Source organism: Zophobas morio, unplaced genomic scaffold, assembly GCF_036711695.1.
Source record: "Zophobas morio isolate AGI-343-1 ecotype UQ-CSIRO unplaced genomic scaffold, CSIRO_AGI_Zmor_V1 ptg000029l, whole genome shotgun sequence".
NCBI lineage: Eukaryota > Metazoa > Arthropoda > Insecta > Coleoptera > Tenebrionidae > Zophobas > Zophobas morio.
Window position 1 is genome coordinate 8,436,678 of NW_026972134.1, and position 67,257 is coordinate 8,503,934.

At 32.9% G+C, this 67,257-nt stretch overlaps 6 protein-coding genes across 8 annotated transcripts; 3 read left to right on the top strand and 3 right to left on the bottom strand.

The window, feature by feature from the left end:
• The first annotated feature begins 6,089 nt into the window (after window positions 1-6,089).
• On the top strand, window positions 6,090-8,985 carry LOC135137235 (heat shock 70 kDa protein-like). The gene is made up of 3 exons (XM_064066841.1): window positions 6,090-6,145; window positions 6,550-6,766; window positions 6,818-8,985. Exons 2-3 carry the CDS (start codon window positions 6,562-6,564, stop codon window positions 8,545-8,547), a joined length of 1,935 nt encoding a protein of 644 aa, XP_063922911.1. The 5' UTR covers window positions 6,090-6,145; window positions 6,550-6,561; the 3' UTR covers window positions 8,548-8,985.
• Window positions 8,986-16,118: 7,133 nt separating this feature from the next.
• Window positions 16,119-19,374, bottom strand: LOC135137390 (heat shock 70 kDa protein-like). Of its 2 annotated transcripts, XM_064067017.1 has the most exons (3): window positions 19,330-19,374; window positions 18,026-18,242; window positions 16,119-17,971 (listed from the first exon to the last, which is right to left on the bottom strand). In XM_064067017.1, the coding sequence occupies exons 2-3, from the start codon at window positions 18,228-18,230 to the stop codon at window positions 16,242-16,244; spliced, it is 1,935 nt and encodes a 644-aa protein (XP_063923087.1). In that variant the 5' UTR covers window positions 18,231-18,242; window positions 19,330-19,374; the 3' UTR covers window positions 16,119-16,241. The 2 variants fall into 2 exon arrangements, with proteins under 2 accessions (XP_063923087.1, XP_063923088.1); XM_064067018.1 differs by lacking the exon at window positions 19,330-19,374 and having other exon boundaries at window positions 16,119-17,995; window positions 18,054-18,141.
• A 537-nt stretch (window positions 19,375-19,911) lies between these two features.
• LOC135137189 (uncharacterized) lies at window positions 19,912-34,390 on the top strand. Of its 2 annotated transcripts, none has more exons than XM_064066776.1 (9): window positions 19,912-19,974; window positions 26,955-27,257; window positions 29,021-29,293; window positions 29,346-30,146; window positions 30,201-30,650; window positions 30,712-31,506; window positions 31,560-31,751; window positions 31,813-32,271; window positions 32,332-34,390. In XM_064066776.1, the coding sequence occupies exons 2-9, from the start codon at window positions 26,957-26,959 to the stop codon at window positions 34,275-34,277; spliced, it is 5,217 nt and encodes a 1,738-aa protein (XP_063922846.1). In that variant the 5' UTR covers window positions 19,912-19,974; window positions 26,955-26,956; the 3' UTR covers window positions 34,278-34,390. The 2 variants fall into 2 exon arrangements, with proteins under 2 accessions (XP_063922846.1, XP_063922845.1); XM_064066775.1 differs by having other exon boundaries at window positions 19,916-19,985.
• Window positions 34,391-46,993: 12,603 nt separating this feature from the next.
• On the top strand, window positions 46,994-49,620 carry LOC135137590 (ubiquinone biosynthesis O-methyltransferase, mitochondrial-like). Its single transcript, XM_064067281.1, has 4 exons — window positions 46,994-47,087; window positions 47,862-48,088; window positions 48,156-48,569; window positions 48,624-49,620. Exons 1-4 carry the CDS (start codon window positions 47,062-47,064, stop codon window positions 48,743-48,745), a joined length of 789 nt encoding a protein of 262 aa, XP_063923351.1. The 5' UTR covers window positions 46,994-47,061; the 3' UTR covers window positions 48,746-49,620.
• Window positions 49,621-50,380: 760 nt separating this feature from the next.
• LOC135137591 (uncharacterized) lies at window positions 50,381-51,585 on the bottom strand. The gene is made up of 2 exons (XM_064067282.1): window positions 51,508-51,585; window positions 50,381-51,449 (listed from the first exon to the last, which is right to left on the bottom strand). Exon 2 carries the CDS (start codon window positions 51,393-51,395, stop codon window positions 50,742-50,744), a length of 654 nt encoding a protein of 217 aa, XP_063923352.1. The 5' UTR covers window positions 51,396-51,449; window positions 51,508-51,585; the 3' UTR covers window positions 50,381-50,741.
• Window positions 51,586-62,728: 11,143 nt separating this feature from the next.
• On the bottom strand, window positions 62,729-65,733 carry LOC135137364 (uncharacterized). Its single transcript, XM_064066988.1, has 3 exons — window positions 64,940-65,733; window positions 63,771-64,844; window positions 62,729-62,840 (listed from the first exon to the last, which is right to left on the bottom strand). Exons 1-3 carry the CDS (start codon window positions 65,731-65,733, stop codon window positions 62,729-62,731), a joined length of 1,980 nt encoding a protein of 659 aa, XP_063923058.1.
• Between the last annotated feature and the right edge of the window lie 1,524 nt (window positions 65,734-67,257).

Genomic DNA, 67,257 nt, shown 5'->3' on the forward strand with positions numbered 1-67,257 from the left:
TTCAGTAAATATATCATATTTATGACTCCTGATCACTTTCTGTCTATGGAAGTATTCTTTTTGATTAAACAAGCAATTTTTGTAATCTTCAAAACTTATTTCTTTCTTCAATACTGCTTTCTTGATACCTTTTAATTTTTTCGAAACAGACGTTGCAGTTCTGTAACTGTACATTTTTGACCTTAAACCTATGCATTCTAATATCTTAATACCATTCAATTCATCTTTGAATTTCCCTATTACTTTCTTATTTTTATCAGAATATGATCCTTTGGATATCAAAATAGTCGGGATTGTTTTTCATAAATTCATAGAAATCGGCATTTTTAATCTCATGTATAAAGCTATCAGTATCTCCACAAAGAAGTTTTACGTTTCCATTAAATTCTTTTTTAATTACATTGTAATGGAAGTTATACATTAACACTTTTGATAAATCTAATACAGCTTGCCCAATGTAAATTGGTTTATTAAACAATACTTTGGTTTTATAATTATGAACTGCTGCCAGGTGTTTGCTAAATATAGTTCTGTGTTTAAAATTTGGTTTGTTTATTGCTTTTTGTAATTTTTCTTCATCACAATATAATTTAATATTTTGTTGGTTTCTAACCGATTGCATAGAGTTACCATATGGGGCATTAACCATTAATTTCCAGAAATCTTTTTCAAAATCATTTTTAGTCTTTTGTCTTTGTCCAGCATTAAATTTTACATTGACTGAGTAAATTTTATACCTCTGTGAACCTTTGTTATTCTAATATCTAAACTTATGTAAAGTTTTAATGGTTTGTAATGAATTATATAGTTTTTCTTATCACAGAAATGACAAAGCAGTTTTTCTACTTTTCCGCCCGGAGGAATTCTATTTTCCGGAGCCAAAGGCAAGTCATTGAATTTGTTATGAATAGCCAAATCTACAGGGAATCCTAAATCAACTTCTAAAACATAACCCGTATCACTATCTGATAACAGTATAATGTCAACATTTTTAATTTCATCACAAGTCAACCATTTAAAGTTTTTTTCTGGCAATCTCTGAGATAAAACCCATCCATATAGATTATTACCATCTATATAGATAATCTGAGTATTTTCATCTGCCTGCGAATACCTGTTACTACACTGTGAAATACCTCCTCTAATTCCGTTTTCAAAAAACAAATACATTTCATAATCAGTTAATAATTCCAACTCAACTGAAGTATATTTTAGCATACAGTCCCAAGCTAACCCCGGAGTTGTATAATACCAAACAGGATCCAGTCCATATCTCTTTTCTAAACATAAATCTCTAAAATTTTCAAATACATCAGTTAATAGCAAAACATGTAGTTTTAAGTATAAATCATGCCATTCACCCAAGTTTTCAATTTAAAAATACTTCCATACTTTCACTGCATGTTTGAATTCTTTTTGACAAATTCCTTCTTTTGTGAGCGAAGAATAAAATTTATCTATTGATGGAAGTTTTGTTTCAGAAAATTTCTCAAAAGAATCCATGTATTCATAGGGATATATTCCTTTTCTAATTATCTTGCTTTTTTCTTTCCTAAATAACACATCTAATTCATGATTTGAAAAGTATTTAATTAAGTATTTCTCTTAACTGAGTTGATTCCAGATTAGATGACAAATTGTCTCGGCTACTTGCTAAAAATCTAAATGAATCGATAAATCGCAATTCGATATATCCATTATCATCCATTCTTAAAATGTTACTGAAAAAAATACATTTCTCTTCGTTATTAGGTATTAATTTCAACTGACTTTTATCTTCTCCTAGATTTTTTATAAACCAAACAATAAAACACTTTCAAGTTGTTTTTTATGGAGGATAATCTAAGGACGTAGAGTAATGGAGTAATGGAGTGCATTGGTCAATTTAGTACTCGTTTCTCGATATTTCATAAGGCCGTAGCTAGGGGAGACTAGGCCATGCACCTCTAGATATAGACAAGTTATAATTAATCCATCCAAATTACAGCATCCAAAAACCAAATAAAATGTAGTATTTTATTCAATAAACGGAAGTCAGGGCAATAAAAAAGTCTGGATTGTCGCATTGTCATCCGGCTATTGCAATTCGTAGAAACCATGTTTTAGTTTCGTTTGTATTTCACCGTCACGTCTACAGGTTGATAAGTGTTATGGCTATTTGTCTTAAATTACAAGTACTATACAGGGTGTTAATTTTAGCTGTTCACTTTATCTGCTTACACCTGACAATTTTTGCATAGGCAACATATTATACATCCCAGAAACGACTTCGTGCAATTAATTTTTTTTTTAATAAGCAATCAATCCCAAATAATGACAAAATTGAAAAAATTAACTCAATTTATTTTAAAATGTCGTCACGTTTCCCACAGCGAGGGAAGTACTGTCTAAATTCTTTAGACCAATTTTTTCGCTTTATATCCCTCATTTTGTTTTTTTAAAGAAGTTCTCAACTTTAAATATCAATTCCTTTTTTTATATACTTAACTCGGTGAAATATCCAAGTAGGACGCTTTCTGAGTAATTTTCCGATTTTCTTTGTTCCGCAGTAGGTAACAATAAATGAATTTATTATAAGTGCTGTGGTAAATTTGGTTCGACTTAGAAGGGACCAAGTCATCTATTTATTACCTATGAGGCTTCTTGCGCAATTTCAGTACATGGTAGACTTTCTTGGCTATCTCACATTTTTAATAAAACAACTACAAAAAAATTCAGTAGATATAATTAGATTTAAAAGAGGAATTGATTTTACTTACCTGTAAGATGAAATGAACGAAAACAAATATATTTACTTTTTTTTAATTGATGATTAATTAAAAAGCAATCGAAGCTATTATTACAACAAATTACTGTAACAAAATGTCGTTTCTTCAATTATTTTTAATTTGTGAGTACAAAGGCAACTAGATTAAAATATTTCTGACATCACTATGTAATAAAAAAAAAAAAATTCCTTGAAAAACAAATTTTAAAAATTAAAGTTTAGTTGTTAAAAAATTATGTAGGCTTTCTTAAACCTTTAAAAAAAATAGGAAAACCTTTAAAATTATGTTAGAGATATTATGAATAATGTTGGCAATGGCAACATGTTGAACCGAAACTGCCTAACCCGCTGTCTAATAAAATTTTCGTTCCTTTTATTTTTTGTTAAAATTGTCAGCTAGAAGTATGAGTTTTATGTATTTACGTTGTGCGCACATTTTTATTAACAAAAACAATGTGATAACCCAAATATCCCGCCTTAAATTAACATGTAAGAAAATGAAAAGCCCGCAAAAAATTCAAAAATTCAAAAATTTGGCCTTGACTGTGATCGTCTAACAAAATGGAACCTACGCTGGGTGTGTTTTTCTGTGGCGGAATACGTTCAGATGCAAGTGGTGGATCACAAGGTTTGAAAAGTACCGCTAAATAAAATACAAAATATATGGAGAACAAAATAATTTATTCATCCACTCACAAAAAAAAAGAAAAAAAGCTGCGACTAAGTTGTGCCGGTTGAAGACACCTCTTAGTGCTCAGCTACAAAAGAAAAACTTGCCTAACTTTGAATGAAATCAAAGTAAACGTTCTGAATCAATGCAAATATATGAATATGACAAATTTAATAAAAACTAAGAAAAATCTGAATTAAAGTACCTGACTGTAAATACACAAGTTATTACGGACGTGTGGCGGCAAACTTAAATTATGGCAGTCAATAATTTTTGATTTTTTGTCGTGTAATTAGATTTTCTAATCTGTTGGGCAAATAAATAAATATTATTATTATTATTATTAAAATTTTAATAAAAACTCTTTTCTCATTTCATTATAGAGCACCGCAAAATTAGCCATAGGGGGCGTTGTAGCACGAGCGAATTTTGGGGGCAGCAAGCCCAGCCGCACAGTACCCTTCCATCACGGAGGTGACGTACGAACAGGCCGTTACGGTCGCAAACTCGTGGTTGAATCCCGGCTTTTGGGACAAGCCCACAGCGTCACGTCATTCCGACCGTCCCTGACTACTATTCTAGTCCTGCATCCTTTGTGCAGATGGCGCTACCGCCAGCTCGACAAGGAACTGCACATTCCGCTTCCGCCACGTGTTATTGTGTTATTTACCTCAATTCTATTTAAATGTTCAATTTCTATGAGTCTGATACTAAACTAGAACCGAACAAGTGTTAAAGTTTCAAGAAGAACATTAAACAACATTTAAATTTGCCATACACTCTCGCGAAATTTTTAAACAGCAAAAAATTCTTATCTGCGATTAATATTGGACATCAGACAATTCATCTGATGGAAACATTAATCAACAAAATATTTACGCGGTCAAAAAAATTAGCAAAGATTTATAAAAACAAAAAAGATATGATGTGAAGTAAAACTTGTGCAGACAAAAATGATTACATGAGGTTAGGAACTGCAGAGAATGAAAATTTACGTTCAATTTAAATTATACAGCAAAGAAAATTACTGTGGCTAAAATTGTGAGATAGAGAAAAATTGTATGAAGTAAAAAATTTGCAGAGCTAACAAAATTACATGGGTTTAATATTTGCCACACTTTATCAACGATTCAAGCAAAGAATTTACATGAAGTTAAATTATGCCACACTTTATCAACGATTCAAACAGAGAATTTAGATGACGCTAAATTATGCCATTATCCAAGTGATTGGTTACTTAAAACAATTAGCTTTGAGAGTTTATATCGTGGACTGTCCCCAGCCTATCCCAAACAAAGACATCATAAATAAACACAAGCGTCGCGAGAAAATATGTCTCGATGATATGATGATGATAACTGCCTAAGGGGAAAAATGTAATCCCCTTTCACGGTTAGGCCAATTTTAACTGCCGTAAATGAACTATTAGCAATCTTGTGTGAGGAATTAAGAAGTGTTATAACGTAACACTTAAGTATAAGCATCCAGAAACCTTATTTATAACTTGATAAACAAAGGATGAGTCCTAACTAAGTGAGTTTCAGGAAATCTCTTAGCAAGTGCTTTATCTGAACATTGTCAGTGATGACCCTTAAATTATGTTAGAACTAGTTAACGATTAAAATCCTAACATGAACTGTGAATTTACAAACAATAAAACAAATTTATACCACGTATTAGCGTCGGTCGAAAATTCGCATATTTCCGTTTGGAAAAACCGCAAGAAATAGCTACGCGTGCTGGGGAAACTGTGGCGTCGTCATCGTTGCGATTAATTGTTGTTAAACAAAGGCTTCCTCCCTTTTTCCAACTACCAAAACCAACTAAACTTATTCTAGCTTCCGCGTCCTTTCATTCACCAAAACAGACAACAGTGACGCGCCACCTACCCTCTACCTAATAAGTAAACTTCACTACCAACCCTCTACCTACAAATTCCCTATCAGAACTACGAACTGCCGAAAAGGAACTAAACTTGCACATGGTTGCCTATATTTAACAATTTTCTTGATTTGATTTTTTTTATTCAAATTATTCAAATGTGATTTCACCACAACAAACAAAACAGAAAATTCAGTTGGAGATGTAGGGACCGATTAGTAACTAAAATGCGGAAAAATTACAGCTCAATTAAACTGTTCTTTTTTAGAGAATGTGGTTGGTACGTTGCGGTTAGTGAAAATTTAGTCCTAAAACTGATAGAGCTACTGCTAAATCCCAGAAGTGCATTTGCTGAGCGTCAATATATATTTGGTTATAGTGGAGTTGGTGATTTTATGGAACTGCAGTTTCATATGCGAATACATTTTTTTTCTTTTGCTTACACAAGTTAAAATGTGAGGAGTCTTGCTGTTAAGTCGAAATTCGGTGCAGCAAGGATGTTTGTTCAGTCGAGTTTCTAAAAATTGGTCCAATAGACTGTAATTTAAAATTTACTTCCACCTTTTGCTTGAAATTAAAATACTCTTTACTTTTAATTTGTAAGTATGTAGTAATAATTTGAAACATCGTCAGGCTTCGGCGATGTTTCAATGTTACCATATTAATTGTTCTAATTCTTTGTCCTTGTAAAATACCTGATTTTAGAAAAAATATATACTTATATATATTAATAAAAGATAAGATTATTTTTAAGATATCGCCACTAACTAACTAACTACGTAATCAGTTTATATCTTGTCTATGAGTTAGCAATGAGTGTGTTCTAGGTAAGTAATAGAGTTTTTTCGACATTTCGCAGCTGCTAGAATATGACAAATTAGGTCTCTCATTTTCACTTCTCTGTTGTCTGTCGATTATTTTTACAGACAGAAACTAATAAAATGATCACTGTCCAACTTTAAATATGGATTCTATCCAAAACGTTGTTGATGTTATTGCATAATTTTATTAACAACATGGCTCTTGAAATATATAACGCAGCATGCTCGTTTACTTTTACTTTACTAATTTATTCCTATATTTTTATATGGAAATAATAAGATGCAAACAAATTAGGAACATATTTCTAACATGACTGCCAATCAACTCAAATAGAATAATTCGTTACCCAAATTGAATTGCATAATTCTAAAGTAACTGTAAAATGTTGCTTATATTTTGTTTTTTGTAGACGTCAAAAATAATGGAAGATTTAGTAATCGGTATTGACTTGGGCACAACAAATTGCTGTGCTTCAGTATACCTTAATGACCAAACGAAGGTATTAGAAAATGATAGCGGACAACGTATTACGCCATCTTTCGTCTTTTTTACTGATTTGGATACGGTACTGGTCGGAGAACATGCTAAAGGAATGGCCGAAAGCAAACCTAAAAATGGAATATACGGTATTAGTTTCCCAAAATTTTATTTCAGCTTTAATATAGGCAGTTTTCTAGCTCTGAAACGACTGATCGGCAAAAAATATGGTGAAGCTAAAATCCAACACAAACTTAATTATCTTCCTTTCCAAATAGAATCTAATAGTTCTGATGACCCTGTGATTGTAATACAACAACAAAACAAAATTCTGAAAAAGACTCCACAAGAATTATGTACCGTTATCCTGGAAAAACTAAAAAAGGATGTTGAGAAAAAATTAGAACAGGAAGTGAATAAAGTGGTGATTACTGTTCCTGCATACTTTAATATTATACAAAGAGAAGCAACTTTGGCCGCTGCTAAAGATGCCGGTTTTACTGTGTTAAAGTTGCTAAACGAACCAACGGCTGCTGCTTTGATTTATTATCACGAAAATAACAGTAGCGAGTCGAATTATTCGTTGGTATACGATTTGGGGGGTGGCACATTTGATGTTGCGGTTTTAAAAAGGAACAAACACAATATTGAAATTGTTTGTGTAAATGGAGATACAAATTTAGGTGGCCAAGATTTTGATAATCTGCTCGTGGATTATGTGTCGGAAAAATTAAAAGAACTGTATAATTTTGATCCTAAAGAAAGAGATGAAGATGTAACCATATTACGCGATAAATGTGTAGCTGCGAAGAAAACCTTATCATTTGTGGAGCAGACTACAATTAGTCTCATTAGTTTTGTTGAAAATCAACGAAAAGTTGATATACATTTAAAACGAGAAGAATTCGAAAACATTGCTAATGATTTATTCCGAAGAACAATACAAATAGTTGATAATTGTCTAAAAGATTCTGAAATTCCAAAAGATACTATAGACGAGGTAATTCTGTCTGGTGGTTCTACACGCATACCAAAAATTCAGAATATGCTTTCCGATTATTTTGAAGGGAAAAAACTAAACAAGTTTGTGAATCCTGACGAATGTGTAGCAGAAGGAGCAGCAATTCAGGCGGCCATGTTATCTAAAAACTCAAAGCAAAAGATCACCAAAATTCGACTGACGGATGTGATTCCTTTATCAATTGGTACCGAAGATCTTGTTAATCGAATGGTTTTTTTGATAAAAAGAAATACATCTACACCAGCTTCCGGCACATCCACTTTTACTACAACTGCACATAATCAGTCAGGTGTGTTGATTACAATATACGAAGGTGAACGTTCAAATGTAAAAAATAATCGAATTTTGGGTGAAATGACCTTAACTGATTTAACACCAGCGCCTCCAGGTGAGTGCAAAGTAACGATTTCACTGGACGTTGACGAGAGTGGAATTTTAACGGTCAGTGCACAAGAACAAAGGCAACACGGAGAAAATAGTAAAGAACTTAAAATAAATTACGTCAGAGGAATCAGAAGCGAAGAAGAGGTTAAAAATACTCTAACTGACGCAGAAGAAAGCAAGGAAGAGGACGAGCGCTTCGAAAGATTTGCCGAAAGAAATAGTTATTTAATCAGATACTGTGAAGGTTGTTTGTACAATTTAGATGCTAAAAATATTAGGGAGAAATACAGAAGTATTTACGAAGCATGCAGAGAAACTAGAAACAAGGCTGTGTTACTAAACCCCCAAGAAGAAGACATCGTCGAAGAGCTAACGAAAAATATCAAAACGCAATGCGAACATATAGTTAAAGAGTTAAATTTTGATTGTATGCCCCATTTTATTGATATAGCCGACTTGTTGAAAAATATTTTTGGTAATATGATGCTCTCCGGTTCTGAAGATTTGCATACTGTCAAAGGTTAAGACGTAAACGGGGAACTTGCTGTCGCCGTGTCACAGTCGTTAGGTTTAAATTGTAATCTTCATTACTCTAAAAAAATGTCATAGTAATATTGATAAATATTTAAAAAGCGGTAACTCCATATGTGACGGGTGTGGCAAAATCTAGAAGATTTATATATTTTTACCAAATTAGAGACGTTTTAAAGCAGAGAGGGCAGATAAATTATTTTTTTCAGTCTAAACCACCATCATACTTTAACGGCTTTTACATAACTGTTATATTTGTTGCACTGTAACGTATATATTTTAGCTATTGTTCTGCTTTTAAATGTCTTTAGTTTATAAATGTTCTGTCAATTTGTCACACCGTTGACAAATGGAAACACCCAAAAAGGAGACGTAAGTGTTTTAGTAAATATATTTTATAGGTATGTAAATAATAAAAAATTAATACAGCAATAGTTATTTATTTACAGTTAGCTAGGCATGAACTTTGCATATAGCCTACGCAAAAAACAAAGAAATTAGATACTACCGATTAATTAGTTATTTTGTATTTTTTCACAGATCACAGTACACAAATATGCAAAGTGAGTCAGCTTAAGACATCCTTCTTAATGTCTTATTAATTTTCAGGGAATAGGAAAACAATCAATATTGAATTTGCACCTTTCATTATGCAGCAAAGACTAAAATTACAACTATAGAGAGTATTTTTTTGTTGAGGAACAACATGCAATTATTTGCTTTCTTTAAAACAGCCCTCTGTATGTTTCTAGAACTCTTAACTGATCCCTTCATAAACTTAATTCAGCTTTATTTTTATGATTCTTTTCCAACACTGCCAAGTTTTGCAAGTTTTCTTGTTTCTTTACGTCCCGAGGGTAAGCTGAGGGAATATTGTAATAGGATTTATATTGCGAATGGTTAACTTCATGCTTTCTCTGCATTTCATGAAGAAAAAACTAGATTTTGCTTTTCCGACTATCCGATATTTATTAGATACATCAATTCCGAAACTGCTGTCTGGATGGTTACAAAAATTTGTCTAATCATTCCCAATAATAATTTGTGATGTCAACTCAAAATTTTACAACGTAATAGTAGTACAGATAGAAACTATTGTAATTCTCGCTATTATTACGTACATCAGATGTGAAGACAGGGATAACTTTATTGAATTTCCAAGTATTAGGATATATAGCTTCTGCAATAATTAAATTACACAAGTGGCAACGAGGTTCACATAAACAAGAAAATACTTTTACGAGAAAAGCAGACACATTAATTATTATTAGGACTCATAGTGAAATTAGATTTGACTTTTTTGACACCATTCAAAATATCATAGGTAATTATCATAAACTTGTGTAAAACGTTCACCATATCACTTTTTCTACCACAGATTGGAAAACTGTCACAGATATTATCACCATTAAAGAAGTTACTGAAATGAGTCGTGAAATTATTGACGATTTCTTATGGATCAGTTACTTCAATATCTTTATCGAACACATGATCTGAGATATTCGAGACATTTTTCTTTTGATTAATATACCCACTATTTTTTTGAGTCTTGCTTGATATTCATTTCCGCTGATACTTACTATAAGGTTGATATATGCCGCTCTGATTTCTTTCTTAATGAGTCTTCTAAGCTCATTAACTTGTGATAATACTCTTTCAAATTTGTCGTTTTAGTAGCTCTTTCATAATTAATGCTTACGTTACTAAAACAGTCAATGGTAGATGATGTACACCAACAGGATACTATATCGTTGTTATAATCGGATTCTTGGGAATGAATCTATCTAAAAGCTCATAAAGAATAGAACCGAAATAGTCGCAAGCAACATTGACATCTTGGATAACTAGTAGTTAAGATCAATCTGTTATTCAAGTATCTATAGAGCTCTATATAATTTCTTTTACGAACATGATATTTGATCTTAACTCCCAAAAAGTTGATCTACGATTCTTTCAAATTAGCTACAAGAATTTTTAGAATGATAGATACCGCAGGTTGGTGAGCATCACCATATTCAACTACTGGAATATCAGACTGCATCACAGTACATTTCAAATGCTTAGAACAAAAGATTAAGTCTAAGTGGCAATAGTTACTGTTGAAAAGAATAATAAAAGTTGTAATATTTGGGGATGCTAAAATCACCTACTATTAAGGTTTTTTCAAATAGAAGATACTCATTCTTCAAGTACTCAAAAATTTCTTCATAACTATCATAACAGACAATAAAATTAACGTTTGAACCTTGATTCCAATTAAATCAGCATCTGCACAGTAGTTCCAAAGATATTTGGAAACAGAATTAAGCACATTATGAGTGTCATTAGTCCCTGGTTAACCTTCAACTGCCTGCTATTGAGCTTAATTCTCATAAAAGTACCAGAGTAAAATCCCGATTTAACTAGTTATAAATTATCCTTACGTCTATATACTTATCGCTAGTGAATCAATTGGATCTTGGGCAGACGAGACTATTACTATGTACGTAGTTTATCTTGCTTATATTTATTTAAGCTTACACAAGAACGTATCTTGATGTTATCATTACTACTATTGGTCACTACTACATTTTGATAGCGAGACATATCATCTTCTTTTCGGGTTGCAAATGATTCTTCCTAAGATTCAGGCATATTAAACAGAATTAGATTATAATCTACTGAGGGCAGAAATTATCGGACTAATAATTATTAGTCCGATAATTTCTGCCCTCAGTTACAGCGATTATTTCTTCATCACATAGTTTATTTCCAGAATCTCGCTCAGTACATTACTTCCACTCTTTTTTAGTTCAACCAGCTCATCTTTTAAAACGTCAATTTTTTTCATATTGTTTTTTCATAATGTTTTTTTCCGCTACTGGACCGAAAATATTCAATTTCTAACCTGGAAAGACCTGCACTCTTCGTGTGCATATCCTTTCCACAGATGTTACATACATACAAACACCACTGCGGCTTCAATTATTTCCATTGAAGCCGCGAGAGGCAAACCTACTGTTTCTAATAATTCTAAAATGCTTATTTCCTTCATAGGATTGAAATGTTGACTGTAAAATATAGCCGCCTTAACCTATGATCCCCAGCGCGTTAGTACAGGTTGTCTGGCATTGTTAAATTTTTTAGTTTTCCCTATAAACTTCCACAAGTAAAGGAGCTTTGACAAAAATTTTCTTCACATCTGATATCAAAATAGCTGCATCTTCGAACTGATGCCAAATTTTTTCAAACAATGGTCCAACGCAGGAGCCAAGCAAGTCGCGTGCATCATTTGGGGATGAAATACTTTTAGGTGTATGTGACTATAGAAGCCACTCCATCGGTTACAAAAATTTATTAACTATGTACTTAGAGGTTCATGTACAAATCAGGCAATCGTCGCATGATTGTTTTTTTTTTAGCTGCTTGCGAACTAGAAGATAAGATTATCCAACTTCATCATCCGATAATAATTTACTGACGATACAATTGGCAATATACCTTCCAAGTGCCTCAATCGTTTCATCTACTGACAACCACTGATATGAAAAATCTCGAATACTCACAATGATATCTAATTGTTTAAATAATTGACATTCAAAAAGTGGTGCTAAAAGAGTATGCCACAATTACCTACTCACATTTTTGAAGTACTGTGGAAAGGAATTCTTGCGTAAAGTTGATTGAAAATTTGACTAATCACCCCCACCAATAATTTGATAACGTTTGTTCATTATATTGTATAATCAACATTACCGACTTTGTATATAATAATATACTTCTGTACTTGTAGTTTACGAATCTCATCTTAATTGTATTTATTACTGCTATATTTGTTCATTGTTTAAAGCGTCTTGTTCTTTGCCAACATAATACCCAACCTTCGTATAACAGATAATCAACTTAATGGGAAAATTCTTGCTTCACAGAAGTGACGTCGATGGTATGAAACCAGCGGCCGGCGTACATTTTTTTTAATTACAATACTTTAAAATAAATTTAATAAAATTAATCACTCATTCATTATTTGTTGATGAGATGATTTTCTCGAAAATATAACAGTAGAACAATTATAAAGTAAGAATGATAGTTAATAGCATTCAGAATATTTTGGTTAATTGAGGCTTATTAATAATTTTATTCCCCTGCTTTGAGACGACAACTCATTCAAATCAAACAAATGTCAGCGTGACATTCTTCCGATGTATAAACATAAACATTTCAAGCACTACGCATGTTGCTGAGGGAGACCACTTTTCCCGTTGGTTATCTGCTATAAATATACTTATTTTACAATCTCCGTACTCGTCTTTGCCTGATCGTTTGTTGACACATATGATCTCGAGATTGTGTAAAATGCAAAACCGGACGTTCCAGTAATTTATGACTTGCCGCCAATCAGCCACCTGCATAAAGAGCTGACGGCTGACTGCCATGTTTTTTTTCAGTATCGTTTCTCATTCTTATTTTGCTTTCCTATTCGTTTAGTAATTTTAAAAGCGTGCTATAACTTCTACCCATTTATCAGCGAATCTAATTGTTTGTTACAAATTAAAAAAATCAGTGCTTACGGTGTTCATATAATTACCTCGGTTTTGTCCAAAATTAACAGAACTTATTCATTAGATATTAGATTAGATAATATATCTATGCGCAAATATTATCTCAGTGGAAGCTAAAAAGGAAACTCAAGTTTCAACATAAACAGGAGTTGGTAAAATGTCGTAGAGTAATCACAAGTTTTGTTGCACCTCAGCCTTCTCCTTTCTTGTTTTTTTTTTTACATATATTTATTAAATTATTGACAACATGTAAATTACATTTTCTAACTAACTTCCATTCATAATAGGAAAAAAAGGGTCCTCAATAAATGTAGCATAAGAACCTAGATCCCCTCCTAGGTGTTCCTTTGGAATTTGCGCCCCCACGGAGCCAAGGGTTTATAATTTTTCAAAGAGAGGTGATTTGTAGGACTTATACTTCAGGCGCGAGGGTAGTTCTGTCGAAATAAACTTAAACCTAAAATTATAAAAAAGAGACTTGCATATACATTAAACAATAATTATTCTTTTCTCAATATTACCAGCTTTCCACAAACTTTATAAAAAACTTCACCATTAAATTTTACTTCATAGTCTTTTTTGGTTCCCCACAGTGATATTTTTTTTTCCACACTTGTTATATATTTAGGCACTTTAGGCACTCGCACCATTCACTATTAATTAAAAAAAGCTCTTTTAGTATCCCTACATTGTTTCTTGTATGAACGTCTAGAATTTAAACAGAAGAGCCGTACAAGTTTTGGAAGAATTTTATCGTTTTATTACTCCAACATTCGATCTTCGATCTTTGTTTCCGAGTAGGCACGCATATCAACCATGTTTCAGAATGGGTTCGTAACAAAGAGAAACTTTACAAATTCTAGTATTTATAGTTTTAGGAATGTTTAAGTATGTAAAACACAAAATAGGCACGTAACCATATAAGGTTTGTAAAACATGTCTTAAAAAATAAAAATAATCCATTTTGCCTAAAATCCGGGGCTTACTCATTACATTTATAAACTTGCGAATGCGACAAAAATGATCTGGTCACATCAAAAGCGCGTGACCTTTATTCAAGTGAATTTTCGTTATTCGAAGATTGGAAATCGAAAAATGAAACCAAAAATTGATCAAAGGTTGTTTCGACAGAACTTCCCTCGCACCTGAAGTACAATGAAACATTTTTGAAAAACTATAAAATTTGTTGTTGCGATTTTTTTCATGAGAGCCCCTATAATTTGAAATAAACATACCTTATGCATGTAATGTTAAAGTAAATGTAAAGAAATGTGTTACGTATGTTTCCAAGGAGTCAGATGTACAAGGACACCATTGTTATACCCATGTATAAGTAAAAGAGCACCATGATTTTATTTTATTTATTTTATTTATTTATTCAACGGGAATACCCCTTATAATACATACAATTAATGGTAATTGAAACAAAAAGATCCAGAAGGACATATAAATTAACAATAACACAAAAATAAATAAAAGTTAACTTCCAAAAAAAAAACAAAAAAGATAAAATAATTTGAGTAAATAAATATACATAAATTTAACAAAACATTTTCTAACATACAGAATAGAATATAATATTTTCTCCAACAAGTTTAGAAGCAAGCTAAGAGGTTAGCGCAAATTTCTTACACTATTCCTAAACTTCGCTTTGGTTGTATTAAACAACAAAAATTCATCATGACTTACCAGCCGATTAACCTGTCTCCTCATACGCAACAGTGGGTGATTTCCAGCTCTGGGAGAGTTATACAAAGAGACACGAAACAGAACTACACTACGTGTGTTTCTAGAGTTAATTGGGGCAACCCAAAATAATAGTTGACTAAATAAATGAGGATTATTATCAATGATAATGAGGCTTAAAAGTAAGTCTAAAATCAAAAAATGTCTGAAGGGATGGATAGTTTTTCCAGATTCTCATTTGGGAATATTAAAACACTAATTTCCAGTATTCAAGATTTATTTGTAAACACTGATGCACTTTGGCAAATTATTTGTAAAAAAATATCACCGTTGATTGGAAGAGGGAAAGGGATTTCGTACTGATTTTGAGTGTGTACGGAGCGACGTTATTGTGATTTCGACGATTTAACATATGAGAGAAAGACCGAATGAGCCAATAAGTAGCGATTTTGTTAAGGAATAGATTTATTATCGTCGTTTTGAAAAGTTCCATTAAATTTTGCTCCAGATATCAATATATAAATTTTTTTTAGAATTTTAGATCAGTCACAATAATTATTACAATCTTATATCTCAAATCTTTTTATCTACCGAGTATCTGTCGTTATTCCTAATTTTATTTTAGACAATTTAAGTTGCTAAGTGTACTTAGTTTTTAATTCAGTTTTGTTTAACGTAGATTCAATAATAGACTCCGGTCCTAAGGTAAAACCGAGAAATTTGTAAATTTATATATCGTGTAACAACAAGCTCTAAACCGTTAACGAACCACTACAACAAAACAACAACTGACTTGTAACTTTGGAGTAATTGCCACACCATTCTATTTGATTAATAGTATATATATATATAAGTACTATCTCACTACCCAACTCTTCTTGTTAATTAAACAAATCTAAAGAAACGTTAATAATGATTATAATGAGATTATAGTGTACGGGTATAAAAGAACAAAACATTTATTTTACAATCACGTATTTAGCTAAGAAACTAGAAATGTAGAAAACGTAATAACGAGTCCTGTCCTGAGTATCGTTTCTAGGATTTTCTAGGTAAACCACCCGGCCACCGGCAAACGAGGTGGGGTCGTCTTTGTTGCTTAATTTTTATGACCTCCACGTCCGGTGGTAGTTTGCAAAAACTATACGCAGAATGTGAGGTTATGACACCATGTGTTCTTTGGTGTACATCGACGAATAAAAGTTTACATATTGTCCATTCTGAACACATTTACGGAGTAAATTAGTCAGTAAAGGAACATATAGGTACAATGTTCTGTGAAGAAACAGATTTTCTATATAGTGGCACTGATAGTAACTAACTGTAAGTAAATAACTATTGCTCTAGACATTACTTTATTATTTACATATAAAACACATTAACTATTATACTATGGGATAGTGAAGACTCAACTTTAAACGTTAAGAGTGTCAGGCAGTTAAATGAGTTCCCATTTATGATTTAATCATTGACATTTTCAAATTTTTCCGCAGTATAGAGCATAAAATTACGAAGAAGAGCGTCCAAAAAGTTCGCCAAATCCATAAAGTAAGGCATAAATTCAAAATTATGCTCTTTAACTATTTGTTCGCACTGCAATCTGATATTTGTTATTAGCTCTTCGACGATGTCTTCTTCTTGAAGGTTAAGTAATTCCGCCTTTTTCTTAGTTTCTTTGCATGCTTCGTAGATACTTCTGTATTTCTCGGTAATATTTTTAGCATCGAAATTGTACAAACACTTTTGACAGTAATTGATCAAATAACTTTTTTTTTTGGCAAATCTTATAAAGCGTTCGTCTTCTTTCTTGCATTCTTCTGCATCAGTCAATGTGTTTCTAATCTCATCCTCGGTTCTGATATCCCTGTCATAATTTATTTTAATTTCTATACTATTTTCGCCGTGTTGCCTTTCTTCTTGTGCACTGATTGTTAAAATTCCATTCTCGTCAACCTTCATGGATATATTTACTCTGCATTGACCTGGAGGAGCTGGTGTTAAGTCGCTTAAAGTTAATTTACCCAAAAGTCGATTATTGTTTACATTTGCACGTTCACCTTCATATACGCTAATCAACGCACTTGCCTGATTATTTTCACCAGTAATGAAAGTGGATGTGCCGAAAGCTGGTCTCGATGTATTTCTTTTTATCAAAAAAACCATTTGGTCAACCGCGTTGTCAATCCCAATTGATAATGGAATCACATCAATCAGTCGAATTTTGGTGATCTTTTGCTTTGAGTTTTTAGATAACATGGCCGCCTGAATAGCTGCTCCTTCCGCTACACATTCGTCAGGATTCACAAATTTGTTTAGTTTTTTTCCTTCAAAATAATCGGAAAGCATATTCTGAATTTTTGGTATGCGAGTAGATCCACCTGACAGAATTACTTCATCTATTGCATCTTTTGAAATTTCAGAAGCTTTTACACAATTATCAACTATTCGTATTGTTCTTTTGAACAGATCATTAGCAATGGTTTCGAATTCTTCTCGCTTCAAAGGTATATCAACTTTTCGATGATTTTCGACGAAACCATTGAGAGTGATTGTGGTCTGCTCCACAAATGATAAAGTTTTTTTCGCAGCTACACATTTCTCACGTAATATAAATAAATCTTCTTCTCTTTTTTTTGGATTAAAATTATACAGGATTTTCAATTTTTCTGATACGTAATCCACAAGCAAATTATCAAAATCTTGTCCACCCAAGTTTGTGTCTCCATTTACAGAAATAGTTTCAATATTGTGCCCACTTTTCTTTAAAATTGCAACATCAAATGTTCCTCCTCCCAAATCGTACACCAATGAATAATTCGTTTCGGTACATTTGTTTTCGTGGTAGTAAATCAAAGCAGCAGCTGTTGGTTCGTTGAGCAACTTTAACACAGAAAAGCCAGCAATTTTAGCAGCTGCCAATGTGGCTTCCCTTTGTGTAACATTAAAGTATGCAGGAACTGTAATCACCACTTTATTCACTTCCTCTCCAAATTTGTCCTCAACATTTTTTTTTAGTTTTCCAAGGATAATGGAACATAGTTCTTCTGGAGTCTTCTTCAAAATTCTGTTTTGTGATTTTAGTACAATTACAGGGTCATTGGAACTACTGGATTCCATTTGGAAAGGAAGACAACTTAGTTTGTGTTGGATGCGCGCTTCGCCATATTTTTTAGCGATCAGTCGTTTTAGAGCTGGAAAACTTTCTTATATTAAAGCTGAAATATAGAAATTTCATGAATCAATACCAAATATTCCATTTTTAGGTGTGTTTACCGCCAGTCCCTTAGCATGTTCTCCTACTACTACCGTATCCGAATCACAAAAAAACACAAAAGATGGCGTAAGACGGTCTCCAGAATCATTTTCTAATACCTTGGCTTGATTATTAAGGTATACCGAAACACAACTATTTGTCGTACCCAGGTCAATACCAATTACTAAATCTTCCATTCTTCCCAGTGTCTACAAAAAACAATTAGTAAACAATAATGATTTTTATATCAATGGAATGACGAAAAGGGAAGAAAACAAGACAAACGCTATATTGAAAATGCACGTTTCAGAACGCAAAATATAGAATGCGAACGATTTTAAGACGATTCTATAATCTTTAAAAAGTGTGGGTATTTGTAAAGGGTCATAAAAAAAACCTTATATTTACTAGTTGATCGTCTTTTTTCGGAAACATAGGGTCTAGAAAACCACCAGGTATGTGCAGTGTCGTTCAGTTATTTCTGAGTTAATGGACGGATCCCAGGTTAGAAAATGTTTAAGTAGTAGCCGATGGTGGGCATTTTCATAGCTTTTAGTATTTATTTTATATAGATAACTTATAGATAAACACATTAACAAACGACATTAATTTAACTTTGCATCAGCTCACTTCCTAATCTAATTTTTTGGGACATCGTGTCAATGTAAATAGATAAATACACATACGTTTTAGTGATGAAACACGATCAAAAAGTAATTAGATTGTTTTTTATCGCTTGTCATGTTCAGACAGGTAACGTGTGGATAAATTTTAAGAGCGTGGGAAGACTTCATTTCATTAGAACTAGGGAAAGGTTGTCTGTGTTGAGTTCAGAGATAGATATTTGTTTTAGACGGCGAATAGTGAGGAGGAAGAGAATAGGTATAGGGCATAGGATGAGGAAAGACTGCAGGATGTGTTTAGAAGTTCGAGAAACGGTGGAGTATATATTGAAAGAACGTACAAAAATGAAACATAGACGGGAGAGTGGGGAAGAAGTGCTGTATGAAGATGGGAGAGGAATTGAGTGGATGAAAGAGGTATGAAAGAGATGAGAAGACAAGGGAAAAGGGGGGGGAAGAAGTCAAAGACGATGTAGTTAATTTAATTTAAAATATTCTAAATGTTTAGAACAAAATTAAACGTAACCAATCTGTTTAAGCCCGTAGGGCAAAATAAATTTGATTTGACTGATTGATATAATGTGAGGAGTGAATATTGAGTTTGTATTAATATTTCCTGTGTAGCCTTTTTTATTGGATTATTGACATACTTAATAGAATCTTTGTTACATACCTAGACCCTGTTCAGTACTAACTCATGATAAAGATAAAAACTTACTGCGCATTTGGCAGCGCTATCGTAAAAACAATCTAATCTTTGATTAGTAATTAATGTATTTATTTTTTTTTACAGATTACAAGGATTTTGGATCAAGTAGTACTAGACTTCTACTGTAAAATTCTATTCCAAATTTTCCGTGTTTCATAGCCCCTTCATTCTGAATAATACTATGTTGTAATATCGTATTGCCCAAAATTCTTCGAGATGATGAAGGAAACAGCCAAACGTTTTCTAAAAATTTTTAGACCGGGTTAAATTAAATAGTTGACAGCGATTGAATTTTTAAGACGGTGTTAATGTACCACGTGACTGACGCTACGCCAATCAGACGTCGCTAAACTTCGTTAAATGCGAAACTGAATCTCTGTTAAAATATTGTAAAAACGGGCCCTTAGAGTCTAAAATAATCAACAAATCTTTTAACTAAACTACTTAAACATTTTCGATTGTTACGAAATTTTTCTGGTATCTTAAGATATTAATATTTTTATCGCTTTATCTTGTTATCTACGAAAAGTTCTATTTCAATAAACAGTGCGTTACACCAGTAATAGAACTCATATTTGCGAAAAGTGTTCAATAAGTTATTAACCGAAGGCAAGTAATAGGTAAAACTATTGTTAAATACAAATAGAATTAAGATGGAATTTTTAGAAATAAATTTATTATTATTAACTTAAATTAATGTTGATATTTCGACTACTTTCAACGTTAATAGAGTGAAACTTTAGTGCGTCTCTGTTTTCTTCAAATAACACTCATAAAAGCTAAAAACGCCCAGTTTCTAACCCTAGTAATTATTGATCAAAAAAAAAAAACTTTTAATTGTATTTCTTCCTCCTTAAAATAAAAATTATTCGTGTAGCGTTAAAGTGAAGATTAAATAAATAGATAAATTTTGATTAAAGAGTTGCCATGTTTACGATAACCTTATAAACATTTTAAGGTTATCGTAAATTCGGAGTTAAAAAAAATTAAAACATAAAACATTAACTGGTTGATATGTACCTAAATATATACAAAGTCGCGCTTTTAATCTTTGTTATCGTGGTCTCTCTTCTCCTAGGTCCCACATGCAGTGGGAAAACAAAATGTGATAAACGTTTTTTCATTCAAGCATTAAACTTGTTATATACCGATTTTGAATATTTTGGTATTTTCATATAGATAATGGCAAACTACGAGTACACTGTCCAATTTGTTAGTTAAACCTATTCAAGGAAAATTGCATTTTATCACCGATTCAAAATTTGTAGTAATCGCTAACGTCTTCGATATATTTACAGAATGTAATATCTCTGTTACTAATAGACCTATTGTTATGAAATTTTGAAACCAACAGTTTATCTTCTTCTTTTTAGCATTTTGGAGAAATTTTTCACCACATATTTTTAAAAAGCAATGTCTCTATTATTGTTGGAAAGTTTGCAACGAAGTTTTCACCACTGTTTTCAGCTTACAGAACTCTATATGTTACCCGGGTAACAACGGCGTTTTTTTTGTCGGAAATGATACACATTGAAAAGGAACTTGTGTGGAAGAAGATCCTTCCACCGTATTTAATTTTTAACAAAAGAAATTGATAATGTTTTCCACGTAACGTATAAAGCTTTGTAGCCTGAAAACGGTGGTGAAAGCCGCGTTCTGAAATTTCCATAAATAATTGAGATATTTATTTTCAAAAATACGTGACGAACAATTTCATCAAAACTTAAAAAAAATAATGATGGTAAACTATTTTTAAAAAACTGCCATTGTGCTACATGAAGTAATTTGTGAACAATTTGTGTTTAAAACTTCATAGCAATAAGTCTGTTAAGAACGGAGATATTACATTCTGAAAATGTAATGAAAACCCCGCAAGTGAAAATGGTCGCCTTAAGACTTTTACCTTTTAGAATATGGATATCAAAATCAAGTTTAAAACCCCCATGTAATTCCTCGTTAAAAAAATGTTACAACTAATATTGTTCAATTTTATACGCTGTTTAAAACAGCCACACTACATTTCGGACAAGTGTGAATTATGTTGTGTAGTAGTTACAGTGGTAACATTGAGTTCATACTGCAAGTTTAAAGGATTCATAAAAGATTATAAACAAGGTAGGAAGACGTTTTATTTTATTATTTTCCCATATGCTGCGGATAATGGAAGATTTCAAGCTAAGATCGTAAGATCTAAAAAAAATACTGGAGGTACCCATCTTTTGTGTTTTTCACGAATTTGGAGAAAGTAATACCAGTGGAAGAACATGCTAAGGAAGTGGAAGTAGTCGAAAACAAACCTGAGAATGGAATATTTGGTATCATTTTCTCAAAATTTTATGTCAATTTTAATATGTGAAACTTTTCTAGCTATAAAACAATTGATTTGTAAAATGATAGTAAAACATCCACAGAAAGCTCATTTACCATAATTAATAAATACTGGCTTCAACTTTATCGAAAATACGTCGGTTACGTCGAGATAATATGTCTGAAAATCATTTTTTCTTGAAATATATCACCGGAAAATGCACTCGGAATGTGATGGACATTCATAAGATTGGAAGTGTAGGAAAATAAGTGGCATTGTACTTCAGTCTTCCCAACGTGAAAGAGTTCAGTGGCCACTGATTAAGAAGAACTTCGCAACAATGTTGGCGGATAGCGCTGGTGAGAGGAAGGATACATTGAAGAATCTGTGAAGAACCAAAACGATATTGCTATTAAGATTCTTGAGACTGAAACCTTCATTTAGTACAAACCAGTTTCCCAGTCATTGGAATATCCGAAAAGAATCAAATTCAGATTGAATGTATCCCAAACCACCTAAAAACCAACATTTATGCAACTCAACGCTGGCGCTGGTCCAAAAAGTCGTTCGGTCTATACCAATGAGTTCTCAAGACAGTTCAAGTGCCGGTAAAAGTGGATTTTTTCAAAATGATACAATATATACCTGTACTTTTAATTGTAATAAATAGTTATTAGATTCGCCTATACCTTGATGTAATTAGAGCTTAGTTTGGCAATAATAAAAACATGCAGTATTAATCCATTCACAGATTTTTTGATCTTCATATAATATTTTGTTTACATATACATATTTCGGCGGAGCATAAGTTGTATTTATATGGCGCTCAAAAATGCTGTCATAGTAATCAGACTTAAGCTCCACTATGAGCGTCAATTAAGTATATGACGTTTGAAAATAAAATAATTGCCACGTTTTTTCGAACTATTGTTTAAAGAAAACAGCTTGCAAAAAAAAATGGTTGAATGTTATTTCGACAGAACTTCCCTTGCCCTTAAAGTAAATTGGAACAAAATAAAGTAAAGCAGAGAAGAATTATTATTAAAATGTAACTTTGAATATTTTATTTATTTTTTTTAATGATGACACGTGTGAATTGAAATTAATACATGTGTCGATTGTTAAAGTACAGGTAAAGAAGCATCGTATGCATATATTTCTAGTGAGTTTTAACATGTAAACATTTTTTTATGACGTCTTCAATATTTTAGTAAGAATAATAATACCACTAATAAAACAGTAATCTCTCCCCTAAATCGGGAAATGGCATGCGCAATAAAACATGTCACCTCATTCATTAATCTATCATCTTGTAAAAGCAATTCTAAAAAATTGGTGGAAGGTTATTTCGACAGAACTTCCTTCAGTCCTGAAGTACAATAAAACATATCTGACTTTTTCGAAAAACTATAGATTTTGTGAATTTTATTTCTTACCCCTCTAAGTAAAAGTAAAAATAGGTATGTAATATTAAAGCAAATGTAAAGAAGTGTGCTATGTTTATGTCACAAATGAGTTTTTGCTTTACAAGTGATGTCATCAGTTCTGCTGGAGACATCAATACATATGTACTGTTACGACACCTTTTGTGCCGACCGACCTATGCGCTGGTGGAGATGGGGTATACAAAAAAGACGGTTAACTTACTTATTTCTAATGAAACAAGGAATACACTGGACGCGACACAGCGCCCTTCAAATCACAGATTAATTACCAAATTACACCTTAGCACCTTAGCTTAACATGTACACAGTGGGTCGCACACAGCGCCCTTTTTGATACGAATTACCACCATACAAGTTGCTTTCTCCCTCCTTTGTAGGTAAGTCCTGCGGGAGGATTCGTGGGGGGGAAAAATCTGGCACGGCGGTTCCTCTTGTTTTCGTGACGCCCCTTTGTCGGCTCAGTGGGACGAGTCGGGAGGTTTGGAGGCCTGAGGAATTCTTACGGTCTCCCCAATGGGGTTTTTCGTTCTTCTTCCCAAAAGAAACTAGTAACGCCACGTCGAAGAGGAAAAAGTTCTAGACAAAAAAAACAGAAAAGAAATCGAAAACTTGGCTGTCTGGTTCTCTCTTACACTCACTCGCACCCCCGGTAACTTTTCCGGGCTGTCGCTCCCCCAAAAGTTACAACCCCGTACTTTTTGCGTCCGCTGCCGACCGTTACTAGATTCTGTTTTAAACGCGATCTCGTCGGATGAGTTGCGGAAATTCCCGATTAGGCGACCAATCGCGCTTTCCCTGCTCAAAATGCCACTTGTTCACCGCAGTCTCTCACTTGCGCCTGACTCGCTGTTATCTAGGCAACCCCTTATTTTCGAACCGTAACAGTACATATAGTTTGATAAAAAAATTTAAGAAAAAAATTCAAACTGTATACCAATCGCTTATAAGCGCCCCTGTATATGGCGAGATCGTGGCATAGGGAGTAGAAGAGCACGAGGTGGAATACAAAAACACATGTGTGCGGATGCGTGAACTGTCGAGCGTTCGATTCCGCTTCATGTACCTTTATTTTTGATTTTTTACACAGTTGTTGCTGTTACCTATTACCTATATTCTTTTTTATGTTTATATAGGTTATCACAACTAAAATGCCGCAAAACCAAATTGTATAATCTTTCAAAGAAGCGGAACGTGTTGGAGCTGTACTTTAAGGGTACCCAGTCGTCGCCCGCAAAATCGGTTTCAGTGAGAAGAATTATTTTTTGTAACTATGCAACCCTAAGTACGCAGGTAGCGACCCAAGAGAGGAGAGATTATGGTCACTGTAGGGAGTCATTTTTTTTTAATTTTCCGATTTTCCAATTTTTCGATGTTTCGATTTTTCAATTATACGATTGTTCAATTTCTCGGTTTCGAAATTTTAGATTTTCCAATTTTATTTATTTTTTTATTTTTTCATGTTTAGACTATTTATTATTGCTAAAAATAAAAGTAAAAAATAACTACCAAAATTGTTACTAAAAATATGTAAAAATTAATAGAAAACAGAACACATTGCTGCTAAAACATAAAAGTAACTGTACTTGCCCAAAAAAATCTATTGCATGATTACTGTTCCACTAGTATTGCTAATTTAGGACGTTAGTATCAAACGCAATGAAAGTATTAATTCTTAGTTAAACAAAAAAATAGTTGAGTGTCAAAATCGAGTGAAACATGTGAGACGTGTGTAAACAAAAGCATCTAAATAATAACTAATTCCCGCAGAATTTCTGGAGGCTTATAGAGTCGACATTGGCCTGAGCGCGCTCCGGTCTGTGGATCATACAAGTTCTCGGATGACGATGTATGTAACAAGGCAGTTGAAATACCTAATATGTCACAGGGCAAAAAATATTTCTCAAAAAACTTTCAAACGTTGATGTCTCTTTAATCGAACAGAATTCAATTGGCGAACGCAATAATCCAGAATGGTGCTCGGAAAAATCCTTTAGACTAACCGAACGTTATTTTGGTAAAATTTGCAAAATGAGAGAACAAGTAACACGGCTAAATAAAACATTTTACATCCCTGCAAATCTAGTTCACCATGTACTCTCAAAAAATCTTTCCACAGCAAGGGCAACTGAAGCATTTTGCAGTAACATTAAACTGACAATAAGACAATGCGGTTTGTACATTTTTAGCGGCATCGCCAGGCGGCTTAATAAACAAAAACGCTATCGTAGAAATATATAAAATGTACAATTTAAATAATGCTTAATTCAACGAGATGATAAATTTTGGGAAAATAATATGATAGAGCCCTAGAAAATTTTTATTTATATGCCTTACTTCCGGAGAGAGTAGATTCTCGTCATTAAACAAGTCAACCCAGTAGACAAATTGTAAAGAAAGAATTGTACAATTAAAATTTTTTATTTGCATTCGCGTCATGTGTAGTTCATATAAATCTTTTGCCCTTCTAGTATAAAGACACACAGGAATAAATAGTAATATTCGAATAGGTTTACTGGAGATATCACGTAAAAAAAGTGCCTATAATACTCTACCTCATAGGTGGTGCGGAAAAGAGTATCAAAAAATTAAATTTAAATAAATGTGATTGTTCAGGTAAATAAGTGGTTAGTGAAGTGATGAGAATCTAAAAATTGTCAGTTTTGTGTATTGATTAATATATAAAATGACAGATTAATAAAAAATATTTGAATAATTCTTTCAAAGAAAATATTTCAGTAGAATATATAAAATTATAAAAATTTGCATACTTTTAAATCAAATTATGTCAGCCATGAAAGAATTCGACTTGTAAAAGAGTTTCAACAATGTTGGTCAGCTAAGAGTATTTATGAGTTTTATGACCTAAAGTATCTGAACTGATTACCTGAAAGGGTCGGTCGGCAAGGTGCCCTGCTGTGTAAAACTCAGCCATTTATTGAAACGGAAAACTTTGTAAATAGGGTTGCCTAGTTTCACTTTATTTTCATTAGTCAGTATTTTTTTAAAAAGCAAATATTTTGATAAATATAAATTTTAAACAAAAATGATCGAATCTTCCCTATAGAGCTCAATGTTGTCTTTGCACTGATATAAAAGTTGAAGCGAAAAATGCTCTCTCCTCGTCTAAAAATGCAAATTCCTTCGAAGAATGAACGATTAATTAAACACTAAACAATCACTTATTTTAAAAAATATTGTGTCTTCCCCAGAGATTTAGACATAATCTATCAATTGAAATGTCGATCTATTTTTCAAAGTTGAAATTACGCCCGTAAAATGAAAATCTATTTAGCTCATTTTTCGGTCTGCTACTGGGCACCTTTAAAGCTGTGCGGTCGAAATTTATTCATCCCCACTACCCGTCTGCAGTGCGCCCGGTGTAAACTTGCCCAACTCGCTTTTCGATATTACATTATTTTTGATAATTTACTTTTTCAGTCCCCATAAATAATGTATTTATTGCTTGAAAAAAAAGTATTCAAACCTTTTTTTGAAACATCCTTACGTAGTGGAGAAAAATGAAATAATATTTGAATTCATCTCTTAAAAATACGTAAGAATCAGCTTTTAAATTGAAAACAATTTTTCAAAAGGTAAAAAATGCAGGCCTGCGTTATTGGTGGCCAACTGTAGAACTGTATTGCTTCCACATAACCTTAGAAAATGTGTTTTACTATATGTATATATATACCCATTATGGCATCACAGTATAAGAGATTAAGAAATTCATGCGTGAGTGATTTGGTTTTAGGAACTTATTTTTTTTTTAACTAACTGTATGACTTTATTTTAGTAAACTTAATAACCTATATTTGTTTTACATTTTAAAATTACAGTTATGGGTATCATTTGGAGTTCTTTTTCTGAATGTTTTGAAGCAATATTTTCTCGTGAAGACACTACAAATTACAATGCTCATACTATAGAAAATAATCTAAACCAACTTATCAGTAAATTGCAAAAAGAGGAAGACGTTCACCAGATTGTAAAAAAATATATTTTGAATGTATTACACATTTATGGAATCAAGAGTGAAAAATTAAAGCGACAAGAAAAAGATCGGATCCGACCATTACTCAACTCAGCATATGAGGGACTTGCACATTTGGAGGTAAAAAATATCAAACTGCGGCAAACAGGTAGGTAAAAAAACAACCTATTAAGAATATTATATATAAGTCATAAGTGCATACGTGTTTGAACACGTTTAGTTTTTAATTTTGTGTGGTAGATAGTTTTTTTGATAAAAATGCATTTTTGGATACGGATTTTGGATACATCTGTACTAAAATTATATCGGCTGATTAATACTGATTGTAAGCGAGTCATCCTTGACTTCTGTTTCTATTCTGGATATCAATTAATTTCAACTTAATATCAGGTTGAAAAAATCGATTCTATACGGTCCCATTTCTGTAAATGTGTAGAACAACGAAATAACACGTGATGTTTGAATTTTTTTATTAAGATGTTGCAATAAATCTTAAAAATGTAGTAAATTTTATTACGAACACATTTGACTTCGTCGTCTAAGTGCATGAATAGTACCTAATTTGTAGCATATACCTAAGAATTTTGCCTTGATTTCGTTAACTTTTGAAGTAGCTCTTAGATTTAATTGGTAAACGTTTCAGCGGGGAAATGGTAAATAGCTGCTTTGAGATTATTTTAAAAGTGATTAAAATATAGAAAAATTGGACATATACACTATCTCAAACAAAGTTGCCCTGTTATAGGCGTCGTCTAGTTCCTGTCCAAACTTTAACTTTCTCTCCATACAAAAGTGCTTCTCGGTAAACACGTAAATTTTCGGTTTTCTAAATGCACGTTATTTTAAAATTAACAAATCCACTTACTATAAAACTATGCTTCGTGATTAAAAATGTTTTTTCCAATAATATTCGTATAATAATAATACTAAAAATAATAATATTAATACTAAAAAGAATAATAATAATAATTCCTTTTCGAATGTTTTAAAAAATCATTGATAACATACAGCCTCTAGGAAAAAATTGATTTTCTAAATATTCGATTTCTAAAGAATGATTTACACAACGTCTCAGGACATTGGAGAAATATGCATAGTTCTCGACATATTATTAAGAAATTTGTCACGATGTTCATTCTAAGTATTCAGAACAAAAAAGTGCCAAACACCTTCCACTTTCCAACAGTAGTGTAACGAAGGTTCTTAGAAGGAACTGATTTTTACATTTTACACTTGGATCATAAACGACAAAGGAAAAGCAAAAATGTGAGAATATGAAATTAAGTTGAAATCAGTGTCATTCATAAAGTTGAATTGATAACAAAAATTAATCGTCAAGGTTGCAGTAGATTTTTATGTGTAAGCATTAATACATTAAGAAAAATACCGACTGATTATTAATGTTCGTGATTTTTTTGTCAGGTTGACAACCTATTTAAAATTGTAGAATTGATGGGATACCTAATTATTAAAGTGACACTTGTAACAGCTACCATCGTCTCAAACAATCACTATAATACATTTGTTAGACGTGCTCACGCCAAAACTGTCAACTGTGAACAGACATACTAGCATGGATCCCAATAATTCAGAATTGCCAACACAAAAATTTGCTTCAATCATTAATTAAACTTCATTTATTTAAACTTCTAACCATAATGTTCGATTAATAAAAAATTCCGTTGTTTTTTGGTGATGATGATCCATAGCATTTAAGATAAGGTCATATGTCTACACTGTTATGGATGACTCGACTACAATCCATACTGTTCACTCTATACATTCCGACATAATTGGTGTAATGTGAAAAATTCCAGTTTGTAACTTAGATTTATGATCAAATATTTACTTCCAAAGCTGCTAATTGTTTAGATTTTGTTATTCGGAAAATAAAGCTGATATATTTTACAGCAGGTAAAAAGATTCGAACAACTATAGAAGATTTATTTAAAATCGAGGATGAAGTGAAAAGTAATAAAATAAACAAAAGTGAATTTGAAAATAAATTGCAAATGGTAATAGCATCCATTCAGAAACTTGATACTAATTCAAGAGTCACAATAGAAGAAAACGCAGAAAAAAATATCGCTTTTTTGATTTTGCAATTATATATCTATAGTACATCGGCGGACGGGAACATTGCTGGAAAAGAAGAAAATAGTACGACAACATGCACAAAACAATGTTCGAAAGGTAACCATTAGAACAAAAACAAATTTTGATTATATTTTTGTAGGTAACTTAAATGCCCAAACAAGTAGCCGAAACAGGACCAACAAGAAAACAAAAATACAAAGGGCAGATGTAAATCAAAACTGTGGCAGTCAAACTTCAGTTTCGGAATGGCAGTCTTTAAAACAGGGTACCGAAGAGAATTTAAATGAGAAAAGTAAACCTTCGCAAAACAGCATAATTGGGACATCGACTACAAATCTCTCAATGCAGCAACAGACAGAAAAGTATTGGGGAAACATGAACGCAAAAAAAGATTTTATGGGAGAACACCACGCAAACAAACCTTTTCCGGGTTTTAGTCAAGAATCTGGTTATTATGGAAAAAAAAGCAACACCAGTTCACTGGAAAACAATACAAAAAATATACCAGAAGAAGAAGCAAAAAACAACACCCAAAATGGTGTGTTGGATGCTAATAGAATAAACGACTATTTAGTCTCACTAGGGTACATAGAAGTTGAGATTTACGATGTTATTCAATCACAGACTGACCACACCATAAAGATAGCAAATCTAGAATCTCTGAAAAAAAAAGTTCGTGGTTTCAGTAGCACTAATGTTGAGGTTCGCGTTCAAAAAGAAGAGCTTTTTAAAAACATTGACAGCAAAGTTCATTTGATAAGGCAGAGCATTGAGAAACGTGAAGAAACAAAATCTAATAATACAGAAGCTAATACAAGCAACTTTTATCAGAAAGATACAGTGAAGAAAGAACCGAGGCGATTTGACTATAACAATTCACAACAAGTGCCTACTTTGGGTGGTCCAGTAGAGCAATTACAAACAACTTTTGCACACACAAGTAAATTTTAATCAGTTCTAGTGGTTATCTTTTAAATACCTCTATATTTCGTAGATGATTTTGACCAAGCCAGAAAAAAGTATAACAACGCAGAAATTTGGTCACCACAAAACCTACAGGACCACGGAAACCGAAGAAATTTGACGCATAAGCTTTCAACTCAAGAAACTAAAAGTGATTTTGGTCGCTTTGAGGAGCAACAATCTACAGATAAATTAGCAAAATTTAATATTGAAAACGAAAAAATGAACAATTCCGCATGTACCAGTTTAGGAACGGTACCAAAACAAAAGCAAATGAATGAAATAGCCAATGCTGATGGAGAAGTTGAATCAAAATCTATGTTCACAGAAATGTCAGAAAATAAGAAGTTATTTAAGGATAAATCTGACATCTCACCGATGTGCCAAACAGAAATAAATAATGTTAAAAAGAGGGAAGCAGAGGAAACTTTTTCAATACGCGAGGATGTAGAAAAAAAACTACAAAATTCTGATATCAAACGTAATTGTCTAAAATATTCACTTTAAACTTTGTCAATTTTTAACTAGTTTTTGTTCTTCAGGTTCAGCAGAACTAATCCCGTCTCCAATTCAGAACGATGACTCACATCCTGAAGATAGATTTGAAAATTGTACACATATTCTTGACAAAGCACTAAACACTTTAAACAATCTTGCAGAACTTGAACAAAATTTGGAACCTGTTAATAAACAAGACATGTCTGAATTGAAAAAAAATATGTACTGTTTAACGGGCAATCGTCCAGAAGTGGCTTACAACACAGAACCACACCTAAGAAATAAACAAAACGATTTTGAATTTATAAATGCAGAACAAATGTATACAGCCCCCACATTTGAACAAGAAATTGTTATAAACAATTTCAGTGAAAATAATACAATTGAACATGAACCGTGGCGACTAGAATGTAAAAATTCAAAACAATCATCTTCCTTCTTGCTTAGTCAAAAAGAACAGTTAGACCCAGCATCTTATGATAACTCAGAAATTCATGTAAATAAGAGCAATAACGCAACAGTTCAGTCTCCACAAATGTTGCAAAAACACGAAAACCAAAGGAATATAACGGGACCTCTTTTAAGAGAAAAACTAGAAGATAATTTTGAAGCGCAGCAATCTACTAACAAAACAGAAATATTTAACGCTGAAGGTGAAAAATTCAACTATCCGTTAGAAATGAATTACGCACAAACACAAATCAAGGAAGAAGCCAGGGATGCTACAAATTTTGAACTGCACTCTACTATAACGACGAGCACATTAGGGACGGAAATAATTAAGGATGAATCTGACCATATCTCACCAACTTTTTCAGAACATATCTCAAGCAGCAAAAGTACGTACTTAACTAATCAGTTATTTAATTATTGTTAATTTTTTTTTCTTTAGTTTCTGATGAACCGATTCTGTCGGAAATGTCAACTGAAAATTCGCAAACTGAAGAAACAGTCGAAAATTATCAAAATAATGTCCACGAGGTGGCAGAAGACTTAAACAAATTTATAACTAATTTAGACCAACCACTTTCTATTTTGCAAAGCCAAAAGGAACAATTGCGATTACCACCTACTGCACAAGAAAGTATTTTTTTTTAAAATATCTAAGTACTTAGTTAATTTTTAAATGTGCACATATTTTGTAGACGATTTCCAACAATTAGGTGAAACCTATAGAAATTTTGAAGCTGACGAAACAAAGATCAACAACGTGGCAATTCAGTCACAAGACCACGGTAACAAAAATTATGTAAAGACCAAATTTTCAACTGAGGAAACAAGAGATGCTTGTCTCCCCTATCAAACGCAGCAATCTGCAGACGAATTAATACCATCTAAAGGTGAAGATGAAATACCAGACAGTTGTGGTACTAACTACTCGGAAGTTCAACAAGAACAAATCCAGGTTAACGCTGTTGTAAATCTTGAACTACCTAATATTATGGACACAGAAACGCCAGCTAAGAAGGTATCTAGAAGTAAATGTGACCACAGTTCACCAGCTTGTCCAATAGAAGCAAAACGTATTAAAACGTGTGAAACATATGAAAATTTGTCATTAAGTGAAGACGTGATAAATGAGCAACAAGACCTTGTTATCAACCGTAAGTCTCTAAATTAGTTAATCTAAATCTTATCCATTTTTCACCAACTTTTTTCTTCAGATTCTAAGGAGCTAATTATGCAGAAACAAGACTTACAAATTATTATCGACAATGTAACAGATGAGCTGAACAAATGTGCAGCTAGAATAGAAAATTTACAACCTGTTAACGAAAAAATTTTGTTAGAATTGGAAGAAAATATAAGCGATTTGATTGACTGTCGTCTTGAAAGTATCTCTGAGGAATATCCAGAAATTATTCAACAAAAACAATTGATTAACAACAAAGGACTGGATCTAAAATGTAAACTAAACAAATTTAAAGATGGGAGAATAATATACAATAATCAAATGTGTTTATTAAAGGAGTGCGAAACTGAAATTATGCAAATTGCGCACTTGCGGGATAACTTTATAGTAAAAAAAGGAAAACTGGACGATGTTAGGAAAAACATCTATCGAATCGATAGCAATTCTCCTGAAGTAAACAATAAAAAAACAGTGATTTTAAACAAATTAGAAGGACTTATTTTACTGGAATCAACAGATTATCTAAGACAGTGCTCTGAATCGATTAACACTGAAATGTTAAATGCAGAACAATTTCCATTTCCAAAGAGAACTGACAACTTTCAGTCCAGGAGTAAAAAAATTCAAGCGTTAAAATATAATCTCGGCGAGCTTCCAAAAGAATATCAGCATATTCGAGCAAATGTTGAACTTCTGGAGAAAGATATAGATAAAGCTGTGGTTATTTTAGAGGACACGGCTAGCTACAATGAAAATGTGTTTCTTAGACTGGAATTTTTAGAGAAAACAAAACAGGCCATTACTGAAATTCAGAATGCAGAAAATATTGAACTAACGGATAAATTAGAACAATTAGACCCCCATCTTCAAGAAATGGATTTTCGTGATGAAGATAATCACCAAAAAATACAATTAAAGAAGAGAGAAATTCGTCACTTAATGGATAGTTTTCAAACAACCGTTTTTGAAAATCATGAGAACTGCCTAGAAGTTAAAAATAAATTGAAAGAATATGAAACCGAAATATTGGATTCGAATTCTTTCACGTCTCACGAAGAATATCGAAGCAGAATAAACGACATTTCACAGATGGGCCAGACATTTAAGGATCATTTCAACATAAATCATAATCCAATTGTACTTGCATTTTCAAGAAGGTGTAACATAATAGTGGAGCTTTTAGGAAAAAAATTCATACAAGATGAGAACATTCGTACGTCTCACGAATGTTTGAAAGAAATTGGAAATAGAATTATTGCTAACAAAAACGTGGCTGCTGCAATGCAAAAACAGTATTTGGATGATGACGCACTCATACTTTGTTCAATAAAGAAATCTTTACATAACCGTGAAATCACAAATATTGTAAAAGATTTGGAAAGTAAAATCAAAGTAGAAAAGTTTAAACTTGAATTAATCGACAAGAGAATTGCTTTAAATAATCTTAAGAAAGACGTTATACAACTATCTTTGCCTGTGGTTTGTACTAAATTTAAGACACATATGGATCAGTTGCTTTCTTGGAAACAATATGTCGATGCAATGCCTCAGGGAGACTCAGAATTAGATTCCCAAAAGCAAGAATTTTTACAAGAACTTAGTATTTGTTTGGGACATTTGGATGACTACGTGGCAAAATTACTAACCAGCAAGAAGCAGTCTGAAAAAATTTTAGAATTGGAGAGTTATTTTGATTTCAAGTTGGATTCTTCCAAGGTTTCAAGAAATAGTTTGGAGTTTATTCAAGAAATCAAGGAAAGGGCGCGGTCTTTTGACGAAAGTGTTAAATACTACCTAGGTTCAAAATATTCCATTGATTATTACATTATTCACGAAAATTTGCTGCGATTGCTACAAGAACTTCACAAAGTGGTTTGCAACGACGATGATGAGCAATTGCTCGACGAACTTATAGATACTATGGATTATGTAAAGAGGTTAATTCGGTTGCTGGATTCTAATGCCACCGATAAGTGAACAACTTAAATTAACGAGGAGGTTAGGTATTAAAGAGATTGCTATATTAATTATAATTCTATAAATATGTATCGCCTAACTAATTTTTCTTTGTTAATAAACATGTAGGTACATTTGATTTTTTACTTATTAAGCCATTTGATATAAACCTAGGATTCCAGTAACTACATTGAAATCTTTGCTTATGACTTCTATTTAGTTAGGTACTTGTTCTTGTTAACTTTTAACACCTCTAATAAATGTTAGGTTATCTGGGTAACAGATAAAGTTATCTTGTCAGGTCTGGCATTAAGTTGTTAACTGATAACAGTTTTTAATTTTCTGGTGGAGAGATGTAGATCAAATAAGTCGAAGTTAAAATAGATTTGTCCAAATACTTAGGTATAAATGTTATTATCGTTAAAAGTTTCCGCTTGAATTGTAATACCGCCACCAAATAAAATTTCCGACTTATAAAACACGACCCAACCGAGGGCGTTTGGCTATTACTCCTATAATATACCCAGGCTTATTATACCGGGTGTCTGGAAAATGGCGGATTAACTCTCCGCTACGATCTTAACAATCAACTGGTGAGTCTGGGAAAAATAGTAAAGACAAGTTCTTCTCACATTTTGGTAGAGTTATAATGGTTTTAAAATTGGTTCTTTTGCTACGCTTAACAACTAAACAACTCATTCTTTATGACAATAACTAGTAATAAAACTTTTAGTAAATATTTTTCTCGCCCATGACCATGTTTAATTACCATTTCATTTAGAATGCACAAAGATATGGCTGTGTTGTTGTTGTAATAATTTGATAAAATTCCATTTGACAACAGTGGCGTAACTACCGGTGTTCGATGTGTTCACCAGAACACGGGCTCGCTGCTTCAAGGGGCCCGGTCCGGTCACACGAACATTTTTTTTTTGTTAGATTTTTTATATTATTGCCCAAATTACATCCCGAAATAAAAAATTCGAAAATGTGCGGTAATTCCAGGATCGACCGTTCGTTGCTATTTACGAATTTTTTGCTGCAAAGGGCTGGACTTTTTTCGGCATCTCAATTCTCAATATCATAAACTCAATAAACTCGGGTTTTAGCGACCGCAGGATCTGTTTCTAATAAACCTGTCGCAGTGTCGCAACCCCATTGTGGCAAATCTAACAACCCATGTTGTAAATTACCAATCTTTATCCGACAAAAGTATGACTAATTTATGATGCAAGACAACAAAATACTTAAATTTTGTCCTCAGATCTACAGTGAAACTTCATACTGTAATAAGACATGAAAAAAAAAATCAGTTTCATTTGTGTTTTATGAAAACTTTCGTATTTTCGAAACTATTTTAATTCTGTACTTGTGGTGCTTTTTTGGAATAATAAAATATATCTGATGTATATTACAACTAATTTTTTAAGTAGAAAAAAAACTGGACTGGGAAATTTTTACAGAATGACCTACCTGCACTAGTTTCACTGAAATTATCACAGCATGTCTCACTTTTCTTACAATGCCTCTTTCGGTGGCTTCAGCGGAAAGATCTTTTTCGAAATTAAAAATGACTAAAAATTTTTTAAGAAACACAATGGGCCAATTCAGATTATTTTCACTGAATCTCTTAATTGGAAATCAAATTGCCAGAAGCTTAGATGTGTCAAATTTTGTATCAACCTGTGCCCATTTTAAAGCAAGAAGAAAACAATTTTGAGATTAAAGAAAATGGGCATTTTTATCTATACTTCTATACTTACTTATATTATTGTTGAAGAGTTGAAGAGTTTGTTTGGTTGAACGCGCTAATCTCAGAAACTACTCGTTCGAATTCAAAAAATCTTTTTGTGTTGGATAGTCCATTTATCGAAGAAGGTTATATGCTCTATAACATCACGTTACGATTAATAAGAACGAAGCAGCAATGAAAAATATGGGAAAAACGGGTAAATTGCTTTATTTTCTTCACAACACCACATCCATAGAAATTTATCATACGTGTTATGTCTATTAAAATATCTATGAAAGTCTTTCCTTTTGCCATGAACACTTTTTTTTATAAATAGATCGACGGTGGCTCTCCCTAAATTTTCCATTACAATTTTATCGTTGTAAGACAGGAACATTTTTATTAAATATTCAACTGAATTCATTATTTTTATTTAAAATCAAGCAATTTCACTCGCACAGATGAAAATGAACCCCCGAAGTTGAATACTGCTAGCGGTCACTGTTGAAACGTGATCCGATTCCAACCAAATTTACTACTAGAGACGCGGTACCCATGGCAACGATGTAAACAAAACGTCTAAATCTTATACTATTAAACGAGTAAAGTTTGTATATATATAAATATATAATGGGTTTCTCGAAAACGGCTCTAACGATTTCGATTAAATTTACAGGTTGGGGGTTTTTTGGGTCAAGAAATCAATTGATCGTAGTTTTAACTTCTGAAAATTATAGCTTCATACATTTTCAGCAATTTTCAGGCAGTGAATTATATTTGTTGCTAGGCAACATCAGATGACACTACAAAAACACGAGATTGTTTTATAAGAGAAGTTTGGGTGACAGTCTGACAGTACGTTTGACGTACCTTTTTATCTTCAATTGTACGTACCGAAACATACTCCACTGTATAGAGGACGTTAAAATTCACCTTCTGAGGTGAGAAAATTTACGGAAAACTAAACAGTGAGCGGATAAAAGGCACACGAAAGTGTGTTGAATTGAGGTTATGTTGTCAAGCATTCAATTCAGAGGTTCCACGGTCGGAGTCAAAATGTGATCGTTTTCCGGGATGGGACTGTGTTATTTGAGTTTTTGGGCTCAACGTTTCGCACACTTTAGTAAGTGGCATCCTCGGGAGCAGGGTTGAGATTGAGAAATTAGGAATAACGCAAAAGAGCACGGTAACTCAGTATGTTAACCACACCAGAGGCGAAACTCTTCTGGCAGTAAGAATGTGGTTGTGATCTTTTTCTAGAGTCGAGAGAGAGAACTAGGAAAAAAAAAGAACGACACAGAGAGAACTTCGGTAACACATGAGATTGTAATAAATGTCAAACAATAATTCCAGTTTTATATTCTTTAATCTCTACATTTCACTCATCAGTGTTTAAAACAAAGACTGCTTATGGAATTTCTTTTTTAATGTGTATTTTTAGTTAGCGCGTGTACTTCAAAATGCATACTATACGCATATTTATCTGTCCTAATCTGATCTAATACTACCAAACGAGCCGAGTGAAGCTCGGTCAACCAGATATTAACTCATGAATCATGATTTGTTTTCGCCACGGTGTCTCCCCCAAGACACTACATTTTTAGAATAATTTTTTAAATATTGAAAATTAGTATTACGCTATGTCAGGTGTGTTTGTATAGTAAAACAGTTGCACAAACTACCTCAAAACAGTCACAGTCCACTACTGTAAGATACATAACTATTAATCTAAATTATTGCCATTGTAAAATACGTAATCTGTTAAAAAAATAAATGATAAATTGATAATTTTACTAAAATAAAACTACTAAAGGAGCAGTTACTTTTTATCTGTAGTATAAATAAATTTTCAGCCAATGAGTTCTAGGTATGTAATAGATAAAGGTATCATTTAAGTATCACTAACGATATTTTGCACTTTTGCTCAGACTAGAGAAGTATTTTAGTAAGACCCAATTAATAAGTAGCTAATTTCATGTTTTTGTTTCTACTTATTAGATTCCGGACACATGTACTAGTTAGTTTATACGGCGTTTACAATGCGATTTTTTTTTCATCTAGCATGTTTTTACAGAAAAGAGAGACAAATATACAGTAGATATTACATAACCAGTTGTGAAAAATTTCATGCAAAGGAGGTTTTCATAACGCTTTAAGTGCAAGATTTTTTCTAATTTTTGTTGTTAACACATTAATTTCAATTTTATGAAACTTCAAAATGCAATACTTACGTCTTGTTGACGAGATTCAATTATCAACACTGTTGTTCAATCTAGTGTTAGAGAAAGTCATTAAAAACCGTAAAATTAACAGACAAGGAACACTACACATAGAAAGCCCTCAATATACGATTTCACAGCTGTAAGTACATGTTTGCCGTCATCATGCACAGTTGACGTATATGTTTCAGTCCGCTTCTATAACAATTTTCTCACCGCACGTATACAAAAAGTACAACAAAAATATGTTCGATTCTGAAATTTTTTTAGATATTGAGGAAGCAGCTACTGCAGCAGTGTCGTCAATAATACCCGAAAAATCCAAAGACCTACTTTGCCAACAATAATTTCTAGTTCATAACTAAGTACGTAAAATATTTCATCACTAGTTATGAAAAATTAGTCAATTCGAAACTTCAATTATGTCTCTTTTCATGTCAAAATTAGAAGAAAGAGTTACCTATTGTTTATTATTTCTTTTTTGTAGATGTTGAAAATAATTGAAGATATAGTAATTGGTATTGACCTAGGTACGACAAATTGTTGTGTTTCAGTGTACCTTGATGATAACACGAATGTATTAAAATAGAAAATGATGCTGGACATCGCCAACTCAATCTAACTCCGCTGCGCTTCATAATTAACGAAAGCGTCGGCAAATTCTTTAAGTTTTCGTTGGACAGACGTTATACTTATTATTTGTATACATTTATTAATGTACACAGTTTTTGAGAGTGTTATTGGTGAAAATTCCGTCACCAAATGTATCCAGATTTTTAAGTGAAATTTAAAGTCAAAAGTTTTGCTGGAGTTCGATACAATAAAATAAATTGCCAGTGGACTTTAATGGAATTGCAGTTAGTCCTGAAAACAGATAGGTATTACAAGAAATTTTACTGATAAAAACGAAAAATAATCTTCACACAACATTTATTTATACTGTGAAAATAACATCGAAACAACATCATTTTAATAATATTAATAATAATAATAATAATAATAATAATAATAATCATGTCAATAAGAAGATGTCATTGATTTGGTTAAAAAAATCAAGTTTGTATGCCGAAACAGAAGGATTTGTGTTTGCTATTCAAGACCAAGTAATCAATACCAAGAATTATAGAAAATACATTATCAAAGATCCGAACATAAAAAACGACTGCTGTCGCCTATGCAAAGCAAAACCTGAAACGATCCAGCACATAATCTCTTCTTGCAGCATCCTAGCACAAACTGATTACAAAGCTAGACACGACAACGCAGCCAAAATCATTCACAAAGAATTAGCAACACTTATGAACTTAATCGAAGATACGACACCCTATTACACTTACATTCCGTCTCCATTCCTTGAAAATAACAAATACAAATTATACTGGGATCGCACAATACTTACAGACTTAAACATTACAGCTAACAGACCAGACATCATACTTATCAAAAAACACACGAACGAAGCCATTCTCATTGACATTGCTATTCCTAACACAAACAACATTATTCAAACATACAACACCAAGATTTCAAAATATCTACAATTATCGATAGAAATGAAATCCATGTTGAATCTTAAAAAAATTTCAATTCTACCCCTAGTTATCTCTAATGTAGGTGTAGTTCCAAATAGCTTAGTTGAGAATTTAAAGTCTTTGCATTTGAATGATTCAATAATTGTCAAAATTCAAAAAGCTGTTTTGTTAGGAACATGTCATATTGTTCGTAAGTTTCTTGAACAGTCTGATCATGTCAGTCAGATTAGATTAGCACCAGTAGGTCAGAGTAGTGTAGGTCACTTTTCATGTGATGCGCGGATAAATGGTCGGTAGTTACGCTGGACTTTTGGGGATGGGGTGAGATTAGAGAATAATAGCAGACTAATTTGTATGCTGTAATTCTAGAATCTCGAAAGTTGTTCTGTTAATCTAATCAATGCATATCATTACTTGGTCTTAGTACCCGTAATGATAGAAGTCTTGCCTGAATGCCGGTCATTTCCGGGTCAGTGGTGGGTCTTAATAATATATTTAACCCAATAACAAAATACAAAATGTCCAAGAAGGGTACCATTTAGGACACATTTTAAAATAATAAAAAATTAATTAATTAAAATATTATACCTAATTAAAAAATTAAACAAATATAATATACTAAATAAGTATCTAACTTACAGTAATACGCCCATTTTAAGTGCTGTTGAAATATCAGAATATAACATTTTGTGTGCGTTAGTTTTTAAGTGTTACAATATGTGCCACAAATATCAAAATTTGTTTTAAATTCTTATCAACTTTTTTCATTAAATAAGGAAGTAAATCAGTACAAACCAAATCATTGCAAGCGTTGCAAAAAAAACAGTGTTGTATTTCTCCTCACTTTTAGAACAACCGCCACCTGGAGAACAAGTAACACCGTCGTATTGTGGACAATTTTTAGCATCCAGATTAATATACTTCGTCATTGCCCAGTGCACCATATTTTTCATAGTTTCTATGTCAATTCCATCACAATCAAACGCAAAATATCCTATGTCACACTTTTCGTCGCAAAGCAAACCTGGAATTTCTTTGATGGGATTCGCAGTTACAAAAATATTTAAAAAATGGTAGCCATAATTAAAAATTCCCGGTGGTAAGATTTCAATAAAATTCCGTGACAAATCCAATGAGATGGCTGCAAAACCGTCCGCTATTCCGTCGAAGGCTTTTTCGCTGATGTCGGCTATGTTATTACGTTGGAAATCCAAAACAAGCAATGTGTTGTTAGATTGCAAGAATGCCAAAAATTTTTCTTGAAGGGATTTAATTCTGTTGTTGTCAAAAAACAAGACTGCAAGTTTTGGAGTGTACGTAAAGGCACCAGAATTGAATTCTTGCAAATGGTTGCTTGAAAGCGCTACTTCCTTTAAATTTGATAAATTCATAAAAGCGTTATCCTCTATTGCAGTGATAAAATTATCTTCTAAATTAATTCCTGCAATATCAATGTCCATAAAAGTGCCTGTTTTTATCACTTTAAGATTGTTTTTTGCCATATTTATGTGTCCAACATTTTTCAGCTGCTGAGAAAAGCAATCTTCTGTAACCTCTTGAATTCCACATTCCTTCAAAATCAGATACTTTACTTTATACTGAAAATCTAATATATTACAAGGTAATTTAGACACAGTTATTTTAAAAATCGATAACATGTTTACGTCGTTCGGAATTTCAATAAGCTGGGAATCTTCAATTTTTCTTTCTGTTAAGTTTTCAAACCGCATTGTGTAACTCACACTTAACGATTCTGTATTCACATGTAAAAAATGGAATAACCAAAGATAATTCAAACACTTGTTCCGAGACATTCTCGACTTGTAATGTGTACTTCACACAATACAACGCCAGTGTGCTTTTCTCGTGCAGCCAGAATTAACGATATCGTAATTGTTTTCAAATGATGCATTGCAGGATAATTTAATGATGCAAAGTTTAAGTTTTTGTCTTCGACTTACGTTATATAAGTTTTTCGATAGAGTATTGTGGGTTGTGAAATTCTTGCAATAAAAAAGCTTTGTAACAAGTAACAGAACTACCTACAGAAAATTTACTGCATTGATGATTATTGATCATAATTTAGCGAAGTGAAATAAAATTGTGAATTGTCTCTGTGATGTGTTTTAAAATTTGTAACTTTATTCTTATTCCTTTAAATTTTCTAGAAAGGCCATGGTTTGGGTGCTTTATTTCACATCCCCCTACCTCTAGTCACTCATTAACATTTCCAGATTTCATGTTTCCTCGACATTTCATAGCTTCCAGAATATTAAACATCTGTATAAAAAATTGTTCTAAAAAATATATGTTTCCACAATTTCGATGTTACATTTTTCATCGCATCATGAATGTTTCTGTTTTCTCCAATATATTTCGTGTATTTTTTCCTTGCATTGGCTTCCTCCTCCTACCTTCAACAAACAATGCTTCAACTGATTGATATTACTATTATTTTTTTATTTTATTTATTTACGGGATACCTCCTATAAACAAATAAAGTATTTATCCAATGAGTGTTAGGAAACTATTCGATTTAAATATAAATATAAATAAGAAGAAATAGTAAAAAAATACATGAAAACCTTCAATCCACTTTAGAAGACCAGCTTTAATGCCGCAGTGCTCAAGTCTGAGCAAAAGACGAGGAACAGGAACCCGATCAAATGCCTTGGAAAAGTCCAGGTACACAACGTCCAAAAACTGACCCATATCAAATTGTTTTGTCCAGTCCGAAAGACAACAGAGTAAGCTAGTGACAGTCGATTTTCCAGGAACAAATCCGTGTTGTTGCAAAGGTATTGTATTGTGTTCTATGAATGTTATCATGCTGTCATACATATATAACTGATTCCATCACTTTAACAACAATCGACGTAAGACTAACCGGACGATAATTCCCTGGGTCAAATTTATCCCCTTTCTTGTAAACTAGCCTGACAAATGCATTTTTCCAATCTGAAGGAATTAAACCTGAAGTAAATGAGCGACGGAAGAGAATACTCAGAGGCTTAGCCACAAAATTTGCACATCTTTTAAGTAAATTTACGGTTATGCTATCCGGACCCCTTCAACTTATTTAGTTTCTGGAGAATGATGTTTTCCGAGAAGTGTATTGAAGTAAGAGAATTAGAACAGGCCGTGGTGTTAATTGTTAAATTGCCAATAGATGGTTGGATTGTAAAAATCTTAGAAAAATTATGAGCAAACATATTGGTAACAGCCTGATAGTTATCAAGAAGATGACCTTTCTCGTCCTTTATCCTAAGTGTTTTGACTGGGCCCGTTAATCGTGTCCGTATATATTTATAAAAAACTTTGGGATTCTTCTGACTGGAAATTCGTTACTCGTGCTTTGATCTAGCTTCTCGGATAATCGAGGATAGTTTGTTTGAGAACATTCTGTGGGCTGCATAGTCAAAATCAGTTCCTGTACGTTTAAATGCTTTCCACAAATTCCGGTTACGTCGGATTAATTTAACGATTCCCTCTAAATCAAGTTGGTTTGTCTATAACTTGACTGAGATGACTGAGATGACTGCCTGATAAAAGATCTACCATTAACTGTGAGGACGCATTAGAAGAGCTAAGAATATTAGTCGACCATGAAATATCAGGCATATTGAAATCCCCAAATAAGAACAACTCTTTGTATGTGGCTGCTATGACTCCAAGAACTTTAAAGGTGAACCCATCATTATCAAGCTGTGAATTTGGTGGTCTGTATATGCTTCCTAATACAAACATAGTCGTTCTACTCTGTATTTTCAAGAACAGCGATTCGATGCCTAGCGTTTGAGCACCTAATGGGGTTACTACAAATTGGGACAGAATTTGATTATTAACGAAAATACACACACCCCCACCTCTGCTGCCAACTCTGTTTTTCCTGAAAATGGTGTAACTTGACAAAGAAACTAACGCATTCGGCATATCACCAGATAGCCATGTTTCAGTCAACAATACAAATTTTGGTTTAATATCATCTACTTCAATAACCAGTTCATTGTATTTAGCTGAAAGTAATGCTATATTGGTATATATCAATGAACTAACATAAACTTCAGAAAAAAATATAAGGAGAATATATAAGGATAATTATTGTTGTTAAATTTTCATACAATTTACTAAATAATAGAATAGATTGTCCATACCTCCTTGACAAGTTTTTCTTTGTTGTCCCTAGATTAAACTCCAGACAAATTCCTTTATTTTATGCACCTCCCTGTAAAACTAATGCTCTAAGTAGATCGCCCGTTGCGCTTATGTGCAACTATTGCAACTTAATTAGCAGTGACTGTAATTTCAATTTCGATTCAGCTCAACATATGTAAATCACTTCTAAAGTTGTTAGTCTTGTAATTGTATTAATATTATCCCTATTTGTTATTAATATGTTTAGTTTGAGGTTACTCCTATAAATATTTAAGTTTAAATTTCTGATCTTAACGGTCTACTATATTATTTTCATTAATTTGTAATTACCCTAATTTTCATTCTTATTTTTTTTTAATATCTTTAATAGGAGTATCTACTTACTCATAGATTCGTTTAAGTTGAAGACTCTAATCTGAGCGATTTAAATATTATTTTGTTTTCTTTAATTTGTAATGATTCTAATTTTCGTATTCATTTATTGTTAATATGTTTAATATGTGCTTACTCTTACATGCATTCAAGTCTCCTGCTTAATTATCATTTATATGCTTCATTTTTTTCTAATTGTTTCCTGTAATTGGTGTTTTTTGCCTGTTGGAAATAAAGATGATTATTATTATTATTAATATTAATATTATTATCTAATAGAAGGAAATTATGAAAAGCACTGAATATGATTTGAAAGGTTAAATTAACTATGTAATAAGAAAGGTTTGTGGTTAAAACTAAAAGTTTGTTTGTTAATGTTTACTCAATGACTCTTCCCAAAATTTCGTTTTTATTATTCAGAGAATCCTCTATGTATCCTTCCATATCACAATTCGAATACCAGCCACCGTGTTTCTTTACAACTGTTATATCTGCCCCAGAATCTACTAGTAGACTGCACTCGAACGCCTAAAACTATGACCCGTGTATTCTTCTGGATTTTCAAGGGCTAGAAAATGTGCAATTTTTCTGGGAATTGTTGAAAAAGTGCTCACTCTCACAGTTTGTAGCGTGCATTTTTGTTCTTGTAATTGATGAACAACCGTTTGTGTGAATATTCTGTATTTCCGAAAAACGTTAGCAGCAGGAACAGAGTTATTTGCATTGATGATATTAAATATTCTGGGTTTATAAGTCTTCATGTCCGGAATTTGAACTACAAATGCGCTATACCTCTGTTTTCAACATCATCGACTGATATGACCACCAATTCACCAATTCTACATCCTCCAAAAACTCCAACGATAAAAATTACTTTTTGCAGTAAGTATTCATTATCAGAAGCATTATTTAAAAACCTTTCCATTTCTTCGCGTGTGAACACCCTGGATTTCTTTGGCCTGTGCCCGACAGCTGTTGTTTTAGGGAAGCTGACACTTGATGAAATATATAACAATGAATAGTTTGAACCTCATAAATAATCATTACGATGTCATAAACCTGCTTATACCAATATTTTGGGAATAATTCGACCATAGTCCGTCGAAGATTTAGAATTTTTAGACTGTCCAGAAATATAAGCTAAAATTATTCTTTCGTCTACTCCTTTTACATGCTTTCGCTTCCACCATTCACAAAAATTCATATACTACTTTTCATCTGAATGTTTATTCATATTTATTGATGCTTTCCTATGAAAAGGTAAGTTTAAAGTTAAAGTTAACATAGCATGCATGTGTTTCTAGTGAGTTTTTGCATATAAAATATTTTGATGACGTCATCAACATTTTAGGACGGACACATATTTTGAATAGGTGCAGGGTAGTACTATTAATATCAGTACTGTATCCTCAAACTTTCAGGAAAATGGGATGGGCAGTAAAACATGTCGCCGCATTCATTATTTTTTTTAATCACCTAGTATAAGCAATTCAAAAAAATATTAATGCATATATAAACCACAAGTATAGACTCTTAATACTGTGTATATTTTAAATTTATTGGGTAAACTGTTGAGATGACGTCATCAAGTTATTTCTGGAGGGAATAAACGGATATATTTTAATCAACGATTCACCATGCTTACGATAACTGTAAAACGTTAGAGATTTCAGACTCGCTTTTACATGTTCAAAAAAATGATATAAAATTTTGTGTTATGTCATTTTAAAAAATTAATTAACATTTACTACTGCTTAAAGAAGACTCGGAATTAGATGTTCAAAAGCAAGAATTTGGAGAAGTGAGTGTTGGTTTGGGTATCTCGAAAAATGCGTTGAAAATTTGTAAGTTTTTTTAATAGAGGTCACGCTCTTTTGATGATAGTGTTAAATTCTTATCTATTATTACATCATTCACGAACATTTGTTATATACGATTGTAACGTAGTCGCAATTTTTATGTATTTTTCCATTAAACACGATTGTTTTTCTTTTCTTGTAGGTGTTGTGTATTTTCCTTGTACTCATTAAAATATCATCAAATGTTTTAGTCTGATTTTACGTGACATTCTTTCGATGTATAAACAATTAAACATAAATAAATAAACATTTGGCGTCAGATTGCTATTATCTAGTGTTGAAGGACAAGGGTTGTTAGAGATGGATTATATTAAGTTCAACATGGTGAGTCATCAGAATCTGACAACGGACTGTCAGTCAGTAGCGTAACATGCACACTTCAGAACGGGGTGGTTTTTAAATTTATTTTTTTAAATCGCAAACATAACGCACGGAAATATAAACTTAAGTGACTTGGTCAACACGCTAGTACGAATGCGAATAATTCTATTAGGCACTAATCTAAGCAGGTACAGATACCCATTGCAGGTAGAAAAGTTCACTATGACACAAAAACGATGACTGACGCCCCTGAGGCTGCGCCCATTCGAAAATTCTAGATATGTTTCATTGTACTTCAGGAGCGAGGGAAGTTCTGTCGAAATAACGTTCGACTAATTTTTTTAAGTGATTATAATGAGGTATAAGCGTCTAATTGTTTTTTCAGTATTTGCCTTTGTTAAATTTTAACATAAAATAATAAAATAAACATTAAGGATAAAAAATTATCGGTAAATAAGAGCACTGATATTATAAAATACATGACAACAGAAAGTTCAGGGCCAAGCTATTGATATACGCTATCCAAAAATATGCAATAACACTGCATAAAAATTATACTTGTAGACATTATCAAATAACGAGTTTTAATTCACTGCTCAACTGTTTGTAGTAAATATGTCCCAGTTTGGAGCAACATTTCGGTAAGTTTAAGAATTTTTGTTATTTTATTAAGCTGTGAGATTAAATTAATTTGAACTTCTGAGGTGAAAACTGGACGTGCTACTGAAACATATGCCCAACAATGAGACTATTAAAACGTAATGTAAATAATTGTATATCTTTGTAGGTGGTGTTGTTTCAGCATGTAAAACCCAAAATAATAATTTTTTCGCTATTTTCGACGACCTTAATTTATTTGTGACTCGTCAAGTTTCTCTTTTGAAAAAATATTAAGCTTTTGTAATTTAACAGATATAGTAACAGTGTTATTTATTTTTTCCAAATCGTGTACACCAATTTGGGGTAGAATTTAATATCGTTTGATTTATTTTTCAAGTTATATTTAAAAATAAAATTCTTCATTAACTATCATCTCAAGAGCAAAAAATTATCAGAATATTGTCTCTCTTTTAACTAATTTGTAGACATTGTTAGAAGAAACCCTTCAAAATATTGTTTTTTGCAAATGTGTTCAACGATTTTCCGAACTTTTCAAAATTAAAGAATGAAGGTGTTGTTTTTTTTTATAAATTACTTAATCATACATCAGTGTGATAAGGTGCCATTAATTGAGTGTTGTACTAATTTACTCAAAAAGAAAACTGGATAAAATGAGTAAATCAGTTTCCCATAGATCGATGAAAACCAGGGAGTAAATAATTAATGAACGCAGGTTATTAAGGGTGAAACATTTCCGAAACTATAAAATACTATAACCTCACAAATTATTTCCGAATTAACAAAGCTAATTTTAGGTCTTTTTCAACAAGAAGAACCTTAGAATCAAAACAAACAGAAATATTCTCTAAAATGTCTGAGAAATGGTGGGATCCTAACGGTACAGTAAAACCTCTTCATGCGATGAATTTATTACGAATTCCTTGGATTAGAGATCGCTTAGGTGCTATCGGTGCTTTTAAACCCGCTATAACAGAAAGTACTCCACTTTCCGGATTGTCTATTTTAGACGTGGGTTGCGGAGGTAAATACGTTGATTAAAAATATTTATAATTTTGTTGTAAAAAAATTTTTGAAATATGGCATTCTAGGTGGATTTTTGTCAGAGCCTTTGAGTCGTTTAGGAGGAAATGTCGTAGGTTTGGACTGCAACAGCGACATGTTAAATGTAGCAATTTCACGTTTAGAAAAAAAGAATCTTTCGAATTTAAACTATGTACAGTCGACAATTGAAGAATACGTTGACGAAAATATGGAAAATTACGACGTCGTGGTGGCTTCCGAAGTTATCGAACACGTTGAAAAAAAGGGTGAATTCATCAAGTGTTGCGTCAAATGTCTTAAACCAGGAGGATCTATGTTCGTCACAACGAACAGCAAGTCTGTGATCTCGGGATTTTTTGGCATTACGGTAGCGGAAAAAATTTTTCGACTGGTACCTGAAGGGACCCACCACTATGATATGTTTGTCGACCTCGACGATCTGAAACAGTTACTTCAGAAAGGTATTCAGGTTTCAGTAAAGTTAAGTACATATTTTAGTTTATGGCATTTTGCAGAAGAGTGCGATACGATTTTTAGCAGTGGAATGGTGTACAACCCTTTTATTAATAAATGGTATTTTATAGAAAATCCCTACATTTTGCATTATGCGCTGCACGCTATGAAGGTGAAAAAGTAGTTTGAATGTTGAACTTTGACTTTTAGCAACGTAAAAATAAATACTGTATGATCTGAAAACTGTCAAATATAGTGTAAAAAATTTACAAATGCCAAATTTACAAATTTATAATTATTAATAAGAGTAAGGTTTTTCTTCCATAGAAAAATAAAGAAACAACAAAAGTTATTTTATTTTCTAAATAAGTAACTGCTCAGAGAAGATTATTTAGTCACAATGAAAAACTGAAAACGATAGCCAGATCAGCGTTTTTCACCACAATAATAATGTTGCAAAACTTTGTCTAAAATTAATTAGGTAGAATTTTCCTCGTCCCTGAAATAGTCCAACAAATCCAGCTTTTTCGATAATTCCTATAAGTTAAGAAATACACTTAGATAAAATATATCACATCTTCGGGCTATTAGTACCACACTCCAATGTAGTCTTTATTTTCATTCCATCTACTTTGGAATTTTTTGTTCTACAAAATTAGGTCTGTATTTCCTTATGTAACATTATTTGCATACCTTCTAGTGCATTAGGGACTTTATGGTGTCAAATTTCTCCAAAATCATATGAAGTTTAATGTAATAAGTCTGCATGCAAGTGACGAAAATAAAATATTAGATGTTACCAGTTGTTACTAGGAAACTTTAAACGAATAATATTTGGGGTCCTGATGGCATACTGGCGTTCATTTTCAAACATTGTACATCTGTTTTAACCGATCCATTGTCAATTCTTTTTAATTTAAGTATTTTCACAGAAATGTAGGTACTAACATTGTAAAGTTGCTGAAGATCTCGAAAAAGTGATGAGCATTTTGACATCTCTAGATACGATTCTTCTGACTAACAAAATTTTAAGATCAAATATATAAATCTAAACCCAAACGTGATTACCATTTTCGTCCTGAGTTGTCCGTATTGCAGAGCGATTCAAGTCATCGAGTGAGAAAAGAATATCCTGATAGAACTTACTGCCAAAGGTGAATGTGATATCGTTTTGAAATACAAGGATAATGGCTCATATATTGCTAAGAAAAATGTATACAAGATGGTTTATCAAAAAAATAGTGCAGTTTTATTATTACACAGTGGCTGGGATGCGAAGCAGACTTTGAGAGTTTTCTCTTAATGTTAACTCTATTGTTTATGACATCATTATTAGTATTTACTAAACTTGGTTATTCGACAAAATATCATATAAAGAATTGCAACTAATAAGTACCTAACTATTGGTATATTACATACTGAGGAAGAAAGTATTTAATTCCTGTCGAGAGAACTATACCTAGTTTATCGAGAGGCGCAGCCTCGAGGTGAACTAGTTCTCGAGACAGGAATGATACTTTTGCCGGGCTTTGTAAAGGGTGTTTCAAAATGATTTTTATCTAGTTAGCTTTGAAATCGCTTCAACTCCTATCTTTCACTTGATGAAAATCTGCAACCATAGGCGACTAGATGAAAATCATTTTGAAACAAGTTGTAAAATATTTTTTTCACTACTAGCCTCAGAAGACTTCATTATATATCGTGTTTGATGCTTGAGAAATTACTGTTCTCCACCTTACCCAATAATGGATTTTTCTCTCCTACTAGTAGATAATGAAAATAATTGACAGTATTGCCATGGTTACCTTAGAATGTCGTAGTTGAGGTGTTTACTTGACATTAAGCTGCCACATTTTATACATTGTTTATTAATGACAGATGATGTAGAACTGGGAAGCTGAAATTTCTTGCGAAATCTTAAATTTGCCGCCTGGACCACACTCCAGCAAGAATGCCACCAGAGCAATCATGAAAAATCTATTGCAGTTATTCTTACGAGCACGCGACATTTTTAACCTCTAATTTGTGTAATCTGTTAAGAAGTAGTATTTTTATAATAAATAATGAAAATGTTAATGTAGAAATAATATTGTGTTATTCGAAAGACAAATGTTTATTAAAAAATTGAGAATAATAAGTATTAACAACAAAGTAACTAAAGATTAACACCTCAACTATAATTATTTGAAATAATAGTTAATTGTGCAGTTGTGGCACGTCATATTGATTCCCGATGTATTGCGATTGGAGGTAAAGTTCTCCACCGGTATAGTTATTTCACTGTTTGTAGCAGCATGTGTGGAAGTAGATGGCATTTCACTACACACTTCTTCACTCCTCTCACATAAAATATTGGAAGAGCTAGGAGCAGGTAGGTTAATGTGATGAGGTGTTCCCTGAATTATATTTGCAATTCTTCTTTTGTCAGTGAGAGACTCCTCAACATACCCTTCAGCAACCATTGAGCTTTTCCAGCCCCCATGGCGTTTGAGTGATAATATGTCCCCACCCATATCAGCCAAAATAGTCGCTGATGTTCGCCTCAATGTATGGCCAGTAAATTCGTCGACATTTGGCAGTTGTAGGTATTGAGCTATTTTATAAGGTGTCTTGCTTATCGTATTATGTCCCATGTTTTGTCTAGTCGGTTTTCCACCTCTAAACCCAATGAAAAGCCTTGCCATATCAGGAGACGGCCTTTTTGTCAAGTATTTTTTAACCACATCAATCCAGGTGGGCTCCATAATGACAAATTTTCGAGAAGATTTTGTTTTTGTTTGAGGGATATTTATGACTATCATATCCTCTCGTGTATCTACATCTGTCATTTTCATGTTGCAGAGCTCATCTGTCCGACAAGCTCCTGCAATTCCTATAATGAGAATAACCTGGAAGCAAATGTAATTTGGCGTTTTTTAAAATCTCATTGTCAATTAACAGAATTACCTTAGACGAAAGAAAAATTTCATCAGGTGCTTCTAAAATAAATTTTGTGATTTGATGCTTCTCAAAAACAGCCGCCTTTTTGGGTGTGTAGGAATCATTTTTGCGTTTGAGAATAGTACATTATGGAACTAGTGGATGAAGTTGAATTTCAACGGCGAGAGTGATTTTTTCACACGAGCGAGTGCAACGAGCGAGTGCGAAAAAGAAACTCGAGCCGTTGAAATTTCTTCATCCGCGAGTTGCATATACTATTTTTTCTAAGAAATTAGGAAATAAATGTTTGTTTATGGTAGGTATTTTATTTTTGAAATACATTAACTGTAATAGAACAATTTGTGCAATTATCACCAATAATATTTACACTTTTATCGTAAGTATTATTTGAACTTGTATCTTTGTTTAAACTTAGTTGGCTGCTTCCTGTATCAATAACTGCACTTGTATCAGATTCGAAAATGCCGCATTGGCAGCATTCAAAATTTCTTCAGAAACTTCGTCAGTCTCACTCATGTTCATTGTTTTCACTTGTGTAAACTAGCAGTATTAAACGTCAAACACTAACGGGTCGTCCAGCCTAGGCGTCATGATTTTCGAAGCGCGCGAAGCGGACGGTGCGGTCGGTGCAGGCGATACGCGACACGTTTCGCTAGCTGCGCAACGCTCAGGCTGGACGACCCGTTAAAATCGTAGACGGCCGAGTATTTTTCCACTAGAGGGTGAAATGAAATTTCATCCACTGCCAGCGATGGGAAAATGACAAACTTCAACCTTAATGAGTAGAAAAAAGCAATTACTTTATAATATTTTGAAATATCCACATTTTCTTTTAATTTAAGAGTTTGTTTTAACATAGAAAATGTGGCCCATAGATTGGAAGCTTTTTTGTTTTTAGCTTTTTCTTCCATATAAACAAGAAGGACATTTTCTGACACTTTGGCCACTTTTTTAATTTTGCACCAATCTTTGAATTGTGCGTAAACTTTTAAGTAGAACTCTTTTGATTTTTGTGACAGTAATTGATCACACTGCACGTTACTTGCTTCTTTTCGGATTTCTGGCGGGGTGCACACACTAGTATCTTCGTCGCTAGTCGACATTTTGCTCTTTATTAAGATTTTTGGTTTAATGTCATTTTTATTCATTTGTTTTCACAGGCTATTTGATTTTCATGGATATCTTAAATTCGTTCCGACTTTTATACATTGTCATTAAAGAAAAGTTAAACAAATGTGCTAGTAGTGAAAAAAATAATATATAAACCACGGGAGAGAACCATTTTATAGCCTCGCTTTCATTATTACCCTCGACGCTACGCGTCTCGGGTATAATTCAGCTCGGCTATAAAAATTGTTTTCTCTCCCTTGGTATATAATTACTATTATTCACAATCATTTAATAATACAAGCAACAATACTATAATAAAAACCTACCTCTATAATAATACGTACGGTTTATTTCAGTGAGATATTAACACTTAGTGGGCGCTGGACGATTGACATTTTGTTAAATTAATTAACAAAAATCACACAAAATCTGTAACCAAATTTGCATTTTCTCAGTTTTTTAACAAATAAAATTGTGAAAGAGAGTTTACTCCTCCAGAGTTGCGAAAATCTGCAGAAAAATTAATCATCACACTGTCGCACAAAACTTTTAGCAACGGCATATGTCAATTATGTCCTTGAATTGTCAACATAACCTCATTCGTAGTAGTGCCGGTTTTTTGTTTACTTTTTTAACGAATTTCAATAGCAAATCAATCGAAATCTGGTGAACCGTAACGGCTGCCTGACTAATCTCTGGTCTTCATTTTCACTATCACTTGAATTGACCCCTACTCCGGCAGGTCAGTGGCTTGCAGCCAACGTTACGTATCGCGAAGAAAATTACGCGAAAAATAATGTTAACGGCATGTCAGTTGATGATTTGAAAATCCATGTTCACGAAATAAGAGTAATAATAATTCTAATAATGTTCAGGTATCCGTCTCGTTGACAATAAAACTATTTGTGTGAATTATCAAAAATAATCCACAACTGGAAAGCGAGAAGCGAGCAAGGCAAGGCTGTAGCGATAGGTACTGCGGGCCGATAGTGGGGGTAAATAAATTTCGACCGCCCAGCTCCAATTGTAACAAAAGTTAGCTGCGGGGGCGAAGCTCCTCAAAACCACGCTAAAACGACGCATGCGTATACGACATTTATGAGAGGTATTGAAGTGGATAGTGACGTCCTGTTCTGTGGTGACGTCTCTGGTCTTCGTTATCATTATCAGAGTATCACAATCACTATTTTCAGAAAAATTTGCCAAACCAAAATTTGTCGTGCGGCCGCCATTGCAGTAAATACTTTCATTTGATAATTTGACATTCAAAGTTCAAATCGAGGGTACCGTAGACAGTAGGTCATTTCTGACCGCTTACGCGTCATTGCTGCCCGCTTTCAGGCTTTTCCCGACTCATTGAAAAATGTATCGTGGAATCGCTGACTTTCTAGCCTTTCAGAGGTCAGAAATCAATGAAACATATCCAGCATTTTCGAATGGGCGCAGCCTCAGGGACGTCCGTCATCGTTTCTGTGTCATAGTGAACTTTTCTACCTTCAATGGGTACTGTACCTGCTTAGATTAGTGCCTAATAGAATTATTCGCATTCGTGCTAGCGTGTTGACCAAGTCACTTAAGTTTATGTTGCCGTGCGTTATGGTTTGCGATTTAAAAAAATAAATTTAAAAACCACCCCCTTCTCAAGTGTGCATGTTACTCTACTGACTGACAGTCCGTTGTCAGATTCTGATGACTCACCATGTTGAACTTAATATAATCCATCTCTAACAACCCTTGTCCTTCAACACTAGGTAATAGCAATCTGACGCTTAAATGTTTTATTATTTATGTTTAATTGTTTATAATCGAAAGAATGTCACGTAAAATCAGACTAAACGATTTGATGATATTTTAATGAGTACAAGAAAAATACACAACCCCTACAAAAAAAGAAAGACAATCGTGTTTAATGGAAAAATACATAAAAATTGCGACTACATTACAATCGTATTTAACAAATGTTCGTGAATGATGTAATAATAGATAAGAACTTAACACTATCATCAAAAGAGCGTGACCTCTATTAAAAAAACTTACAAATTTGCAACGCATTTTTCGAGATACCCAAACCAACACTTACTTCTCCAAATTCTTGCTTTTGAACATCTAATTCCGAGTCTTCTTTAAGCAATAGTAAATGTTAATTAATTTTTTAAAATGACATAAAAAACAAAATTTTATATAATTTTTTTGAACATGTAAAAGCGAGTCTGAAATCTCTAACGTTTTGCAGTTATCGTAAGCATGGTGAATCGTTGATTAAAATATATCCGTTATTCCCTCCAGAAATAAGTTGATGACGTCATCTCAACATTTTACCCAATAAATTTAAAATATACACAGTATTAAGAGTCTATACTTGTGGTTTATATATGCATTAATATTTTTTTATTGCTTATACTAGGTGATTAAGAAAAATAATGAATGCGGTGACATGTTTTACTGCCCATCTCATTTTTCTGAAAGTTTGAGGATACAGTACTGCTATTAATAGTATTAACCTGCACCTATTCAAAATATGTGTCCGTCCTAAACTGTTGATGACGTCATTAAAATATTTTATATGGACAATCCAACTCGAAAATTCTTAACCAATACAATGGCAGAATTGTTTGAAATTTGTCCAATGGCATTCACCGAAAATTTTTTTCAGTGAAAAAACATTCTTCTGTCAGGCAACAACACTGTTTTTCAGCGAAATAAATTATGTCAAATTAATTTGTCAAACTTGTCAAATGAACTTTAATAAAAAAACGATAATACAAATTACTTTTCTGTTGGCGTTAAAGGCATAATCTTCCAAAATACTGGCCACCTCGTTCATTTCGACTGCTTTATTTAGAGGAAACTTGCGTATTTCACAAAATTCTGTAAACTGCTTCCAAATTGAATCTTGCGTTCTTGCGGTCTTTCGGCACTGACTTTCTTTCACTGCATTTCGAATTTCATACACAGACTTATTACCAAATCTTGCTCCCAGAATTAAAAAAATCAACCAGCAGCACACACAAAATTTGATGTTTAGAAGTTTATTTACGTTTTGCCTTGTTGTTTTGTTACTATTTAGACTAAGTAGGTATGGTTACTCAACGAATACGCTAACTATAAATCATGTGAATTATTGTCCGTAAAAAGTAAATAAAAATTTTCTCTTTGGATTGTCAAGCCGAATATAACCCGTGATCTGATTTTTTCAGCAAAATTTGTGTGAAAATTAACTCGTAGCTGTTGCTTTTGGAAAATCACACTCGTCTCCTTCGTCGACTCGTGTGATTTTCGTCGCAACAGCTACTCGTTAATTTGTGTCACAAATTTTGTCGGAAAAAATCAGACCACTTGTTATATTATATTTGAAAAACTCACTAGAAACACATGCATGCTATGTTAACGTTAACTTGAAACCTACCTTTTCATAGGAAAGCATCAATAAATATGAATAAACATAGTATATGAATTTTTGTGAATGATCGAAGCGAAAGCATGTGAAAGGAGTAGACGAAAGAATAATTTTAGCTTATACTTCTGAACAGTCTAAAAATTCTAAATCTTCGACGGACTATGGTCGAATTATTCCCAAAATATTGGTATAAGCAGGTTTATGACATCGTAGTGATTATTTATGAGGTTCAAACTATTCATTGTTATAGATTTCATCAAGTGTCAGCTTCCCTAAAACAACAGCTGTCGGGCACAGACCAAAGAAATCCAGGGTGTTCACACGCGAAGAAATGGAAAGGTTTTTAAATAATGCTTCTGATAATGAATACTTACTGCAAAAAGTAATTTTTATCGTGGGAGTTTTTGGAGGATGTAGAATTGGTGAATTGGTGGTCATATCAGTCGATGATGTTGAAGACAGAAGTAGCGCATTTGTAGTTCAAATTCCGGACATGAAGACTCATAAACCCAGAATATTTAATATCATCAATGCAAATAACTCTGTTCCTGCTGCTAACGTTTTTCGTAAATACAGAATATTCACACAAACGGTTGTTCATCAATTACAAGAACAAAAATGCACGCTACAAACTGTGAGAGTGAGCACTTTTTCAACAATTCCCAGAAAAATTGCACATTTTCTAGCTCTTGAAAATCCAGAAGAATACACGGGTCATAGTTTTAGGCGTTCGAGTGCAGTCTATTAGTAGATTCTGGGGCAGATATAACAGTTGTAAAGAAACACGGTGGCTGGTATTCGAATTGTGATATGGAAGGATACATAGAGGATTCTCTGAATAATAAAAACGAAATTTCGGGAAGAGTCATTGAGTAAACATTAACAAACAAACTTTTAGTTGTAACCACAAACCTTTCTTATTACATAGTTAATTTAACCTTTCAAATCATATTCAGTGCTTTTCATAATTACCTTCTATTAGATAATAATATTAACATTAATAATAATAATAATCATCTTTATTTCCAACAGGCAAAAAACACCCAATTACAGGAAACAATTAGAAAAAAATGAAGCATATAAATGATAATTAAGCAGGAGACTTGAATGTATGTAAGAGTAAGCACATATTGAACATATTAACAATAAATGAATACGAAAATTAGAATCATTACAAATTAAAGAAAACAAAATAATATTTAAATCGCTCAGATTAGAGTCTTAAACTTAAACGAATCTATGAGTAAGTACATACTCCTATTAAAGATATTAATAAAAAATAAGAATGAAAATTAGGGTAATTACAAAATTAATGAAAATAATATAGTAGACCGTTAAGATCAGAAATTTAAACTTAAATATTTATAGGAGTAACCTCAAACTAAACATATTAATAACAAATAGGGATAATATTAATACAATTACAAGACTAACAACTTTAGAAGTGATTTACATATGTTGAGCTGAATCGAAATTGAAATTACAGTCACTGCTAATTAAGTTGCAATAGTTGCACATAAGCGCAACGGGCGATCTACTTAGAGCATTCGTTTTACAGGGAGGTGCATAAAATAAAGGAATTTATCTGGAGTTTAATCTAGGGACAACAAAGAAAAACTTGTCAAGGACAAATTTACTAATGTCAATAATATGTATTGTTTCATAAATGTACTTAAGTGGATCCATATTTTTACGTGGGTATAACTATACATTTCATAAAGTTATTTTACATAGGTAGCAGAGCTACCAGGGTATATTGAGTATTGGGGGTTTATTTATCAGGGGCTGGAGAAGAATAGATAACATATATTAAAAAACGTGCAGATAAAGCCTAGAATCAATTATAACGTATATAAAAACTCACAGAACTAATGCAGTTGCCATGCGTTTTTCTTAAATTCGGCATATAAAATAATTGGAGTATTAATCTTAATGAGTGGCTAATCATGGCGTCAACCAGTGGTGCTGATAATAAAAGTTCGCTAAAATGTGTGAAGCAACTAAGTCTTTTACAAAAAATACACAACGACAAAGAGATCCTCTTTGGAAAATTTTGTTCAACGTTGACGCGAACTACAAAGCAAGAAAAGTGAAATGAGGTGAAAGAATACGCTGTGTCGATAGGGATTATCACGAACGACAACGATTTTGCGCATGTGCGGGATACCATCTGGGGAAATCTTTAAATAAACTATAGTAAATTGCCATTTTTAGCCGTTGTGGCATTTTCTAATGTAGATGTACTTGTTCTTTCTAGCTTAAAATAGATAACAAACGACGCAGTGGAATGGAGGGTGGCACCGAATACAAAATGACTGAAGTGGACGATTTAGTTCTACAAATTATGGGAAAAGAATCACTAAACGTAAAAGGCCTTGGCATAGCTGATTCAATGCAAAATGAAGAGACTTTGGAGCAAATCTACCCCAGCTATCACCGGGGGCACAAAATCCTGCATTATCTGCACCACCATCAGCGCCTAGGCTTCCTCGAACGGGAACTGAAAATTGTGACCAACACAAACGTCAGCCCACGGAAAGCGATGTATCCCACTCGAAAAACCTCAAGTTGGAATAAGAAATAGAGCAGCTGAAGCTGATGAACTATAAACTCAGGCTTGAACTACTGGAAAAGGAGCGAAGCCTGGGCTTACAGCCTTCAGACTTCAACATTGGACGAGAATGTGAGAATGAATTGACCTTTGGAGAGTTATCTTAGTTTGTATTTTTGGTTTTAGTATTTTTACGCATTAATAAGATAGTTATAAAAAAACTTTAATTTTTGACATCGTGATCGTCTTCGACGGGTACGTTGTTGACACGTACAGTTACTGGCTTTTTTGTTATGTTGCAGAGAACAACCGAGCATATCACAACCTGGGCTGCATGTGATAGTTTTAAACGTAAATATGTCAAGCACGGAAACTTTTCCTTCAGTATTCCAATAGCCCTTTCTATAGCCGAACAGGTACGTTTATAAGCAATCCGAAAACGCCGTTGTGATGGATCATTCGGATTTCCAACGACGGGTGGAATAAGCCTCGTTTTTAAAGGATAAATGGAGTCGCCCATTAACACACCATCAGGAAATGACCTCCATCCTTGCCTCATTTAGGTATACAAACTTAAATTTTTTAAAACTCGAGCATCATTGACACTGCCTGGCCAATTCGCATTACAGAAATGGAAGGTGTAATAACATTTAAGGAATGATGCCCGTTCCGATCAATGAATGCAGCTTCATTTTCTGAAGGAGCATCTATTTCAATTAGTGTACCATCGACTACTCCACATATCACATTTTATCGAACCCACAGTCTATTGTCGATGGTTTTGCACAGCACTTTTCTAGCGTTTTCTGTGATTCTTCTACAGATCCTCTATCAGGTGATTCCAAATGCTGTGATATGTCCAATTGTGATAATTCTGTCTATGATATGTGTAACTGTGATATGTTGATATGTGACAAAATTCTTGGTTGTGATTTTAATATACCAGTGCTACACAAATTTAATATCACGGAAAATGGCATTATTGAAGCTAATCGGAAGATTAGACCTAACTTAACGATGGGTACTGACAACATTCCTGCTTTCTTTGTTCGGGACTGTATTTCATGTTTAGCAAAACCTTTGTGTTATTTATTCAATCTAATTGTTGAGTCGGCGGTTTTTCCATCTGTTTGGAAGACAGCGAAGGTCTGTCCAATATTTAAATCAGGATTAAACAAAGATGTTACTAATTACAGACCGATAGCTATCATACCTAATTTCGCTAAACTGTTTGAGACCATATTATCTAAGATTATTTATAGTCATGTTATTCATCAAATACCCGACTTTCAATATGGATTTGTTCAAGGTAAATCAACTAGTAAATCTTTGTGAATTTATACACTTTGTTTATACAGATTTGTCAAAAGCATTTGATAAGGTAAATCACAGGATTATGTTAAACAAATTAAAATCTTTTGGATTATGTAATAATTTAGTGTCTTTACTTAGATCTATACTTGCTGATCAAAAACAGTTTGTAGAGTATAGTGGTCACAAATCTTTTGTTTACGATTGTCTATCCGGATTGGTTCAAGGCTCAAATTTAGGTCCCCTATTATTTGTCATATTATTTATACACGATATTGTTAAAAGTGTAAGTCACGCCTGTAAAATCTTATTATATGCAGATGATCTTAAAATAATCAAAGTCATAGATAACATAAAAGATTGTCTAATTTTACAACGTAACATAGATTGGTGGAATGTTAATAGGAATTCAATGCATATTGAATGTACCCTGAGATATCGACTTGAATTTCGGCATTTCTGATTCGCTCAATCATATTTTCACATGTTGTTGGTTTTTGTTTGAAATCTTTGTTTTTGAGATAGCCCCACAAAAAGAAATCTGGCGGCAATTTACCGGACCAGCTTTACAGATCCAGTGACCATTGAAATCATTACTCATCATCAGTCATCAAGTACTTCACGTGCTACCATCGAATAGTGTGTCGTCATCATAAGGGAGTTGTTGGTTGCGCTGATATATTATAGATGGGAAACTCGTGTAGTAAAATTAAATTGTAATCTCAACTGCAGCGTCACTACGTGACTTGAGTGAAAACTAATACTTTTGCGGGTTATTTAAAAATAAACTTATATAATATGTGCCCACTTTTCTGGTATTAATAAACATTTATTAATGTACTTTTTACATTGGTTTTACGAATCAAAACAAAAAAATAAAAAATAATTATTTCATTCTGTCATATAGTTAAGTTTAAGTTAGGCAACCCAATGTACAAACATGTAAACAGGTGTAAATATGAATAAACGGGCAGTCGAAGCTGAACCATCTTGTGTGCAATACCTGCACCACCCGGCTCCTACCAAACAAGACATAACACATTCATTTCATTAAAAAAAAAAACTATATACATACATACTTAAAAAAACTAAATTAATTACATTAATTGGCTAAAACTTTTATATTCTTGATCTTCTCGCTGAATTTTTTATGGGCAAGATACTTTCTTTTTTTTGCCAAAACTTTTATAGTGTCGTGGACACTAAAATTAGTTTCATCACGCCCCCTTAATATTTTATTTACATTTCTGGTCCAGACATGAATATGAAATTCTGCGAGGTAATCAGAAAATAACTGTATCAAGTCATGTTCACTACATTCAAAATGATATTTTTGTGTGCTACAAACAAAGTGTACATATTTGCTAACTAATGGTTTAATCTGACTCTTATGTGATATTAGGGGCAACAAGTGTGTCAATAAAAATATGCTTCTTTTAAAAATCATATAAAAATTCGTATGTGGCAGCAACAGAGATTTTATTGAGTACGCCCGATATTTAAGTACTTTCGCCATTTACGTAATGGTTGTGGTTCCCTATTAAATTTTTCCTGCATTTATCACATTGTGTGATACCTTTCAAAATTTTTTTTGCAATGAAACCCCCAATATACACTTCCACGTTTTTTCTCAATATTGGTGTATCCTCGTAAAATTCCTGCATAATTTTGTCAGCTACAGTTCCATCAATATTAGGATTTGCTTCTTCAGCAACAGTTGTTCCTATTGTCTTATCTTTTCTAAATATAAATTCTTTTAAATTGTTCATGAAAACTGTATCGCCAGCTTGACAATTTACCCCTGGTGAATGCGTAGACATAAAATCACTAATTATCACTGACTTGTATGAATTACTAAATGCCTGGCATGTAGGGTTAATAGCCCGCGCTCCATGGCTTCTTAGTCGAGAGAAAAAAATTTCCACCGGATCTTGATTCAAGTTCCTTGTGCAAAGAAACTTAAAGTCTTCTGTTTTCAGTGTCGTCCAAAGATACCGAAAGCCTTTAAGTGCATGGATCCAGTTTTTCACGCTGGGAGGCGCAAATTGTCAACCATTTTTCTTAAAAAATTTCATACTGTCGAAAACAGTGACTGCTTGCAGCCAAAAGTCATAATGCAAGGAATTTGCAGTAACTGCAGGTCGTCATATAGAAACCACATGTTCTATCACACTTCTAACCTTCAATTTTCAAGAAATGTTGGCAGTTTGTTTTTTAAAATGTCTGGGTACATTTAACCATTCAAGTTGCCTTCAATAATGTGGCGATTCATTTTTGATTATTTACAATGAAAAGGTGGTATTTTTTATTGCAAACTTGCATACATAGGTTCTCATTAGGAAAAATTGGTCTAAAGAGTTTAGATAGTACTTCCCTCGCTGTCGGAAACGTGACGACGACATGCCTATTATGTTTTTTTTTCTCATTACATTTTTGGAGAATTTAAAAAAAAATTGTGATGACGTCATCCGTCATCAACATTTTTGCAAAGACACGTATATCAGTTTGGATAGATGTAGTGTAATGTTAAAAAAATTGGACTAGGCGGTTGAAATTTATGCGCTGCGTATGGACCACGGCAAACCAGTGGCTCGCAACCGATGCTACGCATCGCGAAGAAAATTTTGAGGAAACTAACGTTAACTGAACGTCAGTTAATGATTTTAAAATCCATATCCACGACATAATAATAATAATATTTTTAATAATTTTCAAGTGTCGGTCTCGCTGAAAATAAAACTATTTCTGTAAATTATTAAAAATTATGCACAATTGGAAAGCGAGAAACGAGTAAGCAAGGATGCACCGGCCGCACTTCAGATGGGTAGATAGGATGAATAAATTTTGACCGCCCAGCTTTATTTATAAACAACGACGTCGAAATGCTTAGCAATTTTACGTTTTCGTGCTAGGCTACCGTGGCAAAGCATAGCAAAACTCATCTGTGCGTGATGTTCGACGCCTCGCATGCTGTTGAATGCGCCAAGGTCATCAAAAAAGGTTGTGAGTGGAAAAATGTATTTACAGCACATTATCAACGGGAATAATAATAAATAATAAATAATAAATAATAAATAAACTTTATTTCCAACAGGTCTTACACCCACTTACAGGAAATAATAAAATTAAACTATATGTGATTGAGAGAGTACATAAGTTACTTAATTTAGAAATTATTATAAAAAAGAAAAAAAAATACATAAATAAAGAGAAACCGGGATAAACTGCACCAAAATTAAGTAAAACTTCCTAAATTTAAAGACCAAATTCTTCAATAACAGCACAGTTTAACGAATTCGCCTTGCCAAAATTAATATCAAACTTCCTACATATTTGGTTATAGTAATTACACATTAAAGATATGGGGGATTTATACTTAGCATTGGTTCTATTGAACGAACTATAAAAAGTATAAACATGCCGTGTGCCCTGACGCGGAATAGCAAAATTTACTTCATTTAAAAGTGATGAACAGTTAATTTTATAATTAACTAAATTATACAAAAATCGAACTATCAATATTATTCTTCTTGTACTCAGCGAGTTAATATTAAACCTAGAAAGTAAAGTCCCATGATCGAAGCCTCTTGCAAGGTACGAGCCGTCTAAGAGCAAACACACAAATTTTAAAAATGATCTTTGAACTGATTTAATGAATACAATATGTATTTTGTATATAGGAAACCAAATAATTTCTCCATACTCCAACCTAGATCTAACTAAAGAAAAAAACAGCAGAAATAAAGTACGTATATCAGAAAAATCACGACAATTCCTATACATAAACCGATTTATATTGACTGAGTTAATATTATATGGATAGTTAATGGTTTGTTTTTTCTAGAATATGTTACAACATTACATTTAGAGACATTTAGCGACAGTCGATTCAAGTTGCACCATCTCAAAACTGCATCAAGGTTCTCTTGTAAAGCTTCACCGTCCTCTGTCCATTTAATTTCAGCATACAATTTATAATCATCGGCAAATAAGAGACTTTCACAAGTAACAACTTCTGGCAAATCGTTAATAAACATAAAAAAAGGAGAGGTCCTAAATTGGACCCCTGGGGTACTCCCGAAGATGGTGAAAATGTCGAAGAAGTATACTTGCGATATCTCATACTGTTGTCTACCAAGCAAATAAAACTTTAACAAAGCTAGTAGTTCCGCAGAAAAACCCAAGGCATTTAACTTGTTAAGGAAAACAAAATGATCAATCTGATCAAAGGCTTTTTGGAAGTCCGTATACACCACATCAACTTGACTGTTATTGTCAATAGCTTTAGATACAAATTGCGATAGGCAGGCTAAATTGGAGATTGTAGATCTTTTCTGTACGAAGCCGTGTTGAACTGGAGTGATCAAATGACTAACAGATGAATAAATGCGCTTATATATAATAGACTCGAAAACTTTAGCAAAATTGCATATTAAGCAAACTTGCCTATAATTTTCTACATTGGCTTTATCACCCTTTTTAAAGATTGGACAAATAGCAGCATTTTTCCATTGAGATGGAACCGAAAATTGCCGAAGTATTAAATTGAATAGCAAATACAACGGGTTAACCAGAACCGATGCACAGTCTTTCAAGAAGAAGTTTGGAATACCGTCAGGTCCAGATGTCATAGTATTTTTACAGGACTTTAATGCTTCTATTATTTCATCTTCCGATATATATGAGATCGTTAGGTTCAAATTTTGAATTAAGTGTAAAGTAGATGGTAAGTTGTTAGGGTCTGATTTCACATACCCGCTACTAAAGTATTCACCAAAAGCATTCACTATAGACTGCGGTGATTCCAACTTAACATTATTGAACTCCATTGACCCAGGAATCCTAGTTCTACCTTTCTTGTCCTCGATAAATGACCAAATTTTTTTTGGATCACTTGAGACAACAAGTTCCATATTTGAGATATACCTTCTATAGGCGGTAGCCATGAGAGTTTTAATTTTAGCTCGATGACAGCTAAATAGTTGATAATAATATTGCGTTTTGAATTTTTTGTATTGCTTTAAAATTTTGTTTTTGTATGAAGACTTCTAATAATTTCTGAAGTAAACCAAGGTGGATAGTAAGCTTTCCGAGATCGGTTAACTTGCAGTTTAGGAACATTTGCGTTAAAAGCTTGATGTAATAAATTTTGAAAAATAGTGTAGGCAATTTCAACATCATCGCACGAGTCACAACTCGACCAGTCAGTGGAAGCTATTAAGCTATACAATAAAGGAAAGTTGGCCCTCCTAAAATTATAACTTTTTTCGTTATGGTTCATGCAAAAATTAGTGGACTTATTGGGAATTATATTCAGTTTAATAAACAAGGTAGGATGATGCGGATCTTCATCAACTAGAGGAGTCAAACATTTGTCTACCTGAATATTAAGATTGGTAAAAACCAAATCTAGTAAGCGATTAAGATGATTTGGTATGTTGTTGTATTGACTAATGTCCTGAAATTCCTTGAAATTATTTATTATATTGCCAAATCTGTCTGGTGTAGATGTATTGAACGAAGGCGTATTAAAGTCACCTAGTATCAGTACTTTGTCATCCCCAAGAATTTTCAACGAACTTAGAAGATCAAAGAATAAGCTGAAGTCATCGAAAGAAGTTGAAGGCGGTAAATATATAAGTAAAACATACAACTTCACAAAATTAGTACCTTGTAGCTTAGCACCCACTATATCTATCATTGGTAACATTTCATTAAAAATAGACAAGTTCAAATTAGTTGTCGATAGTGTATCTTTGAAAGCTAGCACTACACCACCTCCGCTACTGAACTTGGAACCTTCAGTTATTCGATCTTTGCGAAATACTACGTAGTTATGAGGAAATATTTCAGAGTCGCTCATGTCGGTTTTTAGCCATGATTCAGTTATTGCTATTATGTCAAAATTTACAGAAGAAATCGCATTGAAAAAATCGACTACCTTAGATCTCAAACCACGAACATTTTGATAAATACAATTAAGGGCTTTGTAACTGTGTGTTGAATCTAGTTTAAACGAACAATTTTTGGAGTGCCATTAATGTAGCGAATTCTGAGATTAGCTTCTCCATTATTAGTTCTGTTATCAAGTTCCCGTTTCAACTGCTTATAATGTTCGCGCTGTCTAATCGTGCGATCTCGTGCCAAAGATATATTATTGAAGTTTGCATTATTTTTTAGAATTCTGTTGTTACGAATAAATTTAACGACTTCAGATTCATCAGCTAAAGTAATTTTAATTGGTCTACTATGAGCAGCTTCTCGTGTATGTTGACCTAAACGATAAACTTTTAGATCCTGCGGAACTATAAAGTCTGGTCTAACCGTTTTAACACGTTATAAACTAATTCACAGTCACTTTCCATCCTTTGAACGCCCTCTTCCTGTTCAGGAACACCATATATGATTATGTTTTTGCCCCTCTTTTGTCTTTCATAAACTTCCTGGACCACATCTTCAAACTGCTGAGATGAGTGCTGCAACTGTTGGTTGTTGATAGATTCCCTAAGAGCATTTATTTGAGTTTCACAATCAGTTTTTAACTGGTTTAGAGACGCAGCCAATTCTGCTTGTAACGATGAAATCATTGTTTGAAGATTTTTGAACATAACTATATTACCATTACAAGAATTGCATACCACCTTTATGGACTTTGATTTCGATCTAGTTAGTTTGATTTCGTTTTCTTCTGGGAATACATTACATCGGAAGAATGTTACGTAGACATTTGTTTGATTTGAATTAGTTTATCGCCCCAAAACATGACTAAAATTATTCATAATCCTAATAATAATTGAACAAAATATTCTGAATGTTATTATTATAATTTTTACCTTATTTGTTATAAAGACGGGCGTATTCTCATATGGGGTGGCTCGTGCTTAATTTGACTAATAATAAATTGATTTTTTTGAGTCACTTGTTTAAGCAAATCTAAAAAATATGAATGCAATGATTAAAAGTCTGTTTATATTTTGCACATTTGCGAAATAATTTATTTGGCAAAATTTTGAGATGCCGTAATCAATTTTTGGGGTTGATAAACAGATACATTTTCATTAAAAAGTTGCCATGCTTACAATAACTTCAAAACGTCATGATTTCAAAGTATTCAGTTTTGAAATTCTTGATTTAATCAGTAAAATAAATTGACTCAGTCATTAATTTTTTTCACGCACCCCGTATAAGCAAATCAAAAAAATATTTATGCAGTGATAAATCACAATTATAGACTCATCATATTTTGCACAACACACATTTAAGATAGCATTTTTTCAGAAAAATTTTGGGTGGCGTGAACAATTTTTTAGGGGGGGGGGGGTGAGCAAATATATTTTGATCAAAAATTTACCATGCCTAGGATAACTTTAAAACATCTCCAAGATTT

What these genes read in the sequence shown, in the direction of transcription:
- LOC135137590 (XM_064067281.1), top strand. Translation starts at nt 47,062, where the DNA reads ATGTCCCAGTTTGGAGCAACATTTCG. An exon ending in CAGTTTGGAGCAACATTTCG is followed by an intron (nt 47,088 to 47,861) that starts GTAAGTTTAAGA and finishes AGCTAATTTTAG; the next exon opens with GTCTTTTTCAACAAGAAGAA. An exon ending in GAAACAGTTACTTCAGAAAG is followed by an intron (nt 48,570 to 48,623) that starts GTATTCAGGTTT and finishes GGCATTTTGCAG; the next exon opens with AAGAGTGCGATACGATTTTT.
- LOC135137390 (XM_064067017.1), bottom strand. Translation starts at nt 18,230, where the DNA reads ATGGAAGATTTAGTAATTGGTATTGACCTGGGTACGACAAATAGTTGT. An exon ending in ACCTAAAAATGGAATATTTG is followed by an intron (nt 17,972 to 18,025) that starts GTATTGATTCAT and finishes AAAGTTTTCCAG; the next exon opens with CTCTAAAACGACTGATCGCT.
- LOC135137591 (XM_064067282.1), bottom strand. Translation starts at nt 51,395, where the DNA reads ATGAAAATGACAGATGTAGATACACGAGAGGATATGATAGTCATAAAT.
- LOC135137364 (XM_064066988.1), bottom strand. Translation starts at nt 65,733, where the DNA reads ATGAGCGACTCTGAAATATTTCCTCATAACTACGTAGTATTTCGCAAA. An exon ending in AAAGCTTACTATCCACCTTG is followed by an intron (nt 64,845 to 64,939) that starts GTTTACTTCAGA and finishes TCAACTATTTAG; the next exon opens with CTGTCATCGAGCTAAAATTA. An exon ending in CTTGATGCAGTTTTGAGATG is followed by an intron (nt 62,841 to 63,770) that starts GTGCAACTTGAA and finishes CGCATTCAACAG; the next exon opens with CATGCGAGGCGTCGAACATC.
- LOC135137189 (XM_064066776.1), top strand. Translation starts at nt 26,957, where the DNA reads ATGGGTATCATTTGGAGTTCTTTTTCTGAATGTTTTGAAGCAATATTT. An exon ending in ACAAAATTCTGATATCAAAC is followed by an intron (nt 30,651 to 30,711) that starts GTAATTGTCTAA and finishes TTTGTTCTTCAG; the next exon opens with GTTCAGCAGAACTAATCCCG. An exon ending in ACAAGACCTTGTTATCAACC is followed by an intron (nt 32,272 to 32,331) that starts GTAAGTCTCTAA and finishes TTTTTTCTTCAG; the next exon opens with ATTCTAAGGAGCTAATTATG.
- LOC135137235 (XM_064066841.1), top strand. Translation starts at nt 6,562, where the DNA reads ATGGAAGATTTAGTAATCGGTATTGACTTGGGCACAACAAATTGCTGT. An exon ending in ACCTAAAAATGGAATATACG is followed by an intron (nt 6,767 to 6,817) that starts GTATTAGTTTCC and finishes GCAGTTTTCTAG; the next exon opens with CTCTGAAACGACTGATCGGC.